At 39.7% G+C, this 71,881-nt stretch overlaps 10 long non-coding RNA genes across 10 annotated transcripts in view; all 10 read left to right on the forward strand.

The window, feature by feature from the left end:
* LOC132515959 (uncharacterized) overlaps positions 1–291 on the forward strand; it is a 1,611-nt gene extending 1,320 nt beyond the window's left edge. The window contains exon 2 of the long non-coding RNA XR_009539214.1: positions 1–291. This exon is cut by the window's left edge and continues 305 nt beyond it. This is a non-coding gene — a long non-coding RNA (uncharacterized LOC132515959).
* A 5,376-nt stretch (positions 292–5,667) lies between these two features.
* LOC132515960 (uncharacterized) lies at positions 5,668–7,278 on the forward strand. Its single transcript, XR_009539215.1, has 2 exons — positions 5,668–5,929; positions 6,683–7,278. It is a non-coding gene; the product is annotated as an uncharacterized LOC132515960 (long non-coding RNA).
* A 5,375-nt stretch (positions 7,279–12,653) lies between these two features.
* LOC132515961 (uncharacterized) lies at positions 12,654–14,264 on the forward strand. The gene is made up of 2 exons (XR_009539216.1): positions 12,654–12,915; positions 13,669–14,264. It is a non-coding gene; the product is annotated as an uncharacterized LOC132515961 (long non-coding RNA).
* Positions 14,265–19,645: 5,381 nt separating this feature from the next.
* LOC132515962 (uncharacterized) lies at positions 19,646–21,256 on the forward strand. The gene is made up of 2 exons (XR_009539217.1): positions 19,646–19,907; positions 20,661–21,256. It is a non-coding gene; the product is annotated as an uncharacterized LOC132515962 (long non-coding RNA).
* Positions 21,257–26,575: 5,319 nt separating this feature from the next.
* LOC132515963 (uncharacterized) lies at positions 26,576–28,187 on the forward strand. Its single transcript, XR_009539218.1, has 2 exons — positions 26,576–26,837; positions 27,591–28,187. It is a non-coding gene; the product is annotated as an uncharacterized LOC132515963 (long non-coding RNA).
* A 5,386-nt stretch (positions 28,188–33,573) lies between these two features.
* On the forward strand, positions 33,574–35,184 carry LOC132515964 (uncharacterized). Its single transcript, XR_009539219.1, has 2 exons — positions 33,574–33,835; positions 34,589–35,184. It is a non-coding gene; the product is annotated as an uncharacterized LOC132515964 (long non-coding RNA).
* A 5,378-nt stretch (positions 35,185–40,562) lies between these two features.
* LOC132515965 (uncharacterized) lies at positions 40,563–42,173 on the forward strand. The gene is made up of 2 exons (XR_009539220.1): positions 40,563–40,824; positions 41,578–42,173. It is a non-coding gene; the product is annotated as an uncharacterized LOC132515965 (long non-coding RNA).
* A 5,392-nt stretch (positions 42,174–47,565) lies between these two features.
* LOC132515966 (uncharacterized) lies at positions 47,566–49,176 on the forward strand. The gene is made up of 2 exons (XR_009539221.1): positions 47,566–47,827; positions 48,581–49,176. It is a non-coding gene; the product is annotated as an uncharacterized LOC132515966 (long non-coding RNA).
* A 5,385-nt stretch (positions 49,177–54,561) lies between these two features.
* On the forward strand, positions 54,562–56,172 carry LOC132515967 (uncharacterized). Its single transcript, XR_009539222.1, has 2 exons — positions 54,562–54,823; positions 55,577–56,172. It is a non-coding gene; the product is annotated as an uncharacterized LOC132515967 (long non-coding RNA).
* A 5,382-nt stretch (positions 56,173–61,554) lies between these two features.
* Positions 61,555–63,166, forward strand: LOC132515968 (uncharacterized). The gene is made up of 2 exons (XR_009539223.1): positions 61,555–61,816; positions 62,570–63,166. It is a non-coding gene; the product is annotated as an uncharacterized LOC132515968 (long non-coding RNA).
* Positions 63,167–71,881: the final 8,715 nt, after the last annotated feature.

The following is a 71,881-nucleotide window of genomic DNA, read 5'->3' on the forward strand; positions in this document are numbered from 1 at the left end:
ATACAGGAGAAGCTTTCCACCCTTCAGCCTGCAGTGTGCGTGTGGGGATTCCTGACGGTCAGAGGTTTCCTATCTGAGTCTGCTATGCTGCTTCCCTCTGGGAGGTATCCGAAAAAGCATCCCAGAGCCTCAGAGGGAAGAGCAGTATCTCTCCTCCTGAGCGCCCTCTGAGGATTCTCCCACTGTCTTCTGTGTGTGTCTGTCATCTAGGCAGCGGTTTCTGCCAGATGAGCAATTGTTACTTATCCTCCATTTCCTGAATAAAATACAATTTTTTTTGTGATGGTAAAAGTATTTTGTTTCTTTGAAAACCTGCTTTTAGCAATATCATATCATAATTTTGGTTGATTTCTATCCTTCTTCGATCCAAATTTCAGGCTCTCACAACCAGTGTTATGTGAATTTTGAGTTATATCGATGATTATTTGTATATAATTTCAAATCCAGGGTATTTTCTTAATTATTGCTTGACTGATTTGAGGAACAATTATTTAACTCCTCAGAAGTTCAATCCCTTTACTAAAATGCGGGGAAAATCACCTTTACAGTGCCAACTGGCTTAGGCATAAAATTTACATGAATGTGTGTAATTCAGTTGCCACAATGCTGGGCACATAATTAGTACTTTGTGAGGTGGCAAGTCATCATTATCTCTGTCATCATCACTGTCACCACCATCACCACCATCACCATGTTTGCTCTAGCAGGAAAGAGGCTCAGACATACCGAGCACAGCACATACGGAGATTCTTAAAGTATATTACAGTTTCATATTCTGTGTTCCTTTTCTTTTCCAACTTAACCGTATTTATAACATCATGTGACACATTAAATGCTTTGGGAAATTATTGGGATATTCTGCATAAAATTATAGTAGTTCTGAATTCATGGGTAGTACAAATAAAGGGAAGTGTAAAGGGTCCTTGCCAGGCAAAGTGCTGCCTGCTCTCCATGTACACAACACGTTCTTCTTACTGCAAAACTCAACAACCTCAGTGTCTTATTATATTTTCTCACATCTGAAATTACTTTCCTGACAGATTTGACCCCACTTTGGGGGGACACTTGGGTTTCCAATGTTTACCTAGATTTACAAAATGACTGTTGCTATGCAACTTGTTTTCTAAGTGTATAGCTTACAGATCCAGTAAGCCGTGAAAAAGGTTGTGTTCTTTAAGCATATCTCTTCTTGTGGTCCTAGAAGTAAAGGAGTCCAAGATGCCAGAACTGCAGGAAAAAAGAAGATGTCCAATTGCTGCCCAACGCTTATCAGACTATTACACGAGGGAGAAATCAACACTGATATTTGGGAGTTGTCTCTCCTCTAGCTAGTGTTATTTGACCTGACACAGAAATTACTCTTTGAGGTGGGAGGCTTCTATAAAAAATCTTTAAATTATGGCATTGGCTTAGAGTCTGGAGGTGGTTGGCAAGGAATCTGATATTGGAAGCCATAAATGTGGTGATACATTTTATTCAATGGCAAAATGTTTGCAGTAATGGTTGTCCATGGTATTCTGAGATGCAGACCAAATATTGGTCACTTGTTGATTTGACCAGGGTATTTCAATTAATGTATGTTCAGAAAAAAATTTCCAGTTGGAAGGTCAGAAATAAAAAAATATGGAAAGAAAAGAATAGCCCAGATATTCAGAAGCTTGATGAATTAGGAAACTCAACACTTGTAAGCCCTAAAGTGTAAGATATGAGATTAGAATTGGTTTTGAACTTGAAGTCCAATTTCAGTTGACTGTAACAACAGAGAAAAGAGACAGAAGTTGTAGTCTATCCACCTGTGTGTCAGGGAGCCTCATGGTAGTTGAATTATGTTCAGGGATCAAGGCAGGAATTTAATCAGGCCAGAAAATTACTTCCAGAAGAGGACCTGAGTGAGGTCCGTGGGACACAGAAATGATTGGAAGAATGAATTATGTCGGGTGTCTAATAAGTTTTTGAGGGAATTGACAACTAAATAAAGTATGTGCCAAAACAAAAAAGACTGAGTTTTCAAGAATTGTAACGACTTTCCAGCCCTCCTTTCCCCCCTTTCCACACTACCTACTTCAGATGTGGTCAGTATAGGTGACGAGAAGGGATTATCCACTGTGAGGTGGATACAAGGCCCGCAGAGAAGAATTGTTAAGGGAAGCTCTCTCAGAGAGTAGTATCAGAGCCTAAGAGAGGCAAGGAGGACAAGGAACACAAAGATTCTGAAACTTTCTTACGGTTTTGTAGGATGGTTTTTCTTTCACCTTTTCCATCCGGTATTATTGAGGTCTTATTGACAAATTAAACTGGACATATTTGTGGTGCATAATGAGATGATTTGACATATGTGTACTTTGTGCAGGGATTACCACCATCAGTCACTTAATACATTAATCACTTCACCATTAACTATTTAAATATGCCTATGTCCGTGTAATTGTGTGTGTGTGTGTGTGTGTGTGCGTGATGAGAATGCTTAAGGTCTATTTTCTGAGCAAGTTTCAACTACACAACTGAGTGTTATTAACTAGACTCACTATGATGTTCCGTAGACTCCCAGAGCTTCTTCATCGTGTGATGCAGGTTTGTACCCATTGTCCAACATCTCCTCTTTTGCCGAACCCCTCAGCCCCTGCTGACCACCATTCTAGTCTCTGTTTCTGTGACATCTTTGAGTTTGGAAACACATTCCTAAATAAACAATGGCTCGAAGAAGAAATAACAAATAAATAGAAAATACTTCGGATGAATGAAAATGCAAATAAAATGTAGAAGACCTTTAGGGATAAATGTGATGCAGTGCATAGAGAGCAACTAACGGCTGGAGGCATCTATGTTGCAAAAGATAAAGGATCTCAGATCAGTAACCTGAAAGACACGTATGCATGTCTGTGGGTTTATGAAAAGAGAAAACACCTAACGCTAAATAGAGCAAAATATAAGCAGTGATTTTTCTTGGCAGTTTATTAGATGTGTTCATTTTTGAACAACTTTATGTTTTCCCAATTATATATTATGTACTGTAATTTCATTTTTATAGCCATGTATTATAATATTTAAATGGTTTATAGTAGTGAAGATGTGGCTGAGCTTGAGAGAAAGGTTAGGTCCTGGTCTTCTGGCACATGCTTATCTGGTGACTCTTCTCAAGTCTCAAGTGTCTCCTCTTTCTCTTCCTCTCCTCTTCATTCTCCTCTTCTTCCTCCTTTTCCATTATAAAATGACATTCCTAAGAAGCTTCCTGATTAATTGCCCAAGACACGTTACTAGGCCAGTTCTTCCTTCAGACTGCAGGTAGAATATGAAAGATAGGAAAGGATTATTACTAAATGCATGGGCAACATGTCAGAGTACCAACTTGGACAGTTATGTTGTATATATGGGGCAGTGAAGGTAATATGGCAGGTTGAGGGTTCTGGAGGGTTGAAAAGGAAGATCGAGAATAAACAGTGAAAACCTTTTCGTATTACTGTCTTCAAAGCCATAAAACATGTTTGGAAAGAGCAGAAGAAAGCAAGTATTTCAGATGAGCCCTAAGTCCATATTTCATCTAGATTTCAGACCTTAGTGCTCTGATCTTCTCTCCACTCCCAACCCCACTCTCAATCACTTATATGTGATGCTGTGAGTCTTAAATGGTATCTTATATCTATTTTTGGTTTCACACAATTGAAACCTGATATTTACTTACGGAATACAAGGGATTTATTTCCTGATAAAGGAATTTTAAGCACACGACGGCACTCTAGGGAAGTGTTCATGTCAGGTGAGAGGGACACCCTGATTCCATGAAACATGTGTTCCCACATTCCACAGTAATATAAAGTGAGAGTTGCAACTTTATTTCTAAACCAGACAGGGCCCTTCACCAGCCACAGCCCATCACGAGAAGCTTCAGTGCCCAAGGGGGCAGCAGAGAAAAGAGTGGTGTTCAGGTCCAAGAGAGAAGAGAGGAACTGTAGAAGAACTCTTGACAGCTGAATCTCTGAAAAGGTAGAAATAAGGTATTTGGAGAACATGCTAGGGCACTGGTTCCTGAACTTCAGTTATTTTCTAAAAGTTCATTATATTTGTCATAATTGCACATCAGAGGTGTCATGTATTAATAGTATTTTTTACTTTAACTTCACTTTATAATAACTTTGAAATGTTTTAATTTAATTGACCATACGTAATCTTGTACATGATAAGCCAGATGAAATATTCAAATTAAATATTGCAATGTATAAAAAAAAAATATATATATATATATATATAGAAAGAGAGAGAGAGAGAGAGAGAGAGAGAGAAATGTGTTACCGAAAGTGAGAGACAGTGTGAGAGAGAGAGAAAGAGAGAGAGAGAGAGAGAGATTGAGAGAGAGAGAGAGATTACAAAGTTTGGTAAACTCAAAATCTGCAGAGCTGAAAGCGTGCTGGAAGCCCATCCAACAGGGTAATCGTCTTTTACCTCGGTGACGGTCAGCCTTGTTCTATTGAGGAGGTCAGTGGATTGGAAGAGCAATTCCCAGCTTAGAGAAGGCAACCGCCTTTACTCAGGCCACTGATGTAAATAATACTCTCTTGCAAAAGCATCCTTACAGAAACACCCAGAATAATGTTTGACCAGTTAACTGGGGACCATATGCCAGGGAAGCTGACCCATAAATTAACCACCAAACCTTCCTTCCAGCACACTGACAAATTCTATGAAGAAAGTAGAGCCGGAAATAGGCTTATTTGACATCTGTTCCACAGTGAGCAAAATGGAAAATGTAAAACGTAGGTTAAAATTTTAACAAACTTATTATTAATCATTAAGAAGTTGTATATGAATGGCAATGAACTTCACTGACTGCATTTTTAATAATGGGATATCAACTTTCTCTGTAATTTACCCCTAGACTTGATGTGAAACAAAACATGTATTTAAATAATTCGTAACTATTAAATACATATAAAATTAGTGACTTGAATGGCATTGCATATTAGATAGGGTTTTCCAAAAATTTCAAAGGAACAGGAAGCCAGAATATTTAAACACTCCTCTGAGCTTTCTTCAAAAGTTGAAGAAATCCAAAGAGGTCCTTTGGGAGAAGTTAGGTAAGAGCAGGTGGTATGTCACGTTTGGGAGGTATGAGTAAAAGGCTTGGTTTGTATTGTAAGTCTAGGTTCTGATCTGCCAGCTGATTGGAATTATGGTAGACGAAACTACGCTCCTAGTGAATTCCTTGTGGCCGGAAGTGAAACAGATTTACAAAGTTCATAAGAATGTGACTGCTGGATGTTCTTAATTTGAAGGAGCAAAGCAGTGAAAGGGGGTCCCTAGAGGTCACCACTTTACTAAACGTATTTCAGTATCACGGTGGGAAGTCATCGGAGATGATCCGCAACCTTCCCTCAGTCCATTTTAGAAGAGGAGAAGAGACTTCACTTAGCAAGCCATGGATCAAGAGGAAATGCATTATAAGAGGGGCTTGAGATAAAGAGAACGGTGTCACCAGGTAGCCAGGCCTTTCTCAAACCAGTATGTACAATAAAACGGCCACCAGTTCAAGTGCAACTAGGCAGGCAGTTTTAGAAGTCAAGGAAGGTGAAAGATAGAAAAGGGTCATCTTCCCCAATCAAGAAACGGAACGTTTGTCTGCAAGTTAGAGAAGCTTCAAAATCCTCCCACTGCCATAAACCACTGAAACGGAGAGCTAAGGCAGGGACTCTGTGAGTCATGAGAACATAATCTAGTGAGGAGATCCTGGCGCAGGACATTTCCTGTTTTCAGAGTCCCTGCCAAGCCAGTTATGGATGGATTTGCATTTGGTTGGGAAATGACTGAACCAGGCCAGTTTTGGTAGCTCCGCTTCCCCCTGGGTGGGGCAGCAAACACCAATAAAAAGGGCCTCTGCTGCACGACAGTGACAGCTATCCTCCTGCTACTCGAGTTCTGATTGACTTTGGAGAACCTGGTGAGTATGATTCTTCAGGTCAACTTTGTTCTCGGGCCCCCGAATGTTGAGTTTATGCTGGAGACCGCAAATTTGATGGGTGCAAAGTTATGAACAAGGGTATAATGTTACTTAGTGGATGGGAACCTGGAATCTGGGCACAATGTTATATTGTATTTACTAGATTTCTGATACCTAGTTTGAATTCCTCTATTGAACAAGAAATTAAAAGGAAATTTTGACATGAAAGGATAAAGAGTAAAGTATTTATCTTTTTCTGTGCCTTTCTGTTGGACCTCTGCTGTGATTTCAGAGGCATTAATCTTAGAAGGTGTGATGCCCTTACATTCATCCTGATTGCCCTTTGCTTTGTACATAAGTAATCGTGTCGGGACCTCATGAGAAAAAATGGTGATAGAAATTGCTTGTGAGTTTGCCCAGGATTTTAGAACTTGTGATGGCCTTTTTTAAAGATGAGGTTTTCATTAAAAAAAGAAGAACAAAGAAACCAAAAGAGAAAACACTGCTGGTTTCTTTTAAAAAAAGATATTTTCTTTGGAAATGTTGTATGAGAAAGGAGAAGGTTGTCTCTGGGCTGATGAATAGATTTGCTAAAGAACGAGAGAGAAGTCCGAAATTCATTAAAAGGTATTAAAGAGATTAAAACCCATATTTAGAGATTGGAGAGGTCCTGTCTATTTGAGTTGTCAAAGCTTTGGGTCTTCCCTCTGAAGGAATTCCTCCTGGTGAACACGGTCATATACTTTCTTTCAGATATTAAGACTCCAGAAAGATGTCTTCTCAAGAGCAGCAGTGCAAGCAGCAGTGCAAGATACCTCCAGTGTGCCCAACAAAGTGCCCTGATCCTTGCTCACCTAAAAAGGGTACAGACCCTTGCCAACCTGTAAAGTGCCCTGTGAAATGCACTCCTGAGCCACCTCCCGAGCAATGCCAGCAGAAGTGCCCACCCAAGAACAAGTAACAGCTTCAGGTTTTATCTGCCTCTGGAAAGGATAAGGACAATCAGCTCATCTAGTTCCACAGCTCCATCTTCATCTTCTCTTCAAGTCCTACCATGGATACAGGAGAAGCTTTCCACCCTTCAGCCTGCAGTGTGCGTGTGGGGATTCCTGACGGTCAGAGGTTTCCTATCTGAGTCTGCTATGCTGCTTCCCTCTGGGAGGTATCCGAAAAAGCATCCCAGAGCCTCAGAGGGAAGAGCAGTATCTCTCCTCCTGAGCGCCCTCTGAGGATTCTCCCACTGTCTTCTGTGTGTGTCTGTCATCTAGGCAGCGGTTTCTGCCAGATGAGCAATTGTTACTTATCCTCCATTTCCTGAATAAAATACAATTTTTTTTGTGATGGTAAAAGTATTTTGTTTCTTTGAAAACCTGCTTTTAGCAATATCATATCATAATTTTGGTTGATTTCTATCCTTCTTCGATCCAAATTTCAGGCTCTCACAACCAGTGTTATGTGAATTTTGAGTTATATCGATGATTATTTGTATATAATTTCAAATCCAGGGTATTTTCTTAATTATTGCTTGACTGATTTGAGGAACAATTATTTAACTCCTCAGAAGTTCAATCCCTTTACTAAAATGCGGGGAAAATCACCTTTACAGTGCCAACTGGCTTAGGCATAAAATTTACATGAATGTGTGTAATTCAGTTGCCACAATGCTGGGCACATAATTAGTACTTTGTGAGGTGGCAAGTCATCATTATCTCTGTCATCATCACTGTCACCACCATCACCACCATCACCATGTTTGCTCTAGCAGGAAAGAGGCTCAGACATACCGAGCACAGCACATACGGAGATTCTTAAAGTATATTACAGTTTCATATTCTGTGTTCCTTTTCTTTTCCAACTTAACCGTATTTATAACATCATGTGACACATTAAATGCTTTGGGAAATTATTGGGATATTCTGCATAAAATTATAGTAGTTCTGAATTCATGGGTAGTACAAATAAAGGGAAGTGTAAAGGGTCCTTGTCAGGCAAAGTGCTGCCTGCTCTCCATGTACACAACACGTTCTTCTTACTGCAAAACTCAACAACCTCAGTGTCTTATTATATTTTCTCACGTCTGAAATTACTTTCCTGACAGATTTGACCCCACTTTGGGGGGACACTTGGGTTTCCAATGTTTACCTAGATTTACAAAATGACTGTTGCTATGCAACTTGTTTTCTAAGTGTATAGCTTACAGATCCAGTAAGCCGTGAAAAAGGTTGTGTTCTTTAAGCATATCTCTTCTTGTGGTCCTAGAAGTAAAGGAGTCCAAGATGCCAGAACTGCAGGAAAAAAGAAGATGTCCAATTACTGCCCAACGCTTATCAGACTATTACACGAGGGAGAAATCAACACTGATATTTGGGAGTTGTCTCTCCTCTAGCTAGTGTTATTTGACCTGACACAGAAATTACTCTTTGAGGTGGGAGGCTTCTATAAAAAATCTTTAAATTATGGCATTGGCTTAGAGTCTGGAGGTGGTTGGCAAGGAATCTGATATTGGAAGCCATAAATGTGGTGATACATTTTATTCAATGGCAAAATGTTTGCAGTAATGGTTGTCCATGGTATTCTGAGATGCAGACCAAATATTGGTCACTTGTTGATTTGACCAGGGTATTTCAATTAATGTATGTTCAGAAAAAAATTTCCAGTTGGCAGGTCAGAAATAAAAAAATATGGAAAGAAAAGAATAGCCCAGATATTCAGAAGCTTGATGAATTAGGAAACTCAACACTTGTAAGCCCTAAAGTGTAAGATATGAGATTAGAAGTGGTTTTGAACTTGAAGTCCAATTTCAGTTGACTGTAACAACAGAGAAAAGAGACAGAAGTTGTAGTCTATCCACCTGTGTGTCAGGGAGCCTCATGGTAGTTGAATTATGTTCAGGGATCAAGGCAGGAATTTAATCAGGCCAGAAAATTACTTCCAGAAGAGGACCTGAGTGAGGTCCGTGGGACACAGAAATGATTGGAAGAATGAATTATGTCGGGTGTCTAATAAGTTTTTGAGGGAATTGACAACTAAATAAAGTATGTGCCAAAACAAAAAAGACTGAGTTTTCAAGAATTGTAACGACTTTCCAGCCCTCCTTTCCCCCCTTTCCACACTACCTACTTCAGATGTGGTCAGTATAGGTGACGAGAAGGGATTATCCACTGTGAGGTGGATACAAGGCCCGCAGAGAAGAATTGTTAAGGGAAGCTCTCTCAGAGAGTAGTATCAGAGCCTAAGAGAGGCAAGGAGGACAAGGAACACAAAGATTCTGAAACTTTCTTACGGTTTTGTAGGATGGTTTTTCTTTCACCTTTTCCATCCGGTATTATTGAGGTCTTATTGACAAATTAAACTGGACATATTTGTGGTGCATAATGAGATGATTTGACATATGTGTACTTTGTGCAGGGATTACCACCATCAGTCACTTAATACATTAATCACTTCACCATTAACTATTTAAATATGCCTATGTCCGTGTAATTGTGTGTGTGTGTGTGTGTGTGTGCGTGATGAGAATGCTTAAGGTCTATTTTCTGAGCAAGTTTCAACTACACAACTGAGTGTTATTAACTAGACTCACTATGATGTTCCGTAGACTCCCAGAGCTTCTTCATCGTGTGATGCAGGTTTGTACCCATTGTCCAACATCTCCTCTTTTGCCGAACCCCTCAGCCCCTGCTGACCACCATTCTAGTCTCTGTTTCTGTGACATCTTTGAGTTTGGAAACACATTCCTAAATAAACAATGGCTCGAAGAAGAAATAACAAATAAATAGAAAATACTTCGGATGAATGAAAATGCAAATAAAATGTAGAAGACCTTTAGGGATAAATGTGATGCAGTGCATAGAGAGCAACTAACGGCTGGAGGCATCTATGTTGCAAAAGATAAAGGATCTCAGATCAGTAACCTGAAAGACACGTATGCATGTCTGTGGGTTTATGAAAAGAGAAAACACCTAACGCTAAATAGAGCAAAATATAAGCAGTGATTTTTCTTGGCAGTTTATTAGATGTGTTCATTTTTGAACAACTTTATGTTTTCCCAATTATATATTATGTACTGTAATTTCATTTTTATAGCCATGTATTATAATATTTAAATGGTTTATAGTAGTGAAGATGTGGCTGAGCTTGAGAGAAAGGTTAGGTCCTGGTCTTCTGGCACATGCTTATCTGGTGACTCTTCTCAAGTCTCAAGTGTCTCCTCTTTCTCTTCCTCTCCTCTTCATTCTCCTCTTCTTCCTCCTTTTCCATTATAAAATGACATTCCTAAGAAGCTTCCTGATTAATTGCCCAAGACACGTTACTAGGCCAGTTCTTCCTTCAGACTGCAGGTAGAATATGAAAGATAGGAAAGGATTATTACTAAATGCATGGGCAACATGTCAGAGTACCAACTTGGACAGTTATGTTGTATATATGGGGCAGTGAAGGTAATATGGCAGGTTGAGGGTTCTGGAGGGTTGAAAAGGAAGATCGAGAATAAACAGTGAAAACCTTTTCGTATTACTGTCTTCAAAGCCATAAAACATGTTTGGAAAGAGCAGAAGAAAGCAAGTATTTCAGATGAGCCCTAAGTCCATATTTCATCTAGATTTCAGACCTTAGTGCTCTGATCTTCTCTCCACTCCCAACCCCACTCTCAATCACTTATATGTGATGCTGTGAGTCTTAAATGGTATCTTATATCTATTTTTGGTTTCACACAATTGAAACCTGATATTTACTTACGGAATACAAGGGATTTATTTCCTGATAAAGGAATTTTAAGCACACGACGGCACTCTAGGGAAGTGTTCATGTCAGGTGAGAGGGACACCCTGATTCCATGAAACATGTGTTCCCACATTCCACAGTAATATAAAGTGAGAGTTGCAACTTTATTTCTAAACCAGACAGGGCCCTTCACCAGCCACAGCCCATCACGAGAAGCTTCAGTGCCCAAGGGGGCAGCAGAGAAAAGAGTGGTGTTCAGGTCCAAGAGAGAAGAGAGGAACTGTAGAAGAACTCTTGACAGCTGAATCTCTGAAAAGGTAGAAATAAGGTATTTGGAGAACATGCTAGGGCACTGGTTCCTGAACTTCAGTTATTTTCTAAAAGTTCATTATATTTGTCATAATTGCACATCAGAGGTGTCATGTATTAATAGTATTTTTTACTTTAACTTCACTTTATAATAACTTTGAAATGTTTTAATTTAATTGACCATACGTAATCTTGTACATGATAAGCCAGATGAAATATTCAAATTAAATATTGCAATGTATAAAAATATATATATATATATATATATAAAGAGAGAGAGAGAGAGAGAGAGAGAGAGAGAGAAATGTGTTACCGAAAGTGAGAGACAGTGTGAGAGAGAGAGAAAGAGAGAGAGAGAGAGAGAGATTGAGAGAGAGAGAGAGATTACAAAGTTTGGTAAACTCAAAATCTGCAGAGCTGAAAGCGTGCTGGAAGCCCATCCAACAGGGTAATCGTCTTTTACCTCGGTGACGGTCAGCCTTGTTCTATTGAGGAGGTCAGTGGATTGGAAGAGCAATTCCCAGCTTAGAGAAGGCAACCGCCTTTACTCAGGCCACTGATGTAAATAATACTCTCTTGCAAAAGCATCCTTACAGAAACACCCAGAATAATGTTTGACCAGTTAACTGGGGACCATATGCCAGGGAAGCTGACCCATAAATTAACCACCAAACCTTCCTTCCAGCACACTGACAAATTCTATGAAGAAAGTAGAGCCGGAAATAGGCTTATTTGACATCTGTTCCACAGTGAGCAAAATGGAAAATGTAAAACGTAGGTTAAAATTTTAACAAACTTATTATTAATCATTAAGAAGTTGTATATGAATGGCAATGAACTTCACTGACTGCATTTTTAATAATGGGATATCAACTTTCTCTGTAATTTACCCCTAGACTTGATGTGAAACAAAACATGTATTTAAATAATTCGTAACTATTAAATACATATAAAATTAGTGACTTGAATGGCATTGCATATTAGATAGGGTTTTCCAAAAATTTCAAAGGAACAGGAAGCCAGAATATTTAAACACTCCTCTGAGCTTTCTTCAAAAGTTGAAGAAATCCAAAGAGGTCCTTTGGGAGAAGTTAGGTAAGAGCAGGTGGTATGTCACGTTTGGGAGGTATGAGTAAAAGGCTTGGTTTGTATTGTAAGTCTAGGTTCTGATCTGCCAGCTGATTGGAATTATGGTAGACGAAACTACGCTCCTAGTGAATTCCTTGTGGCCGGAAGTGAAACAGATTTACAAAGTTCATAAGAATGTGACTGCTGGATGTTCTTAATTTGAAGGAGCAAAGCAGTGAAAGGGGGTCCCTAGAGGTCACCACTTTACTAAACGTATTTCAGTATCACGGTGGGAAGTCATCGGAGATGATCCGCAACCTTCCCTCAGTCCATTTTAGAAGAGGAGAAGAGACTTCACTTAGCAAGCCATGGATCAAGAGGAAATGCATTATAAGAGGGGCTTGAGATAAAGAGAACGGTGTCACCAGGTAGCCAGGCCTTTCTCAAACCAGTATGTACAATAAAACGGCCACCAGTTCAAGTGCAACTAGGCAGGCAGTTTTAGAAGTCAAGGAAGGTGAAAGATAGAAAAGGGTCATCTTCCCCAATCAAGAAACGGAACGTTTGTCTGCAAGTTAGAGAAGCTTCAAAATCCTCCCACTGCCATAAACCACTGAAACGGAGAGCTAAGGCAGGGACTCTGTGAGTCATGAGAACATAATCTAGTGAGGAGATCCTGGCGCAGGACATTTCCTGTTTTCAGAGTCCCTGCCAAGCCAGTTATGGATGGATTTGCATTTGGTTGGGAAATGACTGAACCAGGCCAGTTTTGGTAGCTCCGCTTCCCCCTGGGTGGGGCAGCAAACACCAATAAAAAGGGCCTCTGCTGCACGACAGTGACAGCTATCCTCCTGCTACTCGAGTTCTGATTGACTTTGGAGAACCTGGTGAGTATGATTCTTCAGGTCAACTTTGTTCTCGGGCCCCCGAATGTTGAGTTTATGCTGGAGACCGCAAATTTGATGGGTGCAAAGTTATGAACAAGGGTATAATGTTACTTAGTGGATGGGAACCTGGAATCTGGGCACAATGTTATATTGTATTTACTAGATTTCTGATACCTAGTTTGAATTCCTCTATTGAACAAGAAATTAAAAGGAAATTTTGACATGAAAGGATAAAGAGTAAAGTATTTATCTTTTTCTGTGCCTTTCTGTTGGACCTCTGCTGTGATTTCAGAGGCATTAATCTTAGAAGGTGTGATGCCCTTACATTCATCCTGATTGCCCTTTGCTTTGTACATAAGTAATCGTGTCGGGACCTCATGAGAAAAAATGGTGATAGAAATTGCTTGTGAGTTTGCCCAGGATTTTAGAACTTGTGATGGCCTTTTTTAAAGATGAGGTTTTCATTAAAAAAAGAAGAACAAAGAAACCAAAAGAGAAAACACTGCTGGTTTCTTTTAAAAAAAGATATTTTCTTTGGAAATGTTGTATGAGAAAGGAGAAGGTTGTCTCTGGGCTGATGAATAGATTTGCTAAAGAACGAGAGAGAAGTCCGAAATTCATTAAAAGGTATTAAAGAGATTAAAACCCATATTTAGAGATTGGAGAGGTCCTGTCTATTTGAGTTGTCAAAGCTTTGGGTCTTCCCTCTGAAGGAATTCCTCCTGGTGAACACGGTCATATACTTTCTTTCAGATATTAAGACTCCAGAAAGATGTCTTCTCAAGAGCAGCAGTGCAAGCAGCAGTGCAAGATACCTCCAGTGTGCCCAACAAAGTGCCCTGATCCTTGCTCACCTAAAAAGGGTACAGACCCTTGCCAACCTGTAAAGTGCCCTGTGAAATGCACTCCTGAGCCACCTCCCGAGCAATGCCAGCAGAAGTGCCCACCCAAGAACAAGTAACAGCTTCAGGTTTTATCTGCCTCTGGAAAGGATAAGGACAATCAGCTCATCTAGTTCCACAGCTCCATCTTCATCTTCTCTTCAAGTCCTACCATGGATACAGGAGAAGCTTTCCACCCTTCAGCCTGCAGTGTGCGTGTGGGGATTCCTGACGGTCAGAGGTTTCCTATCTGAGTCTGCTATGCTGCTTCCCTCTGGGAGGTATCCGAAAAAGCATCCCAGAGCCTCAGAGGGAAGAGCAGTATCTCTCCTCCTGAGCGCCCTCTGAGGATTCTCCCACTGTCTTCTGTGTGTGTCTGTCATCTAGGCAGCGGTTTCTGCCAGATGAGCAATTGTTACTTATCCTCCATTTCCTGAATAAAATACAATTTTTTTTGTGATGGTAAAAGTATTTTGTTTCTTTGAAAACCTGCTTTTAGCAATATCATATCATAATTTTGGTTGATTTCTATCCTTCTTCGATCCAAATTTCAGGCTCTCACAACCAGTGTTATGTGAATTTTGAGTTATATCGATGATTATTTGTATATAATTTCAAATCCAGGGTATTTTCTTAATTATTGCTTGACTGATTTGAGGAACAATTATTTAACTCCTCAGAAGTTCAATCCCTTTACTAAAATGCGGGGAAAATCACCTTTACAGTGCCAACTGGCTTAGGCATAAAATTTACATGAATGTGTGTAATTCAGTTGCCACAATGCTGGGCACATAATTAGTACTTTGTGAGGTGGCAAGTCATCATTATCTCTGTCATCATCACTGTCACCACCATCACCACCATCACCATGTTTGCTCTAGCAGGAAAGAGGCTCAGACATACCGAGCACAGCACATACGGAGATTCTTAAAGTATATTACAGTTTCATATTCTGTGTTCCTTTTCTTTTCCAACTTAACCGTATTTATAACATCATGTGACACATTAAATGCTTTGGGAAATTATTGGGATATTCTGCATAAAATTATAGTAGTTCTGAATTCATGGGTAGTACAAATAAAGGGAAGTGTAAAGGGTCCTTGTCAGGCAAAGTGCTGCCTGCTCTCCATGTACACAACACGTTCTTCTTACTGCAAAACTCAACAACCTCAGTGTCTTATTATATTTTCTCACGTCTGAAATTACTTTCCTGACAGATTTGACCCCACTTTGGGGGGACACTTGGGTTTCCAATGTTTACCTAGATTTACAAAATGACTGTTGCTATGCAACTTGTTTTCTAAGTGTATCGCTTACAGATCCAGTAAGCCGTGAAAAAGGTTGTGTTCTTTAAGCATATCTCTTCTTGTGGTCCTAGAAGTAAAGGAGTCCAAGATGCCAGAACTGCAGGAAAAAAGAAGATGTCCAATTACTGCCCAACGCTTATCAGACTATTACACGAGGGAGAAATCAACACTGATATTTGGGAGTTGTCTCTCCTCTAGCTAGTGTTATTTGACCTGACACAGAAATTACTCTTTGAGGTGGGAGGCTTCTATAAAAAATCTTTAAATTATGGCATTGGCTTAGAGTCTGGAGGTGGTTGGCAAGGAATCTGATATTGGAAGCCATAAATGTGGTGATACATTTTATTCAATGGCAAAATGTTTGCAGTAATGGTTGTCCATGGTATTCTGAGATGCAGACCAAATATTGGTCACTTGTTGATTTGACCAGGGTATTTCAATTAATGTATGTTCAGAAAAAAATTTCCAGTTGGAAGGTCAGAAATAAAAAAATATGGAAAGAAAAGAATAGCCCAGATATTCAGAAGCTTGATGAATTAGGAAACTCAACACTTGTAAGCCCTAAAGTGTAAGATATGAGATTAGAATTGGTTTTGAACTTGAAGTCCAATTTCAGTTGACTGTAACAACAGAGAAAAGAGACAGAAGTTGTAGTCTATCCACCTGTGTGTCAGGGAGCCTCATGGTAGTTGAATTATGTTCAGGGATCAAGGCAGGAATTTAATCAGGCCAGAAAATTACTTCCAGAAGAGGACCTGAGTGAGGTCCGTGGGACACAGAAATGATTGGAAGAATGAATTATGTCGGGTGTCTAATAAGTTTTTGAGGGAATTGACAACTAAATAAAGTATGTGCCAAAACAAAAAAGACTGAGTTTTCAAGAATTGTAACGACTTTCCAGCCCTCCTTTCCCCCCTTTCCACACTACCTACTTCAGATGTGGTCAGTATAGGTGACGAGAAGGGATTATCCACTGTGAGGTGGATACAAGGCCCGCAGAGAAGAATTGTTAAGGGAAGCTCTCTCAGAGAGTAGTATCAGAGCCTAAGAGAGGCAAGGAGGACAAGGAACACAAAGATTCTGAAACTTTCTTACGGTTTTGTAGGATGGTTTTTCTTTCACCTTTTCCATCCGGTATTATTGAGGTCTTATTGACAAATTAAACTGGACATATTTGTGGTGCATAATGAGATGATTTGACATATGTGTACTTTGTGCAGGGATTACCACCATCAGTCACTTAATACATTAATCACTTCACCATTAACTATTTAAATATGCCTATGTCCGTGTAATTGTGTGTGTGTGTGTGTGTGTGTGCGTGATGAGAATGCTTAAGGTCTATTTTCTGAGCAAGTTTCAACTACACAACTGAGTGTTATTAACTAGACTCACTATGATGTTCCGTAGACTCCCAGAGCTTCTTCATCGTGTGATGCAGGTTTGTACCCATTGTCCAACATCTCCTCTTTTGCCGAACCCCTCAGCCCCTGCTGACCACCATTCTAGTCTCTGTTTCTGTGACATCTTTGAGTTTGGAAACACATTCCTAAATAAACAATGGCTCGAAGAAGAAATAACAAATAAATAGAAAATACTTCGGATGAATGAAAATGCAAATAAAATGTAGAAGACCTTTAGGGATAAATGTGATGCAGTGCATAGAGAGCAACTAACGGCTGGAGGCATCTATGTTGCAAAAGATAAAGGATCTCAGATCAGTAACCTGAAAGACACGTATGCATGTCTGTGGGTTTATGAAAAGAGAAAACACCTAACGCTAAATAGAGCAAAATATAAGCAGTGATTTTTCTTGGCAGTTTATTAGATGTGTTCATTTTTGAACAACTTTATGTTTTCCCAATTATATATTATGTACTGTAATTTCATTTTTATAGCCATGTATTATAATATTTAAATGGTTTATAGTAGTGAAGATGTGGCTGAGCTTGAGAGAAAGGTTAGGTCCTGGTCTTCTGGCACATGCTTATCTGGTGACTCTTCTCAAGTCTCAAGTGTCTCCTCTTTCTCTTCCTCTCCTCTTCATTCTCCTCTTCTTCCTCCTTTTCCATTATAAAATGACATTCCTAAGAAGCTTCCTGATTAATTGCCCAAGACACGTTACTAGGCCAGTTCTTCCTTCAGACTGCAGGTAGAATATGAAAGATAGGAAAGGATTATTACTAAATGCATGGGCAACATGTCAGAGTACCAACTTGGACAGTTATGTTGTATATATGGGGCAGTGAAGGTAATATGGCAGGTTGAGGGTTCTGGAGGGTTGAAAAGGAAGATCGAGAATAAACAGTGAAAACCTTTTCGTATTACTGTCTTCAAAGCCATAAAACATGTTTGGAAAGAGCAGAAGAAAGCAAGTATTTCAGATGAGCCCTAAGTCCATATTTCATCTAGATTTCAGACCTTAGTGCTCTGATCTTCTCTCCACTCCCAACCCCACTCTCAATCACTTATATGTGATGCTGTGAGTCTTAAATGGTATCTTATATCTATTTTTGGTTTCACACAATTGAAACCTGATATTTACTTACGGAATACAAGGGATTTATTTCCTGATAAAGGAATTTTAAGCACACGACGGCACTCTAGGGAAGTGTTCATGTCAGGTGAGAGGGACACCCTGATTCCATGAAACATGTGTTCCCACATTCCACAGTAATATAAAGTGAGAGTTGCAACTTTATTTCTAAACCAGACAGGGCCCTTCACCAGCCACAGCCCATCACGAGAAGCTTCAGTGCCCAAGGGGGCAGCAGAGAAAAGAGTGGTGTTCAGGTCCAAGAGAGAAGAGAGGAACTGTAGAAGAACTCTTGACAGCTGAATCTCTGAAAAGGTAGAAATAAGGTATTTGGAGAACATGCTAGGGCACTGGTTCCTGAACTTCAGTTATTTTCTAAAAGTTCATTATATTTGTCATAATTGCACATCAGAGGTGTCATGTATTAATAGTATTTTTTACTTTAACTTCACTTTATAATAACTTTGAAATGTTTTAATTTAATTGACCATACGTAATCTTGTACATGATAAGCCAGATGAAATATTCAAATTAAATATTGCAATGTATAAAAATATATATATATATATATATATATATAAAGAGAGAGAGAGAGAGAGAGAGAGAGAGAGAGAGAAATGTGTTACCGAAAGTGAGAGACAGTGTGAGAGAGAGAGAAAGAGAGAGAGAGAGAGAGAGATTGAGAGAGAGAGAGAGATTACAAAGTTTGGTAAACTCAAAATCTGCAGAGCTGAAAGCGTGCTGGAAGCCCATCCAACAGGGTAATCGTCTTTTACCTCGGTGACGGTCAGCCTTGTTCTATTGAGGAGGTCAGTGGATTGGAAGAGCAATTCCCAGCTTAGAGAAGGCAACCGCCTTTACTCAGGCCACTGATGTAAATAATACTCTCTTGCAAAAGCATCCTTACAGAAACACCCAGAATAATGTTTGACCAGTTAACTGGGGACCATATGCCAGGGAAGCTGACCCATAAATTAACCACCAAACCTTCCTTCCAGCACACTGACAAATTCTATGAAGAAAGTAGAGCCGGAAATAGGCTTATTTGACATCTGTTCCACAGTGAGCAAAATGGAAAATGTAAAACGTAGGTTAAAATTTTAACAAACTTATTATTAATCATTAAGAAGTTGTATATGAATGGCAATGAACTTCACTGACTGCATTTTTAATAATGGGATATCAACTTTCTCTGTAATTTACCCCTAGACTTGATGTGAAACAAAACATGTATTTAAATAATTCGTAACTATTAAATACATATAAAATTAGTGACTTGAATGGCATTGCATATTAGATAGGGTTTTCCAAAAATTTCAAAGGAACAGGAAGCCAGAATATTTAAACACTCCTCTGAGCTTTCTTCAAAAGTTGAAGAAATCCAAAGAGGTCCTTTGGGAGAAGTTAGGTAAGAGCAGGTGGTATGTCACGTTTGGGAGGTATGAGTAAAAGGCTTGGTTTGTATTGTAAGTCTAGGTTCTGATCTGCCAGCTGATTGGAATTATGGTAGACGAAACTACGCTCCTAGTGAATTCCTTGTGGCCGGAAGTGAAACAGATTTACAAAGTTCATAAGAATGTGACTGCTGGATGTTCTTAATTTGAAGGAGCAAAGCAGTGAAAGGGGGTCCCTAGAGGTCACCACTTTACTAAACGTATTTAAGTATCACGGTGGGAAGTCATCGGAGATGATCCGCAACCTTCCCTCAGTCCATTTTAGAAGAGGAGAAGAGACTTCACTTAGCAAGCCATGGATCAAGAGGAAATGCATTATAAGAGGGGCTTGAGATAAAGAGAACGGTGTCACCAGGTAGCCAGGCCTTTCTCAAACCAGTATGTACAATAAAACGGCCACCAGTTCAAGTGCAACTAGGCAGGCAGTTTTAGAAGTCAAGGAAGGTGAAAGATAGAAAAGGGTCATCTTCCCCAATCAAGAAACGGAACGTTTGTCTGCAAGTTAGAGAAGCTTCAAAATCCTCCCACTGCCATAAACCACTGAAACGGAGAGCTAAGGCAGGGACTCTGTGAGTCATGAGAACATAATCTAGTGAGGAGATCCTGGCGCAGGACATTTCCTGTTTTCAGAGTCCCTGCCAAGCCAGTTATGGATGGATTTGCATTTGGTTGGGAAATGACTGAACCAGGCCAGTTTTGGTAGCTCCGCTTCCCCCTGGGTGGGGCAGCAAACACCAATAAAAAGGGCCTCTGCTGCACGACAGTGACAGCTATCCTCCTGCTACTCGAGTTCTGATTGACTTTGGAGAACCTGGTGAGTATGATTCTTCAGGTCAACTTTGTTCTCGGGCCCCCGAATGTTGAGTTTATGCTGGAGACCGCAAATTTGATGGGTGCAAAGTTATGAACAAGGGTATAATGTTACTTAGTGGATGGGAACCTGGAATCTGGGCACAATGTTATATTGTATTTACTAGATTTCTGATACCTAGTTTGAATTCCTCTATTGAACAAGAAATTAAAAGGAAATTTTGACATGAAAGGATAAAGAGTAAAGTATTTATCTTTTTCTGTGCCTTTCTGTTGGACCTCTGCTGTGATTTCAGAGGCATTAATCTTAGAAGGTGTGATGCCCTTACATTCATCCTGATTGCCCTTTGCTTTGTACATAAGTAATCGTGTCGGGACCTCATGAGAAAAAATGGTGATAGAAATTGCTTGTGAGTTTGCCCAGGATTTTAGAACTTGTGATGGCCTTTTTTAAAGATGAGGTTTTCATTAAAAAAAGAAGAACAAAGAAACCAAAAGAGAAAACACTGCTGGTTTCTTTTAAAAAAAGATATTTTCTTTGGAAATGTTGTATGAGAAAGGAGAAGGTTGTCTCTGGGCTGATGAATAGATTTGCTAAAGAACGAGAGAGAAGTCCGAAATTCATTAAAAGGTATTAAAGAGATTAAAACCCATATTTAGAGATTGGAGAGGTCCTGTCTATTTGAGTTGTCAAATCTTTGGGTCTTCCCTCTGAAGGAATTCCTCCTTGTGAACACGGTCAAATACTTTCTTTCAGATATTAAGACTCCAGAAAGATGTCTTCTCAAGAGCAGCAGTGCAAGCAGCAGTGCAAGATACCTCCAGTGTGCCCAACAAAGTGCCCTGATCCTTGCTCACCTAAAAAGGGTACAGACCCTTGCCAACCTGTAAAGTGCCCTGTGAAATGCACTCCTGAGCCACCTCCCGAGCAATGCCAGCAGAAGTGCCCACCCAAGAACAAGTAACAGCTTCAGGTTTTATCTGCCTCTGGAAAGGATAAGGACAATCAGCTCATCTAGTTCCACAGCTCCATCTTCATCTTCTCTTCAAGTCCTACCATGGATACAGGAGAAGCTTTCCACCCTTCAGCCTGCAGTGTGCGTGTGGGGATTCCTGACGGTCAGAGGTTTCCTATCTGAGTCTGCTATGCTGCTTCCCTCTGGGAGGTATCCGAAAAAGCATCCCAGAGCCTCAGAGGGAAGAGCAGTATCTCTCCTCCTGAGCGCCCTCTGAGGATTCTCCCACTGTCTTCTGTGTGTGTCTGTCATCTAGGCAGCGGTTTCTGCCAGATGAGCAATTGTTACTTATCCTCCATTTCCTGAATAAAATACAATTTTTTTTGTGATGGTAAAAGTATTTTGTTTCTTTGAAAACCTGCTTTTAGCAATATCATATCATAATTTTGGTTGATTTCTATCCTTCTTCGATCCAAATTTCAGGCTCTCACAACCAGTGTTATGTGAATTTTGAGTTATATCGATGATTATTTGTATATAATTTCAAATCCAGGGTATTTTCTTAATTATTGCTTGACTGATTTGAGGAACAATTATTTAACTCCTCAGAAGTTCAATCCCTTTACTAAAATGCGGGGAAAATCACCTTTACAGTGCCAACTGGCTTAGGCATAAAATTTACATGAATGTGTGTAATTCAGTTGCCACAATGCTGGGCACATAATTAGTACTTTGTGAGGTGGCAAGTCATCATTATCTCTGTCATCATCACTGTCACCACCATCACCACCATCACCATGTTTGCTCTAGCAGGAAAGAGGCTCAGACATACCGAGCACAGCACATACGGAGATTCTTAAAGTATATTACAGTTTCATATTCTGTGTTCCTTTTCTTTTCCAACTTAACCGTATTTATAACATCATGTGACACATTAAATGCTTTGGGAAATTATTGGGATATTCTGCATAAAATTATAGTAGTTCTGAATTCATGGGTAGTACAAATAAAGGGAAGTGTAAAGGGTCCTTGTCAGGCAAAGTGCTGCCTGCTCTCCATGTACACAACACGTTCTTCTTACTGCAAAACTCAACAACCTCAGTGTCTTATTATATTTTCTCACGTCTGAAATTACTTTCCTGACAGATTTGACCCCACTTTGGGGGGACACTTGGGTTTCCAATGTTTACCTAGATTTACAAAATGACTGTTGCTATGCAACTTGTTTTCTAAGTGTATAGCTTACAGATCCAGTAAGCCGTGAAAAAGGTTGTGTTCTTTAAGCATATCTCTTCTTGTGGTCCTAGAAGTAAAGGAGTCCAAGATGCCAGAACTGCAGGAAAAAAGAAGATGTCCAATTACTGCCCAACGCTTATCAGACTATTACACGAGGGAGAAATCAACACTGATATTTGGGAGTTGTCTCTCCTCTAGCTAGTGTTATTTGACCTGACACAGAAATTACTCTTTGAGGTGGGAGGCTTCTATAAAAAATCTTTAAATTATGGCATTGGCTTAGAGTCTGGAGGTGCTTGGCAAGGAATCTGATATTGGAAGCCATAAATGTGGTGATACATTTTATTCAATGGCAAAATGTTTGCAGTAATGGTTGTCCATGGTATTCTGAGATGCAGACCAAATATTGGTCACTTGTTGATTTGACCAGGGTATTTCAATTAATGTATGTTCAGAAAAAAATTTCCAGTTGGAAGGCCAGAAATAAAAAAATATGGAAAGAAAAGAATAGCCCAGATATTCAGAAGCTTGATGAATTAGGAAACTCAACACTTGTAAGCCCTAAAGTGTAAGATATGAGATTAGAATTGGTTTTGAACTTGAAGTCCAATTTCAGTTGACTGTAACAACAGAGAAAAGAGACAGAAGTTGTAGTCTATCCACCTGTGTGTCAGGGAGCCTCATGGTAGTTGAATTATGTTCAGGGATCAAGGCAGGAATTTAATCAGGCCAGAAAATTACTTCCAGAAGAGGACCTGAGTGAGGTCCGTGGGACACAGAAATGATTGGAAGAATGAATTATGTCGGGTGTCTAATAAGTTTTTGAGGGAATTGACAACTAAATAAAGTATGTGCCAAAACAAAAAAGACTGAGTTTTCAAGAATTGTAACGACTTTCCAGCCCTCCTTTCCCCCCTTTCCACACTACCTACTTCAGATGTGGTCAGTATAGGTGACGAGAAGGGATTATCCACTGTGAGGTGGATACAAGGCCCGCAGAGAAGAATTGTTAAGGGAAGCTCTCTCAGAGAGTAGTATCAGAGCCTAAGAGAGGCAAGGAGGACAAGGAACACAAAGATTCTGAAACTTTCTTACGGTTTTGTAGGATGGTTTTTCTTTCACCTTTTCCATCCGGTATTATTGAGGTCTTATTGACAAATTAAACTGGACATATTTGTGGTGCATAATGAGATGATTTGACATATGTGTACTTTGTGCAGGGATTACCACCATCAGTCACTTAATACATTAATCACTTCACCATTAACTATTTAAATATGCCTATGTCCGTGTAATTGTGTGTGTGTGTGTGTGTGTGTGCGTGATGAGAATGCTTAAGGTCTATTTTCTGAGCAAGTTTCAACTACACAACTGAGTGTTATTAACTAGACTCACTATGATGTTCCGTAGACTCCCAGAGCTTCTTCATCGTGTGATGCAGGTTTGTACCCATTGTCCAACATCTCCTCTTTTGCCGAACCCCTCAGCCGCTGCTGACCACCATTCTAGTCTCTGTTTCTGTGACATCTTTGAGTTTGGAAACACATTCCTAAATAAACAATGGCTCGAAGAAGAAATAACAAATAAATAGAAAATACTTCGGATGAATGAAAATGCAAATAAAATGTAGAAGACCTTTAGGGATAAATGTGATGCAGTGCATAGAGAGCAACTAACGGCTGGAGGCATCTATGTTGCAAAAGATAAAGGATCTCAGATCAGTAACCTGAAAGACACGTATGCATGTCTGTGGGTTTATGAAAAGAGAAAACACCTAACGCTAAATAGAGCAAAATATAAGCAGTGATTTTTCTTGGCAGTTTATTAGATGTGTTCATTTTTGAACAACTTTATGTTTTCCCAATTATATATTATGTACTGTAATTTCATTTTTATAGCCATGTATTATAATATTTAAATGGTTTATAGTAGTGAAGATGTGGCTGAGCTTGAGAGAAAGGTTAGGTCCTGGTCTTCTGGCACATGCTTATCTGGTGACTCTTCTCAAGTCTCAAGTGTCTCCTCTTTCTCTTCCTCTCCTCTTCATTCTCCTCTTCTTCCTCCTTTTCCATTATAAAATGACATTCCTAAGAAGCTTCCTGATTAATTGCCCAAGACACGTTACTAGGCCAGTTCTTCCTTCAGACTGCAGGTAGAATATGAAAGATAGGAAAGGATTATTACTAAATGCATGGGCAACATGTCAGAGTACCAACTTGGACAGTTATGTTGTATATATGGGGCAGTGAAGGTAATATGGCAGGTTGAGGGTTCTGGAGGGTTGAAAAGGAAGATCGAGAATAAACAGTGAAAACCTTTTCGTATTACTGTCTTCAAAGCCATAAAACATGTTTGGAAAGAGCAGAAGAAAGCAAGTATTTCAGATGAGCCCTAAGTCCATATTTCATCTAGATTTCAGACCTTAGTGCTCTGATCTTCTCTCCACTCCCAACCCCACTCTCAATCACTTATATGTGATGCTGTGAGTCTTAAATGGTATCTTATATCTATTTTTGGTTTCACACAATTGAAACCTGATATTTACTTACGGAATACAAGGGATTTATTTCCTGATAAAGGAATTTTAAGCACACGACGGCACTCTAGGGAAGTGTTCATGTCAGGTGAGAGGGACACCCTGATTCCATGAAACATGTGTTCCCACATTCCACAGTAATATAAAGTGAGAGTTGCAACTTTATTTCTAAACCAGACAGGACCCTTCACCAGCCACAGCCCATCACGAGAAGCTTCAGTGCCCAAGGGGGCAGCAGAGAAAAGAGTGGTGTTCAGGTCCAAGAGAGAAGAGAGGAACTGTAGAAGAACTCTTGACAGCTGAATCTCTGAAAAGGTAGAAATAAGGTATTTGGAGAACATGCTAGGGCACTGGTTCCTGAACTTCAGTTATTTTCTAAAAGTTCATTATATTTGTCATAATTCCACATCAGAGGTGTCATGTATTAATAGTATTTTTTACTTTAACTTCACTTTATAATAACTTTGAAATGTCTTAATTTAATTGACCATACGTAATCTTGTACATGATAAGCCAGATAAAATATTCAAATTAAATTTTGCAATGTATAAAATATATATATATATAGATAGATAGATACAGAGAGAGAGAGAGAGAGAGAGAGAGAGAGAGAGAGATTGAGAGAGAGAGAGAGATTACAAAGTTTGGCAAACTCAAAATCTGCAGAGCTGAAAGCGTGCTGGAAGCCCATCCAACAGGGTAATCGTCTTTTACCTCGGTGACGGTCAGCCTTGTTCTATTGAGGAGGTCAGTGGATTGGAAGAGCAATTCCCAGCTTAGAGAAGGCAACCGCCTTTACTCAGGCCACTGATGTAAATAATACTCTCTTGCAAAAGCATCCTTACAGAAACACCCAGAATAATGTTTGACCAGTTAACTGGGGACCATATGCCAGGGAAGCTGACCCATAAATTAACCACCAAACCTTCCTTCCAGCACACTGACAAATTCTATGAAGAAAGTAGAGCCGGAAATAGGCTTATTTGACATCTGTTCCACAGTGAGCAAAATGGAAAATGTAAAACGTAGGTTAAAATTTTAACAAACTTATTATTAATCATTAAGAAGTTGTATATGAATGGCAATGAACTTCACTGACTGCATTTTTAATAATGGGATATCAACTTTCTCTGTAATTTACCCCTAGACTTGATGTGAAACAAAACATGTATTTAAATAATTCGTAACTATTAAATACATATAAAATTAGTGACATGAATGGCATTGCATATTAGATAGGGTTTTCCAAAAATTTCAAAGGAACAGGAAGCCGGAATATTTAAACACTCCTCTGAGCTTTCTTCAAAAGTTGAAGAAATCCAAAGAGGTCCTTTGGGAGAAGTTAGGTAAGAGCAGGTGGTATGTCACGTTTGGGAGGTATGAGTAAAAGGCTTGGTTTGTATTGTAAGTCTAGGTTCTGATCTGCCAGCTGATTGGAATTATGGTAGACGAAACTACGCTCCTAGTGAATTCCTTGTGGCCGGAAGTGAAACAGATTTACAAAGTTCATAAGAATGTGACTGCTGGATGTTCTTAATTTGAAGGAGCAAAGCAGTGAAAGGGGGTCCCTAGAGGTCACCACTTTACTAAACGTATTTAAGTATCACGGTGGGAAGTCATCGGAGATGATCCGCAACCTTCCCTCAGTCCATTTTAGAAGAGGAGAAGAGACTTCACTTAGCAAGCCATGGATCAAGAGGAAATGCATTATAAGAGGGGCTTGAGATAAAGAGAACGGTGTCACCAGGTAGCCAGGCCTTTCTCAAACCAGTATGTACAATAAAACGGCCACCAGTTCAAGTGCAACTAGGCAGGCAGTTTTAGAAGTCAAGGAAGGTGAAAGATAGAAAAGGGTCATCTTCCCCAATCAAGAAACGGAACGTTTGTCTGCAAGTTAGAGAAGCTTCAAAATCCTCCCACTGCCATAAACCACTGAAACGGAGAGCTAAGGCAGGGACTCTGTGAGTCATGAGAACATAATCTAGTGAGGAGATCCTGGCGCAGGACATTTCCTGTTTTCAGAGTCCCTGCCAAGCCAGTTATGGATGGATTTGCATTTGGTTGGGAAATGACTGAACCAGGCCAGTTTTGGTAGCTCCGCTTCCCCCTGGGTGGGGCAGCAAACACCAATAAAAAGGGCCTCTGCTGCACGACAGTGACAGCTATCCTCCTGCTACTCGAGTTCTGATTGACTTTGGAGAACCTGGTGAGTATGATTCTTCAGGTCAACTTTGTTCTCGGGCCCCCGAATGTTGAGTTTATGCTGGAGACCGCAAATTTGATGGGTGCAAAGTTATGAACAAGGGTATAATGTTACTTAGTGGATGGGAACCTGGAATCTGGGCACAATGTTATATTGTATTTACTAGATTTCTGATACCTAGTTTGAATTCCTCTATTGAACAAGAAATTAAAAGGAAATTTTGACATGAAAGGATAAAGAGTAAAGTATTTATCTTTTTCTGTGCCTTTCTGTTGGACCTCTGCTGTGATTTCAGAGGCATTAATCTTAGAAGGTGTGATGCCCTTACATTCATCCTGATTGCCCTTTGCTTTGTACATAAGTAATCGTGTCGGGACCTCATGAGAAAAAATGGTGATAGAAATTGCTTGTGAGTTTGCCCAGGATTTTAGAACTTGTGATGGCCTTTTTTAAAGATGAGGTTTTCATTAAAAAAAGAAGAACAAAGAAACCAAAAGAGAAAACACTGCTGGTTTCTTTTAAAAAAAGATATTTTCTTTGGAAATGTTGTATGAGAAAGGAGAAGGTTGTCTCTGGGCTGATGAATAGATTTGCTAAAGAACGAGAGAGAAGTCCGAAATTCATTAAAAGGTATTAAAGAGATTAAAACCCATATTTAGAGATTGGAGAGGTCCTGTCTATTTGAGTTGTCAAATCTTTGGGTCTTCCCTCTGAAGGAATTCCTCCTTGTGAACACGGTCAAATACTTTCTTTCAGATATTAAGACTCCAGAAAGATGTCTTCTCAAGAGCAGCAGTGCAAGCAGCAGTGCAAGATACCTCCAGTGTGCCCAACAAAGTGCCCTGATCCTTGCTCACCTAAAAAGGGTACAGACCCTTGCCAACCTGTAAAGTGCCCTGTGAAATGCACTCCTGAGCCACCTCCCGAGCAATGCCAGCAGAAGTGCCCACCCAAGAACAAGTAACAGCTTCAGGTTTTATCTGCCTCTGGAAAGGATAAGGACAATCAGCTCATCTAGTTCCACAGCTCCATCTTCATCTTCTCTTCAAGTCCTACCATGGATACAGGAGAAGCTTTCCACCCTTCAGCCTGCAGTGTGCGTGTGGGGATTCCTGACGGTCAGAGGTTTCCTATCTGAGTCTGCTATGCTGCTTCCCTCTGGGAGGTATCCGAAAAAGCATCCCAGAGCCTCAGAGGGAAGAGCAGTATCTCTCCTCCTGAGCGCCCTCTGAGGATTCTCCCACTGTCTTCTGTGTGTGTCTGTCATCTAGGCAGCGGTTTCTGCCAGATGAGCAATTGTTACTTATCCTCCATTTCCTGAATAAAATACAATTTTTTTTTGTGATGGTAAAAGTATTTTGTTTCTTTGAAAACCTGCTTTTAGCAATATCATATCATAATTTTGGTTGATTTCTATCCTTCTTCGATCCAAATTTCAGGCTCTCACAACCAGTGTTATGTGAATTTTGAGTTATATCGATGATTATTTGTATATAATTTCAAATCCAGGGTATTTTCTTAATTATTGCTTGACTGATTTGAGGAACAAATTATTTAACTCCTCAGAAGTTCAATCCCTTTACTAAAATGCGGGGAAAATCACCTTTACAGTGCCAACTGGCTTAGGCATAAAATTTACATGAATGTGTGTAATTCAGTTGCCACAATGCTGGGCACATAATTAGTACTTTGTGAGGTGGCAAGTCATCATTATCTCTGTCATCATCACTGTCACCACCATCACCACCATCACCATGTTTGCTCTAGCAGGAAAGAGGCTCAGACATACCGAGCACAGCACATACGGAGATTCTTAAAGTATATTACAGTTTCATATTCTGTGTTCCTTTTCTTTTCCAACTTAACCGTATTTATAACATCATGTGACACATTAAATGCTTTGGGAAATTATTGGGATATTCTGCATAAAATTATAGTAGTTCTGAATTCATGGGTAGTACAAATAAAGGGAAGTGTAAAGGGTCCTTGTCAGGCAAAGTGCTGCCTGCTCTCCATGTACACAACACGTTCTTCTTACTGCAAAACTCAACAACCTCAGTGTCTTATTATATTTTCTCACGTCTGAAATTACTTTCCTGACAGATTTGACCCCACTTTGGGGGGACACTTGGGTTTCCAATGTTTACCTAGATTTACAAAATGACTGTTGCTATGCAACTTGTTTTCTAAGTGTATAGCTTACAGATCCAGTAAGCCGTGAAAAAGGTTGTGCTCTTTAAGCATATCTCTTCTTGTGGTCCTAGAAGTAAAGGAGTCCAAGATGCCAGAACTGCAGGAAAAAAGAAGATGTCCAATTACTGCCCAACGCTTATCAGACTATTACACGAGGGAGAAATCAACACTGATATTTGGGAGTTGTCTCTCCTCTAGCTAGTGTTATTTGACCTGACACAGAAATTACTCTTTGAGGTGGGAGGCTTCTATAAAAAATCTTTAAATTATGGCATTGGCTTAGAGTCTGGAGGTGGTTGGCAAGGAATCTGATATTGGAAGCCATAAATGTGGTGATACATTTTATTCAATGGCAAAATGTTTGCAGTAATGGTTGTCCATGGTATTCTGAGATGCAGACCAAATATTGGTCACTTGTTGATTTGACCAGGGTATTTCAATTAATGTATGTTCAGAAAAAAATTTCCAGTTGGAAGGTCAGAAATAAAAAAAATATGGAAAGAAAAGAATAGCCCAGATATTCAGAAGCTTGATGAATTAGGAAACTCAACACTTGTAAGCCCTAAAGTGTAAGATATGAGATTAGAATTGGTTTTGAACTTGAAGTCCAATTTCAGTTGACTGTAACAACAGAGAAAAGAGACAGAAGTTGTAGTCTATCCACCTGTGTGTCAGGGAGCCTCATGGTAGTTGAATTATGTTCAGGGATCAAGGCAGGAATTTAATCAGGCCAGAAAATTACTTCCAGAAGAGGACCTGAGTGAGGTCCGTGGGACACAGAAATGATTGGAAGAATGAATTATGTCGGGTGTCTAATAAGTTTTTGAGGGAATTGACAACTAAATAAAGTATGTGCCAAAACAAAAAAGACTGAGTTTTCAAGAATTGTAACGACTTTCCAGCCCTCCTTTCCCCCCTTTCCACACTACCTACTTCAGATGTGGTCAGTATAGGTGACGAGAAGGGATTATCCACTGTGAGGTGGATACAAGGCCCGCAGAGAAGAATTGTTAAGGGAAGCTCTCTCAGAGAGTAGTATCAGAGCCTAAGAGAGGCAAGGAGGACAAGGAACACAAAGATTCTGAAACTTTCTTACGGTTTTGTAGGATGGTTTTTCTTTCACCTTTTCCATCCGGTATTATTGAGGTCTTATTGACAAATTAAACTGGACATATTTGTGGTGCATAATGAGATGATTTGACATATGTGTACTTTGTGCAGGGATTACCACCATCAGTCACTTAATACATTAATCACTTCACCATTAACTATTTAAATATGCCTATGTCCGTGTAATTGTGTGTGTGTGTGTGTGTGTGTGTGTGCGTGATGAGAATGCTTAAGGTCTATTTTCTGAGCAAGTTTCAACTACACAACTGAGTGTTATTAACTAGACTCACTATGATGTTCCGTAGACTCCCAGAGCTTCTTCATCGTGTGATGCAGGTTTGTACCCATTGTCCAACATCTCCTCTTTTGCCGAACCCCTCAGCCCCTGCTGACCACCATTCTAGTCTCTGTTTCTGTGACATCTTTGAGTTTGGAAACACATTCCTAAATAAACAATGGCTCGAAGAAGAAATAACAAATAAATAGAAAATACTTCGGATGAATGAAAATGCAAATAAAATGTAGAAGACCTTTAGGGATAAATGTGATGCAGTGCATAGAGAGCAACTAACGGCTGGAGGCATCTATGTTGCAAAAGATAAAGGATCTCAGATCAGTAACCTGAAAGACACGTATGCATGTCTGTGGGTTTATGAAAAGAGAAAACACCTAACGCTAAATAGAGCAAAATATAAGCAGTGATTTTTCTTGGCAGTTTATTAGATGTGTTCATTTTTGAACAACTTTATGTTTTCCCAATTATATATTATGTACTGTAATTTCATTTTTATAGCCATGTATTATAATATTTAAATGGTTTATAGTAGTGAAGATGTGGCTGAGCTTGAGAGAAAGGTTAGGTCCTGGTCTTCTGGCACATGCTTATCTGGTGACTCTTCTCAAGTCTCAAGTGTCTCCTCTTTCTCTTCCTCTCCTCTTCATTCTCCTCTTCTTCCTCCTTTTCCATTATAAAATGACATTCCTAAGAAGCTTCCTGATTAATTGCCCAAGACACGTTACTAGGCCAGTTCTTCCTTCAGACTGCAGGTAGAATATGAAAGATAGGAAAGGATTATTACTAAATGCATGGGCAACATGTCAGAGTACCAGCTTGGACAGTTATGTTGTATATATGGGGCAGTGAAGGTAATATGGCAGGTTGAGGGTTCTGGAGGGTTGAAAAGGAAGATCGAGAATAAACAGTGAAAACCTTTTCGTATTACTGTCTTCAAAGCCATAAAACATGTTTGGAAAGAGCAGAAGAAAGCAAGTATTTCAGATGAGCCCTAAGTCCATATTTCATCTAGATTTCAGACCTTAGTGCTCTGATCTTCTCTCCACTCCCAACCCCACTCTCAATCACTTATATGTGATGCTGTGAGTCTTAAATGGTATCTTATATCTATTTTTGGTTTCACACAATTGAAACCTGATATTTACTTACGGAATACAAGGGATTTATTTCCTGATAAAGGAATTTTAAGCACACGACGGCACTCTAGGGAAGTGTTCATGTCAGGTGAGAGGGACACCCTGATTCCATGAAACATGTGTTCCCACATTCCACAGTAATATAAAGTGAGAGTTGCAACTTTATTTCTAAACCAGACAGGGCCCTTCACCAGCCACAGCCCATCACGAGAAGCTTCAGTGCCCAAGGGGGCAGCAGAGAAAAGAGTGGTGTTCAGGTCCAAGAGAGAAGAGAGGAACTGTAGAAGAACTCTTGACAGCTGAATCTCTGAAAAGGTAGAAATAAGGTATTTGGAGAACATGCTAGGGCACTGGTTCCTGAACTTCAGTTATTTTCTAAAAGTTCATTATATTTGTCATAATTGCACATCAGAGGTGTCATGTATTAATAGTATTTTTTACTTTAACTTCACTTTATAATAACTTTGAAATGTTTTAATTTAATTGACCATACGTAATCTTGTACATGATAAGCCAGATGAAATATTCAAATTAAATATTGCAATGTATAAAAAAAAAATATATATATATATATATATATAGAAAGAGAGAGAGAGAGAGAGAGAGAGAGAGAGAAATGTGTTACCGAAAGTGAGAGACAGTGTGAGAGAGAGAGAAAGAGAGAGAGAGAGAGAGAGATTGAGAGAGAGAGAGAGATTACAAAGTTTGGTAAACTCAAAATCTGCAGAGCTGAAAGCGTGCTGGAAGCCCATCCAACAGGGTAATCGTCTTTTACCTTGGTGACGGTCAGCCTTGTTCTATTGAGGAGGTCAGTGGATTGGAAGAGCAATTCCCAGCTTAGAGAAGGCAACCGCCTTTACTCAGGCCACTGATGTAAATAATACTCTCTTGCAAAAGCATCCTTACAGAAACACCCAGAATAATGTTTGACCAGTTAACTGGGGACCATATGCCAGGGAAGCTGACCCATAAATTAACCACCAAACCTTCCTTCCAGCACACTGACAAATTCTATGAAGAAAGTAGAGCCGGAAATAGGCTTATTTGACATCTGTTCCACAGTGAGCAAAATGGAAAATGTAAAACGTAGGTTAAAATTTTAACAAACTTATTATTAATCATTAAGAAGTTGTATATGAATGGCAATGAACTTCACTGACTGCATTTTTAATAATGGGATATCAACTTTCTCTGTAATTTACCCCTAGACTTGATGTGAAACAAAACATGTATTTAAATAATTCGTAACTATTAAATACATATAAAATTAGTGACATGAATGGCATTGCATATTAGATAGGGTTTTCCAAAAATTTCAAAGGAACAGGAAGCCAGAATATTTAAACACTCCTCTGAGCTTTCTTCAAAAGTTGAAGAAATCCAAAGAGGTCCTTTGGGAGAAGTTAGGTAAGAGCAGGTGGTATGTCACGTTTGGGAGGTATGAGTAAAAGGCTTGGTTTGTATTGTAAGTCTAGGTTCTGATCTGCCAGCTGATTGGAATTATGGTAGACGAAACTACGCTCCTAGTGAATTCCTTGTGGCCGGAAGTGAAACAGATTTACAAAGTTCATAAGAATGTGACTGCTGGATGTTCTTAATTTGAAGGAGCAAAGCAGTGAAAGGGGGTCCCTAGAGGTCACCACTTTACTAAACGTATTTAAGTATCACGGTGGGAAGTCATCGGAGATGATCCGCAACCTTCCCTCAGTCCATTTTAGAAGAGGAGAAGAGACTTCACTTAGCAAGCCATGGATCAAGAGGAAATGCATTATAAGAGGGGCTTGAGATAAAGAGAACGGTGTCACCAGGTAGCCAGGCCTTTCTCAAACCAGTATGTACAATAAAACGGCCACCAGTTCAAGTGCAACTAGGCAGGCAGTTTTAGAAGTCAAGGAAGGTGAAAGATAGAAAAGGGTCATCTTCCCCAATCAAGAAACGGAACGTTTGTCTGCAAGTTAGAGAAGCTTCAAAATCCTCCCACTGCCATAAACCACTGAAACGGAGAGCTAAGGCAGGGACTCTGTGAGTCATGAGAACATAATCTAGTGAGGAGATCCTGGCGCAGGACATTTCCTGTTTTCAGAGTCCCTGCCAAGCCAGTTATGGATGGATTTGCATTTGGTTGGGAAATGACTGAACCAGGCCAGTTTTGGTAGCTCCGCTTCCCCCTGGGTGGGGCAGCAAACACCAATAAAAAGGGCCTCTGCTGCACGACAGTGACAGCTATCCTCCTGCTACTCGAGTTCTGATTGACTTTGGAGAACCTGGTGAGTATGATTCTTCAGGTCAACTTTGTTCTCGGGCCCCCGAATGTTGAGTTTATGCTGGAGACCGCAAATTTGATGGGTGCAAAGTTATGAACAAGGGTATAATGTTACTTAGTGGATGGGAACCTGGAATCTGGGCACAATGTTATATTGTATTTACTAGATTTCTGATACCTAGTTTGAATTCCTCTATTGAACAAGAAATTAAAAGGAAATTTTGACATGAAAGGATAAAGAGTAAAGTATTTATCTTTTTCTGTGCCTTTCTGTTGGACCTCTGCTGTGATTTCAGAGGCATTAATCTTAGAAGGTGTGATGCCCTTACATTCATCCTGATTGCCCTTTGCTTTGTACATAAGTAATCGTGTCGGGACCTCATGAGAAAAAATGGTGATAGAAATTGCTTGTGAGTTTGCCCAGGATTTTAGAACTTGTGATGGCCTTTTTTAAAGATGAGGTTTTCATTAAAAAAAGAAGAACAAAGAAAACAAAAGAGAAAACACTGCTGGTTTCTTTTAAAAAAAGATATTTTCTTTGGAAATGTTGTATGAGAAAGGAGAAGGTTGTCTCTGGGCTGATGAATAGATTTGCTAAAGAACGAGAGAGAAGTCCGAAATTCATTAAAAGGTATTAAAGAGATTAAAACCCATATTTAGAGATTGGAGAGGTCCTGTCTATTTGAGTTGTCAAATCTTTGGGTCTTCCCTCTGAAGGAATTCCTCCTTGTGAACACGGTCAAATACTTTCTTTCAGATATTAAGACTCCAGAAAGATGTCTTCTCAAGAGCAGCAGTGCAAGCAGCAGTGCAAGATACCTCCAGTGTGCCCAACAAAGTGCCCTGATCCTTGCTCACCTAAAAAGGGTACAGACCCTTGCCAACCTGTAAAGTGCCCTGTGAAATGCACTCCTGAGCCACCTCCCGAGCAATGCCAGCAGAAGTGCCCACCCAAGAACAAGTAACAGCTTCAGGTTTTATCTGCCTCTGGAAAGGATAAGGACAATCAGCTCATCTAGTTCCACAGCTCCATCTTCATCTTCTCTTCAAGTCCTACCATGGATACAGGAGAAGCTTTCCACCCTTCAGCCTGCAGTGTGCGTGTGGGGATTCCTGACGGTCAGAGGTTTCCTATCTGAGTCTGCTATGCTGCTTCCCTCTGGGAGGTATCCGAAAAAGCATCCCAGAGCCTCAGAGGGAAGAGCAGTATCTCTCCTCCTGAGCGCCCTCTGAGGATTCTCCCACTGTCTTCTGTGTGTGTCTGTCATCTAGGCAGCGGTTTCTGCCAGATGAGCAATTGTTACTTATCCTCCATTTCCTGAATAAAATACAATTTTTTTTGTGATGGTAAAAGTATTTTGTTTCTTTGAAAACCTGCTTTTAGCAATATCATATCATAATTTTGGTTGATTTCTATCCTTCTTCGATCCAAATTTCAGGCTCTCACAACCAGTGTTATGTGAATTTTGAGTTATATCGATGATTATTTGTATATAATTTCAAATCCAGGGTATTTTCTTAATTATTGCTTGACTGATTTGAGGAACAAATTATTTAACTCCTCAGAAGTTCAATCCCTTTACTAAAATGCGGGGAAAATCACCTTTACAGTGCCAACTGGCTTAGGCATAAAATTTACATGAATGTGTGTAATTCAGTTGCCACAATGCTGGGCACATAATTAGTACTTTGTGAGGTGGCAAGTCATCATTATCTCTGTCATCATCACTGTCACCACCATCACCACCATCACCATGTTTGCTCTAGCAGGAAAGAGGCTCAGACATACCGAGCACAGCACATACGGAGATTCTTAAAGTATATTACAGTTTCATATTCTGTGTTCCTTTTCTTTTCCAACTTAACCGTATTTATAACATCATGTGACACATTAAATGCTTTGGGAAATTATTGGGATATTCTGCATAAAATTATAGTAGTTCTGAATTCATGGGTAGTACAAATAAAGGGAAGTGTAAAGGGTCCTTGTCAGGCAAAGTGCTGCCTGCTCTCCATGTACACAACACGTTCTTCTTACTGCAAAACTCAACAACCTCAGTGTCTTATTATATTTTCTCACGTCTGAAATTACTTTCCTGACAGATTTGACCCCACTTTGGGGGGACACTTGGGTTTCCAATGTTTACCTAGATTTACAAAATGACTGTTGCTATGCAACTTGTTTTCTAAGTGTATAGCTTACAGATCCAGTAAGCCGTGAAAAAGGTTGTGTTCTTTAAGCATATCTCTTCTTGTGGTCCTAGAAGTAAAGGAGTCCAAGATGCCAGAACTGCAGGAAAAAAGAAGATGTCCAATTACTGCCCAACGCTTATCAGACTATTACACGAGGGAGAAATCAACACTGATATTTGGGAGTTGTCTCTCCTCTAGCTAGTGTTATTTGACCTGACACAGAAATTACTCTTTGAGGTGGGAGGCTTCTATAAAAAATCTTTAAATTATGGCATTGGCTTAGAGTCTGGAGGTGGTTGGCAAGGAATCTGATATTGGAAGCCATAAATGTGGTGATACATTTTATTCAATGGCAAAATGTTTGCAGTAATGGTTGTCCATGGTATTCTGAGATGCAGACCAAATATTGGTCACTTGTTGATTTGACCAGGGTATTTCAATTAATGTATGTTCAGAAAAAAATTTCCAGTTGGAAGGTCAGAAATAAAAAAATATGGAAAGAAAAGAATAGCCCAGATATTCAGAAGCTTGATGAATTAGGAAACTCAACACTTGTAAGCCCTAAAGTGTAAGATATGAGATTAGAATTGGTTTTGAACTTGAAGTCCAATTTCAGTTGACTGTAACAACAGAGAAAAGAGACAGAAGTTGTAGTCTATCCACCTGTGTGTCAGGGAGCCTCATGGTAGTTGAATTATGTTCAGGGATCAAGGCAGGAATTTAATCAGGCCAGAAAATTACTTCCAGAAGAGGACCTGAGTGAGGTCCGTGGGACACAGAAATGATTGGAAGAATGAATTATGTCGGGTGTCTAATAAGTTTTTGAGGGAATTGACAACTAAATAAAGTATGTGCCAAAACAAAAAAGACTGAGTTTTCAAGAATTGTAACGACTTTCCAGCCCTCCTTTCCCCCCTTTCCACACTACCTACTTCAGATGTGGTCAGTATAGGTGACGAGAAGGGATTATCCACTGTGAGGTGGATACAAGGCCCGCAGAGAAGAATTGTTAAGGGAAGCTCTCTCAGAGAGTAGTATCAGAGCCTAAGAGAGGCAAGGAGGACAAGGAACACAAAGATTCTGAAACTTTCTTACGGTTTTGTAGGATGGTTTTTCTTTCACCTTTTCCATCCGGTATTATTGAGGTCTTATTGACAAATTAAACTGGACATATTTGTGGTGCATAATGAGATGATTTGACATATGTGTACTTTGTGCAGGGATTACCACCATCAGTCACTTAATACATTAATCACTTCACCATTAACTATTTAAATATGCCTATGTCCGTGTAATTGTGTGTGTGTGTGTGTGTGTGTGCGTGATGAGAATGCTTAAGGTCTATTTTCTGAGCAAGTTTCAACTACACAACTGAGTGTTATTAACTAGACTCACTATGATGTTCCGTAGACTCCCAGAGCTTCTTCATCGTGTGATGCAGGTTTGTACCCATTGTCCAACATCTCCTCTTTTGCCGAACCCCTCAGCCCCTGCTGACCACCATTCTAGTCTCTGTTTCTGTGACATCTTTGAGTTTGGAAACACATTCCTAAATAAACAATGGCTCGAAGAAGAAATAACAAATAAATAGAAAATACTTCGGATGAATGAAAATGCAAATAAAATGTAGAAGACCTTTAGGGATAAATGTGATGCAGTGCATAGAGAGCAACTAACGGCTGGAGGCATCTATGTTGCAAAAGATAAAGGATCTCAGATCAGTAACCTGAAAGACACGTATGCATGTCTGTGGGTTTATGAAAAGAGAAAACACCTAACGCTAAATAGAGCAAAATATAAGCAGTGATTTTTCTTGGCAGTTTATTAGATGTGTTCATTTTTGAACAACTTTATGTTTTCCCAATTATATATTATGTACTGTAATTTCATTTTTATAGCCATGTATTATAATATTTAAATGGTTTATAGTAGTGAAGATGTGGCTGAGCTTGAGAGAAAGGTTAGGTCCTGGTCTTCTGGCACATGCTTATCTGGTGACTCTTCTCAAGTCTCAAGTGTCTCCTCTTTCTCTTCCTCTCCTCTTCATTCTCCTCTTCTTCCTCCTTTTCCATTATAAAATGACATTCCTAAGAAGCTTCCTGATTAATTGCCCAAGACACGTTACTAGGCCAGTTCTTCCTTCAGACTGCAGGTAGAATATGAAAGATAGGAAAGGATTATTACTAAATGCATGGGCAACATGTCAGAGTACCAACTTGGACAGTTATGTTGTATATATGGGGCAGTGAAGGTAATATGGCAGGTTGAGGGTTCTGGAGGGTTGAAAAGGAAGATCGAGAATAAACAGTGAAAACCTTTTCGTATTACTGTCTTCAAAGCCATAAAACATGTTTGGAAAGAGCAGAAGAAAGCAAGTATTTCAGATGAGCCCTAAGTCCATATTTCATCTAGATTTCAGACCTTAGTGCTCTGATCTTCTCTCCACTCCCAACCCCACTCTCAATCACTTATATGTGATGCTGTGAGTCTTAAATGGTATCTTATATCTATTTTTGGTTTCACACAATTGAAACCTGATATTTACTTACGGAATACAAGGGATTTATTTCCTGATAAAGGAATTTTAAGCACACGACGGCACTCTAGGGAAGTGTTCATGTCAGGTGAGAGGGACACCCTGATTCCATGAAACATGTGTTCCCACATTCCACAGTAATATAAAGTGAGAGTTGCAACTTTATTTCTAAACCAGACAGGGCCCTTCACCAGCCACAGCCCATCACGAGAAGCTTCAGTGCCCAAGGGGGCAGCAGAGAAAAGAGTGGTGTTCAGGTCCAAGAGAGAAGAGAGGAACTGTAGAAGAACTCTTGACAGCTGAATCTCTGAAAAGGTAGAAATAAGGTATTTGGAGAACATGCTAGGGCACTGGTTCCTGAACTTCAGTTATTTTCTAAAAGTTCATTATATTTGTCATAATTGCACATCAGAGGTGTCATGTATTAATAGTATTTTTTACTTTAACTTCACTTTATAATAACTTTGAAATGTTTTAATTTAATTGACCATACGTAATCTTGTACATGATAAGCCAGATGAAATATTCAAATTAAATATTGCAATGTATAAAAAAAAAAAAAAATATATATATATATATAGAAAGAGAGAGAGAGAGAGAGAGAGAGAGAGAAATGTGTTACCGAAAGTGAGAGACAGTGTGAGAGAGAGAGAAAGAGAGAGAGAGAGAGAGAGATTGAGAGAGAGAGAGAGATTACAAAGTTTGGTAAACTCAAAATCTGCAGAGCTGAAAGCGTGCTGGAAGCCCATCCAACAGGGTAATCGTCTTTTACCTCGGTGACGGTCAGCCTTGTTCTATTGAGGAGGTCAGTGGATTGGAAGAGCAATTCCCAGCTTAGAGAAGGCAACCGCCTTTACTCAGGCCACTGATGTAAATAATACTCTCTTGCAAAAGCATCCTTACAGAAACACCCAGAATAATGTTTGACCAGTTAACTGGGGACCATATGCCAGGGAAGCTGACCCATAAATTAACCACCAAACCTTCCTTCCAGCACACTGACAAATTCTATGAAGAAAGTAGAGCCGGAAATAGGCTTATTTGACATCTGTTCCACAGTGAGCAAAATGGAAAATGTAAAACGTAGGTTAAAATTTTAACAAACTTATTATTAATCATTAAGAAGTTGTATATGAATGGCAATGAACTTCACTGACTGCATTTTTAATAATGGGATATCAACTTTCTCTGTAATTTACCCCTAGACTTGATGTGAAACAAAACATGTATTTAAATAATTCGTAACTATTAAATACATATAAAATTAGTGACTTGAATGGCATTGTATATTAGATAGGGTTTTCCAAAAATTTCAAAGGAACAGGAAGCCAGAATATTTAAACACTCCTCTGAGCTTTCTTCAAAAGTTGAAGAAATCCAAAGAGGTCCTTTGGGAGAAGTTAGGTAAGAGCAGGTGGTATGTCACGTTTGGGAGGTATGAGTAAAAGGCTTGGTTTGTATTGTAAGTCTAGGTTCTGATCTGCCAGCTGATTGGAATTATGGTAGACGAAACTACGCTCCTAGTGAATTCCTTGTGGCCGGAAGTGAAACAGATTTACAAAGTTCATAAGAATGTGACTGCTGGATGTTCTTAATTTGAAGGAGCAAAGCAGTGAAAGGGGGTCCCTAGAGGTCACCACTTTACTAAACGTATTTAAGTATCACGGTGGGAAGTCATCGGAGATGATCCGCAACCTTCCCTCAGTCCATTTTAGAAGAGGAGAAGAGACTTCACTTAGCAAGCCATGGATCAAGAGGAAATGCATTATAAGAGGGGCTTGAGATAAAGAGAACGGTGTCACCAGGTAGCCAGGCCTTTCTCAAACCAGTATGTACAATAAAACGGCCACCAGTTCAAGTGCAACTAGGCAGGCAGTTTTAGAAGTCAAGGAAGGTGAAAGATAGAAAAGGGTCATCTTCCCCAATCAAGAAACGGAACGTTTGTCTGCAAGTTAGAGAAGCTTCAAAATCCTCCCACTGCCATAAACCACTGAAACGGAGAGCTAAGGCAGGGACTCTGTGAGTCATGAGAACATAATCTAGTGAGGAGATCCTGGCGCAGGACATTTCCTGTTTTCAGAGTCCCTGCCAAGCCAGTTATGGATGGATTTGCATTTGGTTGGGAAATGACTGAACCAGGCCAGTTTTGGTAGCTCCGCTTCCCCCTGGGTGGGGCAGCAAACACCAATAAAAAGGGCCTCTGCTGCACGACAGTGACAGCTATCCTCCTGCTACTCGAGTTCTGATTGACTTTGGAGAACCTGGTGAGTATGATTCTTCAGGTCAACTTTGTTCTCGGGCCCCCGAATGTTGAGTTTATGCTGGAGACCGCAAATTTGATGGGTGCAAAGTTATGAACAAGGGTATAATGTTACTTAGTGGATGGGAACCTGGAATCTGGGCACAATGTTATATTGTATTTACTAGATTTCTGATACCTAGTTTGAATTCCTCTATTGAACAAGAAATTAAAAGGAAATTTTGACATGAAAGGATAAAGAGTAAAGTATTTATCTTTTTCTGTGCCTTTCTGTTGGACCTCTGCTGTGATTTCAGAGGCATTAATCTTAGAAGGTGTGATGCCCTTACATTCATCCTGATTGCCCTTTGCTTTGTACATAAGTAATCGTGTCGGGACCTCATGAGAAAAAATGGTGATAGAAATTGCTTGTGAGTTTGCCCAGGATTTTAGAACTTGTGATGGCCTTTTTTAAAGATGAGGTTTTCATTAAAAAAAGAAGAACAAAGAAACCAAAAGAGAAAACACTGCTGGTTTCTTTTAAAAAAAGATATTTTCTTTGGAAATGTTGTATGAGAAAGGAGAAGGTTGTCTCTGGGCTGATGAATAGATTTGCTAAAGAACGAGAGAGAAGTCCGAAATTCATTAAAAGGTATTAAAGAGATTAAAACCCATATTTAGAGATTGGAGAGGTCCTGTCTATTTGAGTTGTCAAAGCTTTGGGTCTTCCCTCTGAAGGAATTCCTCCTTGTGAACACGGTCAAATACTTTCTTTCAGATATTAAGACTCCAGAAAGATGTCTTCTCAAGAGCAGCAGTGCAAGCAGCAGTGCAAGATACCTCCAGTGTGCCCAACAAAGTGCCCTGATCCTTGCTCACCTAAAAAGGGTACAGACCCTTGCCAACCTGTAAAGTGCCCTGTGAAATGCACTCCTGAGCCACCTCCCGAGCAATGCCAGCAGAAGTGCCCACCCAAGAACAAGTAACAGCTTCAGGTTTTATCTGCCTCTGGAAAGGATAAGGACAATCAGCTCATCTAGTTCCACAGCTCCATCTTCATCTTCTCTTCAAGTCCTACCATGGATACAGGAGAAGCTTTCCACCCTTCAGCCTGCAGTGTGCGTGTGGGGATTCCTGACGGTCAGAGGTTTCCTATCTGAGTCTGCTATGCTGCTTCCCTCTGGGAGGTATCCGAAAAAGCATCCCAGAGCCTCAGAGGGAAGAGCAGTATCTCTCCTCCTGAGCGCCCTCTGAGGATTCTCCCACTGTCTTCTGTGTGTGTCTGTCATCTAGGCAGCGGTTTCTGCCAGATGAGCAATTGTTACTTATCCTCCATTTCCTGAATAAAATACAATTTTTTTTGTGATGGTAAAAGTATTTTGTTTCTTTGAAAACCTGCTTTTAGCAATATCATATCATAATTTTGGTTGATTTCTATCCTTCTTCGATCCAAATTTCAGGCTCTCACAACCAGTGTTATGTGAATTTTGAGTTATATCGATGATTATTTGTATATAATTTCAAATCCAGGGTATTTTCTTAATTATTGCTTGACTGATTTGAGGAACAATTATTTAACTCCTCAGAAGTTCAATCCCTTTACTAAAATGCGGGGAAAATCACCTTTACAGTGCCAACTGGCTTAGGCATAAAATTTACATGAATGTGTGTAATTCAGTTGCCACAATGCTGGGCACATAATTAGTACTTTGTGAGGTGGCAAGTCATCATTATCTCTGTCATCATCACTGTCACCACCATCACCACCATCACCATGTTTGCTCTAGCAGGAAAGAGGCTCAGACATACCGAGCACAGCACATACGGAGATTCTTAAAGTATATTACAGTTTCATATTCTGTGTTCCTTTTCTTTTCCAACTTAACCGTATTTATAACATCATGTGACACATTAAATGCTTTGGGAAATTATTGGGATATTCTGCATAAAATTATAGTAGTTCTGAATTCATGGGTAGTACAAATAAAGGGAAGTGTAAAGGGTCCTTGTCAGGCAAAGTGCTGCCTGCTCTCCATGTACACAACACGTTCTTCTTACTGCAAAACTCAACAACCTCAGTGTCTTATTATATTTTCTCACGTCTGAAATTACTTTCCTGACAGATTTGACCCCACTTTGGGGGGACACTTGGGTTTCCAATGTTTACCTAGATTTACAAAATGACTGTTGCTATGCAACTTGTTTTCTAAGTGTATAGCTTACAGATCCAGTAAGCCGTGAAAAAGGTTGTGTTCTTTAAGCATATCTCTTCTTGTGGTCCTAGAAGTAAAGGAGTCCAAGATGCCAGAACTGCAGGAAAAAAGAAGATGTCCAATTACTGCCCAACGCTTATCAGACTATTACACGAGGGAGAAATCAACACTGATATTTGGGAGTTGTCTCTCCTCTAGCTAGTGTTATTTGACCTGACACAGAAATTACTCTTTGAGGTGGGAGGCTTCTATAAAAAATCTTTAAATTATGGCATTGGCTTAGAGTCTGGAGGTGGTTGGCAAGGAATCTGATATTGGAAGCCATAAATGTGGTGATACATTTTATTCAATGGCAAAATGTTTGCAGTAATGGTTGTCCATGGTATTCTGAGATGCAGACCAAATATTGGTCACTTGTTGATTTGACCAGGGTATTTCAATTAATGTATGTTCAGAAAAAAATTTCCAGTTGGCAGGTCAGAAATAAAAAAATATGGAAAGAAAAGAATAGCCCAGATATTCAGAAGCTTGATGAATTAGGAAACTCAACACTTGTAAGCCCTAAAGTGTAAGATATGAGATTAGAATTGGTTTTGAACTTGAAGTCCAATTTCAGTTGACTGTAACAACAGAGAAAAGAGACAGAAGTTGTAGTCTATCCACCTGTGTGTCAGGGAGCCTCATGGTAGTTGAATTATGTTCAGGGATCAAGGCAGGAATTTAATCAGGCCAGAAAATTACTTCCAGAAGAGGACCTGAGTGAGGTCCGTGGGACACAGAAATGATTGGAAGAATGAATTATGTCGGGTATCTAATAAGTTTTTGAGGGAATTGACAACTAAATAAAGTATGTGCCAAAACAAAAAAGACTGAGTTTTCAAGAATTGTAACGACTTTCCAGCCCTCCTTTCCCCCCTTTCCACACTACCTACTTCAGATGTGGTCAGTATAGGTGACGAGAAGGGATTATCCACTGTGAGGTGGATACAAGGCCCGCAGAGAAGAATTGTTAAGGGAAGCTCTCTCAGAGAGTAGTATCAGAGCCTAAGAGAGGCAAGGAGGACAAGGAACACAAAGATTCTGAAACTTTCTTACGGTTTTGTAGGATGGTTTTTCTTTCACCTTTTCCATCCGGTATTATTGAGGTCTTATTGACAAATTAAACTGGACATATTTGTGGTGCATAATGAGATGATTTGACATATGTGTACTTTGTGCAGGGATTACCACCATCAGTCACTTAATACATTAATCACTTCACCATTAACTATTTAAATATGCCTATGTCCGTGTAATTGTGTGTGTGTGTGTGTGTGTGTGTGTGTGTGTGTGCGTGATGAGAATGCTTAAGGTCTATTTTCTGAGCAAGTTTCAACTACACAACTGAGTGTTATTAACTAGACTCACTATGATGTTCCGTAGACTCCCAGAGCTTCTTCATCGTGTGATGCAGGTTTGTACCCATTGTCCAACATCTCCTCTTTTGCCGAACCCCTCAGCCCCTGCTGACCACCATTCTAGTCTCTGTTTCTGTGACATCTTTGAGTTTGGAAACACATTCCTAAATAAACAATGGCTCGAAGAAGAAATAACAAATAAATAGAAAATACTTCGGATGAATGAAAATGCAAATAAAATGTAGAAGACCTTTAGGGATAAATGTGATGCAGTGCATAGAGAGCAACTAACGGCTGGAGGCATCTATGTTGCAAAAGATAAAGGATCTCAGATCAGTAACCTGAAAGACACGTATGCATGTCTGTGGGTTTATGAAAAGAGAAAACACCTAACGCTAAATAGAGCAAAATATAAGCAGTGATTTTTCTTGGCAGTTTATTAGATGTGTTCATTTTTGAACAACTTTATGTTTTCCCAATTATATATTATGTACTGTAATTTCATTTTTATAGCCATGTATTATAATATTTAAATGGTTTATAGTAGTGAAGATGTGGCTGAGCTTGAGAGAAAGGTTAGGTCCTGGTCTTCTGGCACATGCTTATCTGGTGACTCTTCTCAAGTCTCAAGTGTCTCCTCTTTCTCTTCCTCTCCTCTTCATTCTCCTCTTCTTCCTCCTTTTCCATTATAAAATGACATTCCTAAGAAGCTTCCTGATTAATTGCCCAAGACACGTTACTAGGCCAGTTCTTCCTTCAGACTGCAGGTAGAATATGAAAGATAGGAAAGGATTATTACTAAATGCATGGGCAACATGTCAGAGTACCAACTTGGACAGTTATGTTGTATATATGGGGCAGTGAAGGTAATATGGCAGGTTGAGGGTTCTGGAGGGTTGAAAAGGAAGATCGAGAATAAACAGTGAAAACCTTTTCGTATTACTGTCTTCAAAGCCATAAAACATGTTTGGAAAGAGCAGAAGAAAGCAAGTATTTCAGATGAGCCCTAAGTCCATATTTCATCTAGATTTCAGACCTTAGTGCTCTGATCTTCTCTCCACTCCCAACCCCACTCTCAATCACTTATATGTGATGCTGTGAGTCTTAAATGGTATCTTATATCTATTTTTGGTTTCACACAATTGAAACCTGATATTTACTTACGGAATACAAGGGATTTATTTCCTGATAAAGGAATTTTAAGCACACGACGGCACTCTAGGGAAGTGTTCATGTCAGGTGAGAGGGACACCCTGATTCCATGAAACATGTGTTCCCACATTCCACAGTAATATAAAGTGAGAGTTGCAACTTTATTTCTAAACCAGACAGGGCCCTTCACCAGCCACAGCCCATCACGAGAAGCTTCAGTGCCCAAGGGGGCAGCAGAGAAAAGAGTGGTGTTCAGGTCCAAGAGAGAAGAGAGGAACTGTAGAAGAACTCTTGACAGCTGAATCTCTGAAAAGGTAGAAATAAGGTATTTGGAGAACATGCTAGGGCACTGGTTCCTGAACTTCAGTTATTTTCTAAAAGTTCATTATATTTGTCATAATTGCACATCAGAGGTGTCATGTATTAATAGTATTTTTTACTTTAACTTCACTTTATAATAACTTTGAAATGTTTTAATTTAATTGACCATACGTAATCTTGTACATGATAAGCCAGATGAAATATTCAAATTAAATATTGCAATGTATAAAAAAAATATATATATATATATATATATATAGAAAGAGAGAGAGAGAGAGAGAGAGAGAGAGAGAAATGTGTTACCGAAAGTGAGAGACAGTGTGAGAGAGAGAGAAAGAGAGAGAGAGAGAGAGAGATTGAGAGAGAGAGAGAGATTACAAAGTTTGGTAAACTCAAAATCTGCAGAGCTGAAAGCGTGCTGGAAGCCCATCCAACAGGGTAATCGTCTTTTACCTCGGTGACGGTCAGCCTTGTTCTATTGAGGAGGTCAGTGGATTGGAAGAGCAATTCCCAGCTTAGAGAAGGCAACCGCCTTTACTCAGGCCACTGATGTAAATAATACTCTCTTGCAAAAGCATCCTTACAGAAACACCCAGAATAATGTTTGACCAGTTAACTGGGGACCATATGCCAGGGAAGCTGACCCATAAATTAACCACCAAACCTTCCTTCCAGCACACTGACAAATTCTATGAAGAAAGTAGAGCCGGAAATAGGCTTATTTGACATCTGTTCCACAGTGAGCAAAATGGAAAATGTAAAACGTAGGTTAAAATTTTAACAAACTTATTATTAATCATTAAGAAGTTGTATATGAATGGCAATGAACTTCACTGACTGCATTTTTAATAATGGGATATCAACTTTCTCTGTAATTTACCCCTAGACTTGATGTGAAACAAAACATGTATTTAAATAATTCGTAACTATTAAATACATATAAAATTAGTGACATGAATGGCATTGCATATTAGATAGGGTTTTCCAAAAATTTCAAAGGAACAGGAAGCCAGAATATTTAAACACTCCTCTGAGCTTTCTTCAAAAGTTGAAGAAATCCAAAGAGGTCCTTTGGGAGAAGTTAGGTAAGAGCAGGTGGTATGTCACGTTTGGGAGGTATGAGTAAAAGGCTTGGTTTGTATTGTAAGTCTAGGTTCTGATCTGCCAGCTGATTGGAATTATGGTAGACGAAACTACGCTCCTAGTGAATTCCTTGTGGCCGGAAGTGAAACAGATTTACAAAGTTCATAGGAATGTGACTGCTGGATGTTCTTAATTTGAAGGAGCAAAGCAGTGAAAGGGGGTCCCTAGAGGTCACCACTTTACTAAACGTATTTAAGTATCACGGTGGGAAGTCATCGGAGATGATCCGCAACCTTCCCTCAGTCCATTTTAGAAGAGGAGAAGAGACTTCACTTAGCAAGCCATGGATCAAGAGGAAATGCATTATAAGAGGGGCTTGAGATAAAGAGAACGGTGTCACCAGGTAGCCAGGCCTTTCTCAAACCAGTATGTACAATAAAACGGCCACCAGTTCAAGTGCAACTAGGCAGGCAGTTTTAGAAGTCAAGGAAGGTGAAAGATAGAAAAGGGTCATCTTCCCCAATCAAGAAACGGAACGTTTGTCTGCAAGTTAGAGAAGCTTCAAAATCCTCCCACTGCCATAAACCACTGAAACGGAGAGCTAAGGCAGGGACTCTGTGAGTCATGAGAACATAATCTAGTGAGGAGATCCTGGCGCAGGACATTTCCTGTTTTCAGAGTCCCTGCCAAGCCAGTTATGGATGGATTTGCATTTGGTTGGGAAATGACTGAACCAGGCCAGTTTTGGTAGCTCCGCTTCCCCCTGGGTGGGGCAGCAAACACCAATAAAAAGGGCCTCTGCTGCACGACAGTGACAGCTATCCTCCTGCTACTCGAGTTCTGATTGACTTTGGAGAACCTGGTGAGTATGATTCTTCAGGTCAACTTTGTTCTCGGGCCCCCGAATGTTGAGTTTATGCTGGAGACCGCAAATTTGATGGGTGCAAAGTTATGAACAAGGGTATAATGTTACTTAGTGGATGGGAACCTGGAATCTGGGCACAATGTTATATTGTATTTACTAGATTTCTGATACCTAGTTTGAATTCCTCTATTGAACAAGAAATTAAAAGGAAATTTTGACATGAAAGGATAAAGAGTAAAGTATTTATCTTTTTCTGTGCCTTTCTGTTGGACCTCTGCTGTGATTTCAGAGGCATTAATCTTAGAAGGTGTGATGCCCTTACATTCATCCTGATTGCCCTTTGCTTTGTACATAAGTAATCGTGTCGGGACCTCATGAGAAAAAATGGTGATAGAAATTGCTTGTGAGTTTGCCCAGGATTTTAGAACTTGTGATGGCCTTTTTTAAAGATGAGGTTTTCATTAAAAAAAGAAGAACAAAGAAAACAAAAGAGAAAACACTGCTGGTTTCTTTTAAAAAAAGATATTTTCTTTGGAAATGTTGTATGAGAAAGGAGAAGGTTGTCTCTGGGCTGATGAATAGATTTGCTAAAGAACGAGAGAGAAGTCCGAAATTCATTAAAAGGTATTAAAGAGATTAAAACCCATATTTAGAGATTGGAGAGGTCCTGTCTATTTGAGTTGTCAAATCTTTGGGTCTTCCCTCTGAAGGAATTCCTCCTTGTGAACACGGTCAAATACTTTCTTTCAGATATTAAGACTCCAGAAAGATGTCTTCTCAAGAGCAGCAGTGCAAGCAGCAGTGCAAGATACCTCCAGTGTGCCCAACAAAGTGCCCTGATCCTTGCTCACCTAAAAAGGGTACAGACCCTTGCCAACCTGTAAAGTGCCCTGTGAAATGCACTCCTGAGCCACCTCCCGAGCAATGCCAGCAGAAGTGCCCACCCAAGAACAAGTAACAGCTTCAGGTTTTATCTGCCTCTGGAAAGGATAAGGACAATCAGCTCATCTAGTTCCACAGCTCCATCTTCATCTTCTCTTCAAGTCCTACCATGGATACAGGAGAAGCTTTCCACCCTTCAGCCTGCAGTGTGCGTGTGGGGATTCCTGACGGTCAGAGGTTTCCTATCTGAGTCTGCTATGCTGCTTCCCTCTGGGAGGTATCCGAAAAAGCATCCCAGAGCCTCAGAGGGAAGAGCAGTATCTCTCCTCCTGAGCGCCCTCTGAGGATTCTCCCACTGTCTTCTGTGTGTGTCTGTCATCTAGGCAGCGGTTTCTGCCAGATGAGCAATTGTTACTTATCCTCCATTTCCTGAATAAAATACAATTTTTTTTGTGATGGTAAAAGTATTTTGTTTCTTTGAAAACCTGCTTTTAGCAATATCATATCATAATTTTGGTTGATTTCTATCCTTCTTCGATCCAAATTTCAGGCTCTCACAACCAGTGTTATGTGAATTTTGAGTTATATCGATGATTATTTGTATATAATTTCAAATCCAGGGTATTTTCTTAATTATTGCTTGACTGATTTGAGGAACAAATTATTTAACTCCTCAGAAGTTCAATCCCTTTACTAAAATGCGGGGAAAATCACCTTTACAGTGCCAACTGGCTTAGGCATAAAATTTACATGAATGTGTGTAATTCAGTTGCCACAATGCTGGGCACATAATTAGTACTTTGTGAGGTGGCAAGTCATCATTATCTCTGTCATCATCACTGTCACCACCATCACCACCATCACCATGTTTGCTCTAGCAGGAAAGAGGCTCAGACATACCGAGCACAGCACATACGGAGATTCTTAAAGTATATTACAGTTTCATATTCTGTGTTCCTTTTCTTTTCCAACTTAACCGTATTTATAACATCATGTGACACATTAAATGCTTTGGGAAATTATTGGGATATTCTGCATAAAATTATAGTAGTTCTGAATTCATGGGTAGTACAAATAAAGGGAAGTGTAAAGGGTCCTTGTCAGGCAAAGTGCTGCCTGCTCTCCATGTACACAACACGTTCTTCTTACTGCAAAACTCAACAACCTCAGTGTCTTATTATATTTTCTCACGTCTGAAATTACTTTCCTGACAGATTTGACCCCACTTTGGGGGGACACTTGGGTTTCCAATGTTTACCTAGATTTACAAAATGACTGTTGCTATGCAACTTGTTTTCTAAGTGTATAGCTTACAGATCCAGTAAGCCGTGAAAAAGGTTGTGTTCTTTAAGCATATCTCTTCTTGTGGTCCTAGAAGTAAAGGAGTCCAAGATGCCAGAACTGCAGGAAAAAAGAAGATGTCCAATTACTGCCCAACGCTTATCAGACTATTACACGAGGGAGAAATCAACACTGATATTTGGGAGTTGTCTCTCCTCTAGCTAGTGTTATTTGACCTGACACAGAAATTACTCTTTGAGGTGGGAGGCTTCTATAAAAAATCTTTAAATTATGGCATTGGCTTAGAGTCTGGAGGTGGTTGGCAAGGAATCTGATATTGGAAGCCATAAATGTGGTGATACATTTTATTCAATGGCAAAATGTTTGCAGTAATGGTTGTCCATGGTATTCTGAGATGCAGACCAAATATTGGTCACTTGTTGATTTGACCAGGGTATTTCAATTAATGTATGTTCAGAAAAAAATTTCCAGTTGGCAGGTCAGAAATAAAAAAATATGGAAAGAAAAGAATAGCCCAGATATTCAGAAGCTTGATGAATTAGGAAACTCAACACTTGTAAGCCCTAAAGTGTAAGATATGAGATTAGAATTGGTTTTGAACTTGAAGTCCAATTTCAGTTGACTGTAACAACAGAGAAAAGAGACAGAAGTTGTAGTCTATCCACCTGTGTGTCAGGGAGCCTCATGGTAGTTGAATTATGTTCAGGGATCAAGGCAGGAATTTAATCAGGCCAGAAAATTACTTCCAGAAGAGGACCTGAGTGAGGTCCGTGGGACACAGAAATGATTGGAAGAATGAATTATGTCGGGTGTCTAATAAGTTTTTGAGGGAATTGACAACTAAATAAAGTATGTGCCAAAACAAAAAAGACTGAGTTTTCAAGAATTGTAACGACTTTCCAGCCCTCCTTTCCCCCCTTTCCACACTACCTACTTCAGATGTGGTCAGTATAGGTGACGAGAAGGGATTATCCACTGTGAGGTGGATACAAGGCCCGCAGAGAAGAATTGTTAAGGGAAGCTCTCTCAGAGAGTAGTATCAGAGCCTAAGAGAGGCAAGGAGGACAAGGAACACAAAGATTCTGAAACTTTCTTACGGTTTTGTAGGATGGTTTTTCTTTCACCTTTTCCATCCGGTATTATTGAGGTCTTATTGACAAATTAAACTGGACATATTTGTGGTGCATAATGAGATGATTTGACATATGTGTACTTTGTGCAGGGATTACCACCATCAGTCACTTAATACATTAATCACTTCACCATTAACTATTTAAATATGCCTATGTCCGTGTAATTGTGTGTGTGTGTGTGTGTGTGTGTGCGTGATGAGAATGCTTAAGGTCTATTTTCTGAGCAAGTTTCAACTACACAACTGAGTGTTATTAACTAGACTCACTATGATGTTCCGTAGACTCCCAGAGCTTCTTCATCGTGTGATGCAGGTTTGTACCCATTGTCCAACATCTCCTCTTTTGCCGAACCCCTCAGCCCCTGCTGACCACCATTCTAGTCTCTGTTTCTGTGACATCTTTGAGTTTGGAAACACATTCCTAAATAAACAATGGCTCGAAGAAGAAATAACAAATAAATAGAAAATACTTCGGATGAATGAAAATGCAAATAAAATGTAGAAGACCTTTAGGGATAAATGTGATGCAGTGCATAGAGAGCAACTAACGGCTGGAGGCATCTATGTTGCAAAAGATAAAGGATCTCAGATCAGTAACCTGAAAGACACGTATGCATGTCTGTGGGTTTATGAAAAGAGAAAACACCTAACGCTAAATAGAGCAAAATATAAGCAGTGATTTTTCTTGGCAGTTTATTAGATGTGTTCATTTTTGAACAACTTTATGTTTTCCCAATTATATATTATGTACTGTAATTTCATTTTTATAACCATGTATTATAATATTTAAATGGTTTATAGTAGTGAAGATGTGGCTGAGCTTGAGAGAAAGGTTAGGTCCTGGTCTTCTGGCACATGCTTATCTGGTGACTCTTCTCAAGTCTCAAGTGTCTCCTCTTTCTCTTCCTCTCCTCTTCATTCTCCTCTTCTTCCTCCTTTTCCATTATAAAATGACATTCCTAAGAAGCTTCCTGATTAATTGCCCAAGACACGTTACTAGGCCAGTTCTTCCTTCAGACTGCAGGTAGAATATGAAAGATAGGAAAGGATTATTACTAAATGCATGGGCAACATGTCAGAGTACCAACTTGGACAGTTATGTTGTATATATGGGGCAGTGAAGGTAATATGGCAGGTTGAGGGTTCTGGAGGGTTGAAAAGGAAGATCGAGAATAAACAGTGAAAACCTTTTCGTATTACTGTCTTCAAAGCCATAAAACATGTTTGGAAAGAGCAGAAGAAAGCAAGTATTTCAGATGAGCCCTAAGTCCATATTTCATCTAGATTTCAGACCTTAGTGCTCTGATCTTCTCTCCACTCCCAACCCCACTCTCAATCACTTATATGTGATGCTGTGAGTCTTAAATGGTATCTTATATCTATTTTTGGTTTCACACAATTGAAACCTGATATTTACTTACGGAATACAAGGGATTTATTTCCTGATAAAGGAATTTTAAGCACACGACGGCACTCTAGGGAAGTGTTCATGTCAGGTGAGAGGGACACCCTGATTCCATGAAACATGTGTTCCCACATTCCACAGTAATATAAAGTGAGAGTTGCAACTTTATTTCTAAACCAGACAGGGCCCTTCACCAGCCACAGCCCATCACGAGAAGCTTCAGTGCCCAAGGGGGCAGCAGAGAAAAGAGTGGTGTTCAGGTCCAAGAGAGAAGAGAGGAACTGTAGAAGAACTCTTGACAGCTGAATCTCTGAAAAGGTAGAAATAAGGTATTTGGAGAACATGCTAGGGCACTGGTTCCTGAACTTCAGTTATTTTCTAAAAGTTCATTATATTTGTCATAATTGCACATCAGAGGTGTCATGTATTAATAGTATTTTTTACTTTAACTTCACTTTATAATAACTTTGAAATGTTTTAATTTAATTGACCATACGTAATCTTGTACATGATAAGTCAGATGAAATATTCAAATTAAATATTGCAATGTATAATAAAAATATATATATATATATATATATATATATAGAAAGAGAGAGAGAGAGAGAGAGAGAGAGAGAAATGTGTTACCGAAAGTGAGAGACAGTGTGAGAGAGAGAGAAAGAGAGAGAGAGAGAGAGAGATTGAGAGAGAGAGAGAGATTACAAAGTTTGGTAAACTCAAAATCTGCAGAGCTGAAAGCGTGCTGGAAGCCCATCCAACAGGGTAATCGTCTTTTACCTCGGTGACGGTCAGCCTTGTTCTATTGAGGAGGTCAGTGGATTGGAAGAGCAATTCCCAGCTTAGAGAAGGCAACCGCCTTTACTCAGGCCACTGATGTAAATAATACTCTCTTGCAAAAGCATCCTTACAGAAACACCCAGAATAATGTTTGACCAGTTAACTGGGGACCATATGCCAGGGAAGCTGACCCATAAATTAACCACCAAACCTTCCTTCCAGCACACTGACAAATTCTATGAAGAAAGTAGAGCCGGAAATAGGCTTATTTGACATCTGTTCCACAGTGAGCAAAATGGAAAATGTAAAACGTAGGTTAAAATTTTAACAAACTTATTATTAATCATTAAGAAGTTGTATATGAATGGCAATGAACTTCACTGACTGCATTTTTAATAATGGGATATCAACTTTCTCTGTAATTTACCCCTAGACTTGATGTGAAACAAAACATGTATTTAAATAATTCGTAACTATTAAATACATATAAAATTAGTGACATGAATGGCATTGCATATTAGATAGGGTTTTCCAAAAATTTCAAAGGAACAGGAAGCCAGAATATTTAAACACTCCTCTGAGCTTTCTTCAAAAGTTGAAGAAATCCAAAGAGGTCCTTTGGGAGAAGTTAGGTAAGAGCAGGTGGTATGTCACGTTTGGGAGGTATGAGTAAAAGGCTTGGTTTGTATTGTAAGTCTAGGTTCTGATCTGCCAGCTGATTGGAATTATGGTAGACGAAACTACGCTCCTAGTGAATTCCTTGTGGCCGGAAGTGAAACAGATTTACAAAGTTCATAAGAATGTGACTGCTGGATGTTCTTAATTTGAAGGAGCAAAGCAGTGAAAGGGGGTCCCTAGAGGTCACCACTTTACTAAACGTATTTAAGTATCACGGTGGGAAGTCATCGGAGATGATCCGCAACCTTCCCTCAGTCCATTTTAGAAGAGGAGAAGAGACTTCACTTAGCAAGCCATGGATCAAGAGGAAATGCATTATAAGAGGGGCTTGAGATAAAGAGAACGGTGTCACCAGGTAGCCAGGCCTTTCTCAAACCAGTATGTACAATAAAACGGCCACCAGTTCAAGTGCAACTAGGCAGGCAGTTTTAGAAGTCAAGGAAGGTGAAAGATAGAAAAGGGTCATCTTCCCCAATCAAGAAACGGAACGTTTGTCTGCAAGTTAGAGAAGCTTCAAAATCCTCCCACTGCCATAAACCACTGAAACGGAGAGCTAAGGCAGGGACTCTGTGAGTCATGAGAACATAATCTAGTGAGGAGATCCTGGCGCAGGACATTTCCTGTTTTCAGAGTCCCTGCCAAGCCAGTTATGGATGGATTTGCATTTGGTTGGGAAATGACTGAACCAGGCCAGTTTTGGTAGCTCCGCTTCCCCCTGGGTGGGGCAGCAAACACCAATAAAAAGGGCCTCTGCTGCACGACAGTGACAGCTATCCTCCTGCTACTCGAGTTCTGATTGACTTTGGAGAACCTGGTGAGTATGATTCTTCAGGTCAACTTTGTTCTCGGGCCCCCGAATGTTGAGTTTATGCTGGAGACCGCAAATTTGATGGGTGCAAAGTTATGAACAAGGGTATAATGTTACTTAGTGGATGGGAACCTGGAATCTGGGCACAATGTTATATTGTATTTACTAGATTTCTGATACCTAGTTTGAATTCCTCTATTGAACAAGAAATTAAAAGGAAATTTTGACATGAAAGGATAAAGAGTAAAGTATTTATCTTTTTCTGTGCCTTTCTGTTGGACCTCTGCTGTGATTTCAGAGGCATTAATCTTAGAAGGTGTGATGCCCTTACATTCATCCTGATTGCCCTTTGCTTTGTACATAAGTAATCGTGTCGGGACCTCATGAGAAAAAATGGTGATAGAAATTGCTTGTGAGTTTGCCCAGGATTTTAGAACTTGTGATGGCCTTTTTTAAAGATGAGGTTTTCATTAAAAAGAGAAGAACAAAGAAAACAAAAGAGAAAACACTGCTGGTTTCTTTTAAAAAAAGATATTTTCTTTGGAAATGTTGTATGAGAAAGGAGAAGGTTGTCTCTGGGCTGATGAATAGATTTGCTAAAGAACGAGAGAGAAGTCCGAAATTCATTAAAAGGTATTAAAGAGATTAAAACCCATATTTAGAGATTGGAGAGGTCCTGTCTATTTGAGTTGTCAAATCTTTGGGTCTTCCCTCTGAAGGAATTCCTCCTTGTGAACACGGTCAAATACTTTCTTTCAGATATTAAGACTCCAGAAAGATGTCTTCTCAAGAGCAGCAGTGCAAGCAGCAGTGCAAGATACCTCCAGTGTGCCCAACAAAGTGCCCTGATCCTTGCTCACCTAAAAAGGGTACAGACCCTTGCCAACCTGTAAAGTGCCCTGTGAAATGCACTCCTGAGCCACCTCCCGAGCAATGCCAGCAGAAGTGCCCACCCAAGAACAAGTAACAGCTTCAGGTTTTATCTGCCTCTGGAAAGGATAAGGACAATCAGCTCATCTAGTTCCACAGCTCCATCTTCATCTTCTCTTCAAGTCCTACCATGGATACAGGAGAAGCTTTCCACCCTTCAGCCTGCAGTGTGCGTGTGGGGATTCCTGACGGTCAGAGGTTTCCTATCTGAGTCTGCTATGCTGCTTCCCTCTGGGAGGTATCCGAAAAAGCATCCCAGAGCCTCAGAGGGAAGAGCAGTATCTCTCCTCCTGAGCGCCCTCTGAGGATTCTCCCACTGTCTTCTGTGTGTGTCTGTCATCTAGGCAGCGGTTTCTGCCAGATGAGCAATTGTTACTTATCCTCCATTTCCTGAATAAAATACAATTTTTTTTGTGATGGTAAAAGTATTTTGTTTCTTTGAAAACCTGCTTTTAGCAATATCATATCATAATTTTGGTTGATTTCTATCCTTCTTCGATCCAAATTTCAGGCTCTCACAACCAGTGTTATGTGAATTTTGAGTTATATCGATGATTATTTGTATATAATTTCAAATCCAGGGTATTTTCTTAATTATTGCTTGACTGATTTGAGGAACAAATTATTTAACTCCTCAGAAGTTCAATCCCTTTACTAAAATGCGGGGAAAATCACCTTTACAGTGCCAACTGGCTTAGGCATAAAATTTACATGAATGTGTGTAATTCAGTTGCCACAATGCTGGGCACATAATTAGTACTTTGTGAGGTGGCAAGTCATCATTATCTCTGTCATCATCACTGTCACCACCATCACCACCATCACCATGTTTGCTCTAGCAGGAAAGAGGCTCAGACATACCGAGCACAGCACATACGGAGATTCTTAAAGTATATTACAGTTTCATATTCTGTGTTCCTTTTCTTTTCCAACTTAACCGTATTTATAACATCATGTGACACATTAAATGCTTTGGGAAATTATTGGGATATTCTGCATAAAATTATAGTAGTTCTGAATTCATGGGTAGTACAAATAAAGGGAAGTGTAAAGGGTCCTTGTCAGGCAAAGTGCTGCCTGCTCTCCATGTACACAACACGTTCTTCTTACTGCAAAACTCAACAACCTCAGTGTCTTATTATATTTTCTCACGTCTGAAATTACTTTCCTGACAGATTTGACCCCACTTTGGGGGGACACTTGGGTTTCCAATGTTTACCTAGATTTACAAAATGACTGTTGCTATGCAACTTGTTTTCTAAGTGTATAGCTTACAGATCCAGTAAGCCGTGAAAAAGGTTGTGTTCTTTAAGCATATCTCTTCTTGTGGTCCTAGAAGTAAAGGAGTCCAAGATGCCAGAACTGCAGGAAAAAAGAAGATGTCCAATTACTGCCCAACGCTTATCAGACTATTACACGAGGGAGAAATCAACACTGATATTTGGGAGTTGTCTCTCCTCTAGCTAGTGTTATTTGACCTGACACAGAAATTACTCTTTGAGGTGGGAGGCTTCTATAAAAAATCTTTAAATTATGGCATTGGCTTAGAGTCTGGAGGTGGTTGGCAAGGAATCTGATATTGGAAGCCATAAATGTGGTGATACATTTTATTCAATGGCAAAATGTTTGCAGTAATGGTTGTCCATGGTATTCTGAGATGCAGACCAAATATTGGTCACTTGTTGATTTGACCAGGGTATTTCAATTAATGTATGTTCAGAAAAAAATTTCCAGTTGGCAGGTCAGAAATAAAAAAATATGGAAAGAAAAGAATAGCCCAGATATTCAGAAGCTTGATGAATTAGGAAACTCAACACTTGTAAGCCCTAAAGTGTAAGATATGAGATTAGAATTGGTTTTGAACTTGAAGTCCAATTTCAGTTGACTGTAACAACAGAGAAAAGAGACAGAAGTTGTAGTCTATCCACCTGTGTGTCAGGGAGCCTCATGGTAGTTGAATTATGTTCAGGGATCAAGGCAGGAATTTAATCAGGCCAGAAAATTACTTCCAGAAGAGGACCTGAGTGAGGTCCGTGGGACACAGAAATGATTGGAAGAATGAATTATGTCGGGTGTCTAATAAGTTTTTGAGGGAATTGACAACTAAATAAAGTATGTGCCAAAACAAAAAAGACTGAGTTTTCAAGAATTGTAACGACTTTCCAGCCCTCCTTTCCCCCCTTTCCACACTACCTACTTCAGATGTGGTAAGTATAGGTGACGAGAAGGGATTATCCACTGTGAGGTGGATACAAGGCCCGCAGAGAAGAATTGTTAAGGGAAGCTCTCTCAGAGAGTAGTATCAGAGCCTAAGAGAGGCAAGGAGGACAAGGAACACAAAGATTCTGAAACTTTCTTACGGTTTTGTAGGATGGTTTTTCTTTCACCTTTTCCATCCGGTATTATTGAGGTCTTATTGACAAATTAAACTGGACATATTTGTGGTGCATAATGAGATGATTTGACATATGTGTACTTTGTGCAGGGATTACCACCATCAGTCACTTAATACATTAATCACTTCACCATTAACTATTTAAATATGCCTATGTCCGTGTAATTGTGTGTGTGTGTGTGTGTGTGTGTGTGTGCGTGATGAGAATGCTTAAGGTCTATTTTCTGAGCAAGTTTCAACTACACAACTGAGTGTTATTAACTAGACTCACTATGATGTTCCGTAGACTCCCAGAGCTTCTTCATCGTGTGATGCAGGTTTGTACCCATTGTCCAACATCTCCTCTTTTGCCGAACCCCTCAGCCCCTGCTGACCACCATTCTAGTCTCTGTTTCTGTGACATCTTTGAGTTTGGAAACACATTCCTAAATAAACAATGGCTCGAAGAAGAAATAACAAATAAATAGAAAATACTTCGGATGAATGAAAATGCAAATAAAATGTAGAAGACCTTTAGGGATAAATGTGATGCAGTGCATAGAGAGCAACTAACGGCTGGAGGCATCTATGTTGCAAAAGATAAAGGATCTCAGATCAGTAACCTGAAAGACACGTATGCATGTCTGTGGGTTTATGAAAAGAGAAAACACCTAACGCTAAATAGAGCAAAATATAAGCAGTGATTTTTCTTGGCAGTTTATTAGATGTGTTCATTTTTGAACAACTTTATGTTTTCCCAATTATATATTATGTACTGTAATTTCATTTTTATAGCCATGTATTATAATATTTAAATGGTTTATAGTAGTGAAGATGTGGCTGAGCTTGAGAGAAAGGTTAGGTCCTGGTCTTCTGGCACATGCTTATCTGGTGACTCTTCTCAAGTCTCAAGTGTCTCCTCTTTCTCTTCCTCTCCTCTTCATTCTCCTCTTCTTCCTCCTTTTCCATTATAAAATGACATTCCTAAGAAGCTTCCTGATTAATTGCCCAAGACACGTTACTAGGCCAGTTCTTCCTTCAGACTGCAGGTAGAATATGAAAGATAGGAAAGGATTATTACTAAATGCATGGGCAACATGTCAGAGTACCAACTTGGACAGTTATGTTGTATATATGGGGCAGTGAAGGTAATATGGCAGGTTGAGGGTTCTGGAGGGTTGAAAAGGAAGATCGAGAATAAACAGTGAAAACCTTTTCGTATTACTGTCTTCAAAGCCATAAAACATGTTTGGAAAGAGCAGAAGAAAGCAAGTATTTCAGATGAGCCCTAAGTCCATATTTCATCTAGATTTCAGACCTTAGTGCTCTGATCTTCTCTCCACTCCCAACCCCACTCTCAATCACTTATATGTGATGCTGTGAGTCTTAAATGGTATCTTATATCTATTTTTGGTTTCACACAATTGAAACCTGATATTTACTTACGGAATACAAGGGATTTATTTCCTGATAAAGGAATTTTAAGCACACGACGGCACTCTAGGGAAGTGTTCATGTCAGGTGAGAGGGACACCCTGATTCCATGAAACATGTGTTCCCACATTCCACAGTAATATAAAGTGAGAGTTGCAACTTTATTTCTAAACCAGACAGGGCCCTTCACCAGCCACAGCCCATCACGAGAAGCTTCAGTGCCCAAGGGGGCAGCAGAGAAAAGAGTGGTGTTCAGGTCCAAGAGAGAAGAGAGGAACTGTAGAAGAACTCTTGACAGCTGAATCTCTGAAAAGGTAGAAATAAGGTATTTGGAGAACATGCTAGGGCACTGGTTCCTGAACTTCAGTTATTTTCTAAAAGTTCATTATATTTGTCATAATTGCACATCAGAGGTGTCATGTATTAATAGTATTTTTTACTTTAACTTCACTTTATAATAACTTTGAAATGTCTTAATTTAATTGACCATACGTAATCTTGTACATGATAAGCCAGATGAAATATTCAAATTAAATATTGCAATGTATAAAAATATATATATATATATATATATATATATATATAGAAAGAGAGAGAGAGAGAGAGAGAAATGTGTTACCGAAAGTGAGAGACAGTGTGAGAGAGAGAGAAAGAGAGAGAGAGAGAGAGAGATTGAGAGAGAGAGAGAGATTACAAAGTTTGGTAAACTCAAAATCTGCAGAGCTGAAAGCGTGCTGGAAGCCCATCCAACAGGGTAATCGTCTTTTACCTCGGTGACGGTCAGCCTTGTTCTATTGAGGAGGTCAGTGGATTGGAAGAGCAATTCCCAGCTTAGAGAAGGCAACCGCCTTTACTCAGGCCACTGATGTAAATAATACTCTCTTGCAAAAGCATCCTTACAGAAACACCCAGAATAATGTTTGACCAGTTAACTGGGGACCATATGCCAGGGAAGCTGACCCATAAATTAACCACCAAACCTTCCTTCCAGCACACTGACAAATTCTATGAAGAAAGTAGAGCCGGAAATAGGCTTATTTGACATCTGTTCCACAGTGAGCAAAATGGAAAATGTAAAACGTAGGTTAAAATTTTAACAAACTTATTATTAATCATTAAGAAGTTGTATATGAATGGCAATGAACTTCACTGACTGCATTTTTAATAATGGGATATCAACTTTCTCTGTAATTTACCCCTAGACTTGATGTGAAACAAAACATGTATTTAAATAATTCGTAACTATTAAATACATATAAAATTAGTGACATGAATGGCATTGCATATTAGATAGGGTTTTCCAAAAATTTCAAAGGAACAGGAAGCCAGAATATTTAAACACTCCTCTGAGCTTTCTTCAAAAGTTGAAGAAATCCAAAGAGGTCCTTTGGGAGAAGTTAGGTAAGAGCAGGTGGTATGTCACGTTTGGGAGGTATGAGTAAAAGGCTTGGTTTGTATTGTAAGTCTAGGTTCTGATCTGCCAGCTGATTGGAATTATGGTAGACGAAACTACGCTCCTAGTGAATTCCTTGTGGCCGGAAGTGAAACAGATTTACAAAGTTCATAAGAATGTGACTGCTGGATGTTCTTAATTTGAAGGAGCAAAGCAGTGAAAGGGGGTCCCTAGAGGTCACCACTTTACTAAACGTATTTAAGTATCACGGTGGGAAGTCATCGGAGATGATCCGCAACCTTCCCTCAGTCCATTTTAGAAGAGGAGAAGAGACTTCACTTAGCAAGCCATGGATCAAGAGGAAATGCATTATAAGAGGGGCTTGAGATAAAGAGAACGGTGTCACCAGGTAGCCAGGCCTTTCTCAAACCAGTATGTACAATAAAACGGCCACCAGTTCAAGTGCAACTAGGCAGGCAGTTTTAGAAGTCAAGGAAGGTGAAAGATAGAAAAGGGTCATCTTCCCCAATCAAGAAACGGAACGTTTGTCTGCAAGTTAGAGAAGCTTCAAAATCCTCCCACTGCCATAAACCACTGAAACGGAGAGCTAAGGCAGGGACTCTGTGAGTCATGAGAACATAATCTAGTGAGGAGATCCTGGCGCAGGACATTTCCTGTTTTCAGAGTCCCTGCCAAGCCAGTTATGGATGGATTTGCATTTGGTTGGGAAATGACTGAACCAGGCCAGTTTTGGTAGCTCCGCTTCCCCCTGGGTGGGGCAGCAAACACCAATAAAAAGGGCCTCTGCTGCACGACAGTGACAGCTATCCTCCTGCTACTCGAGTTCTGATTGACTTTGGAGAACCTGGTGAGTATGATTCTTCAGGTCAACTTTGTTCTCGGGCCCCCGAATGTTGAGTTTATGCTGGAGACCGCAAATTTGATGGGTGCAAAGTTATGAACAAGGGTATAATGTTACTTAGTGGATGGGAACCTGGAATCTGGGCACAATGTTATATTGTATTTACTAGATTTCTGATACCTAGTTTGAATTCCTCTATTGAACAAGAAATTAAAAGGAAATTTTGACATGAAAGGATAAAGAGTAAAGTATTTATCTTTTTCTGTGCCTTTCTGTTGGACCTCTGCTGTGATTTCAGAGGCATTAATCTTAGAAGGTGTGATGCCCTTACATTCATCCTGATTGCCCTTTGCTTTGTACATAAGTAATCGTGTCGGGACCTCATGAGAAAAAATGGTGATAGAAATTGCTTGTGAGTTTGCCCAGGATTTTAGAACTTGTGATGGCCTTTTTTAAAGATGAGGTTTTCATTAAAAAGAGAAGAACAAAGAAAACAAAAGAGAAAACACTGCTGGTTTCTTTTAAAAAAAGATATTTTCTTTGGAAATGTTGTATGAGAAAGGAGAAGGTTGTCTCTGGGCTGATGAATAGATTTGCTAAAGAACGAGAGAGAAGTCAGAAATTCATTAAAAGGTATTAAAGAGATTAACACCCATATTTAGAGATTGGAGAGATCCTGTCTATTTGAGTTGTCAAAGTTTTGGGTCTTCCCTCTGAAGGAATTCCTTCTGGTGAACACGGTCATATACTTTCTTTCAGATATTAAGACTCCAGAAAGATGTCTTCTCAAGAGCAGCAGTGCAAGCAGCAGTGCAAGATACCTCCAGTGTGCCCAACAAAGTGCCCTGATCCTTGCTCACCTAAAAAGGGTACAGACCCTTGCCAACCTGTAAAGTGCCCTGTGAAATGCACTCCTGAGCCACCTCCCGAGCAATGCCAGCAGAAGTGCCCACCCAAGAACAAGTAACAGCTTCAGGTTTTATCTGCCTCTGGAAAAGATAAGGACAATCAGCTCATCTAGTTCCACAGCTCCATCTTCATCTGCTCTTCAAAGCCTATCATGGATACAGGAGAAGCTTTCCACCCTTCAGCCTGCAGTGTGCGTGTGGGGATTCCTGACGGTCAGAGGTTTCCTATCTGAGTCTGCTATGCTGCTTCCCTCTGGGAGGTATCCGAAAAAGCATCCCAGAGCCTCAGAGGGAAGAGCAGTATCTCTCCTCCTGAGCGCCCTCTGAGGATTCTCCCACTGTCTTCTGTGTGTGTCTGTCATCTAGGCAGCGGTTTCTGCCAGATGAGCAATTGTTACTTATCCTCCATTTCCTGAATAAAATACAATTTTTTTTTGTGATGGTAAAAGTATTTTGTTTCTTTGAAAACCTGCTTTTAGCAATATCATATCATAATTTTGGTTGATTTCTATCCTTCTTCGATCCAAATTTCAGGCTCTCACAACCAGTGTTATGTGAATTTTGAGTTATATCGATGATTATTTGTATATAATTTCAAATCCAGGGTATTTTCTTAATTATTGCTTGATTGATTTGAGGAACAAATTATTTAACTCCTGAGAAGTTCAATCCCTTTACTAAAATGTGGGGAAAATCACCTTTACAGTGCCAACTGGCTTAGGCATAAAATTTACATGAATGTGTGTAATTCAGTTGCCACAATGCTGGGCACATAATTAGTACTTTGTGAGGTGGCAAGTCATCATTATCTCTGTCATCATCACTGTCACCACCATCACCATGTTTGCTCTAGCAGGAAAGAGGCTCAGACATACCGAGCACAGCACATACGGAGATTCTTAAAGTATATTACAGTTTCATATTCTGTGTTCCTTTTCTTTTCCAACTTAACCGTATTTATAACATCATGTGACACATTAAATGCTTTGGGAAATTATTGGGATATTCTGCATAAAATTATAGTAGTTCTGAATTCATGGGTAGTACAAATAAAGGGAAGTGTAAAGGGTCCTTGTCAGGCAAAGTGCTGCCTGCTCTCCATGTACACAACACGTTCTTCTTACTGCAAAACTCAACAACCTCAGTGTCTTATTATATTTTCTCACATCTGAAATTACTTTCCTGACCGATTTGACCCCACTTTGGGGGGACACTTGGGTTTCCAATGTTTACCTAGATTTACAAAATGACTGTTGCTATGCAACTTGTTTTCTAAGTGTGTAGCTTACAGATCCAGTAAGCCGTGAAAAAGGTTGTGTTCTTTAAGCATATCTCTTCTTGTGGTCCTAGAAGTAAAGGAGTCCAGGATGCCAGAACTGCAGGAAAAAAATGATGTCCAGATTACTGCCCAACGCTTATCAGACTATTACACGAGGGAGAAATCAACACTGATATTTGGGAGTTGTCTCTCCTCTAGCTAGTGTTATTTGACCTGACACAGAAATTACTCTTTGAGGTGGGAGGCTTCTATAAAAAATCTTTAAATTATGGCATTGGCTTAGAGTCTGGAGGTGGTTGGCAAGGAATCTGATATTGGAAGCCATAAATGTGGTGATACATTTTATTCAATGGCAAAATGTTTGCAGTAATGGTTGTCCATGGTATTCTGAGATGCAGACCAAATATTGGTCACTTGTTGATTTGACCAGGGTATTTCAATTAATGTATGTTCAGAAAAAAATTTCCGGTTGGCAGGTCAGAAATAAAAAAAAATGGAAAGAAAAAAATAGCCCAGATATTCAGAAGCTTGATGAATTAGGAAACTCAACACTTGTAAGCCCTAAAGTGTAAGATATGAGATTAGAAGTGGTTTTGAACTTGAAGTCCAATTTCAGTTGACTGTAACAACAGAGAAAAGAGGCAGAAGTGGTAGTCTATCCACCTGTGTGTCAGGGAGCCTCATGGTAGTTGAATTATGTTCAGGGATCAAGGCAGGAATTTAATCAGGCCAGAAAATTACTTCCAGAAGAGGACCTGAGTGAGGTCCGTGGGACACAGAAATGATTGGAAGAATGAATTATGTCGGGTGTCTAATAAGTTTTTGAGGGAATTGACAACTAAATAAAGTATGTGCCAAAACAAAAAAGACTGAGTTTTCAAGAATTGTAACGACTTTCCAGCCCTCCTTTCCCCCCTTTCCACACTACCTACTTCAGATGTGGTCAGTATAGGTGACTAGAAGGGATTATCCACTGTGAGGTGGATACAAGGCCTGCAGAGAAGAATCGTTAAGGGAGGCTCTCTCAGAGAGTAGTATCAGAGGCTAAGAGAGGCAAGGAGGACAAGGAACACAAAGATTCTGAAACTTTCTTACGGTTTTGTAGGATGGTTTTTCTTTCACCTTTTCCATCCGGTATTATTGAGGTCTTATTGACAAATTAAACTGGACATATTTGTGGTGCATAATGAGATGATTTGACATATGTGTACTTTGTGCAGGGATTACCACCATCAGTCACTTAATACATTAATCACTTCACCATTAACTATTTAAATATGCCTATGTCCGTGTAATTGTGTGTGTGTGTGTGTGTGTGTGCGTGATGAGAATGCTTAAGGTCTATTTTCTGAGCAAGTTTCAACTACACAACTGAGTGTTATTAACTAGACTCACTATGATGTTCCGTAGACTCCCAGAGCTTCTTCATCGTATGATGCAGGTTTGTACCCATTGTCCAACATCTCCTCTTTTGCCGAACCCCTCAGCCCCTGCTGACCACCATTCTAGTCTCTGTTTCTGTGACATCTTTGAGTTTGGAAACACATTCCTAAATAAACAATGGCTCGAAGAAGAAATAACAAATAAGTAGAAAATACTTTGGGATGAATGAAAATGCAAATAAAACGTAGAAGACCTTTAGGGATAAATGTGATGCAGTGCATAGAGAGCAACTAACGGCTGGAGGCATCTATGTTGCAAAAGATAAAGGATCTCAGATCAGTAACCTGAAAGACACGTATGCATGTCTGTGGGTTTATGAAAAGAGAAAACACCTAACGCTAAATAGAGCAAAATATAAGCAGTGATTTTTCTTGGCAGTTTATTAGATGTGTTCATTTTTGAACAACTTTATGTTTTCCCATTTATATATTATGTACTGTAATTTCATTTTTATAGCCATGTATTATAATATTTAAATGGTTTATAGTAGTGAAGATGTGGCTGAGCTTGAGAGAAAGGTTAGGTCCTGGTCTTCTGGCACATGCTTATCTGGTGACTCTTCTCAAGTCTCAAGTGTCTCCTCTTTCTCTTCCTCTCCTCTTCATTATCCTCTTCTTCTTCCTTTTCCATTATAAAATGACATTCCTAAGAAGCTTCCTGATTAATTGCCCAAGACACGTTACTAGGCCAGTTCTTCCTTCAGACTGCAGGTAGAATATGAAAGATAGGAAAGGATTATTACTAAATGCATGGGCAACATGTCAGAGTACCAACTTGCACAGTTATGTTGTATATATGGGGCAGTGAAGGTAATATGGCAGGTTGAGGGTTCTGGAGGGTTGAAAAGGAAGATCGAGAATAAACAGTGAAAACCTTTTCGTATTACTGTCTTCAAAGCCATAAAACATGTTTGGGAAGAGCAGAAGAAAGCAAGTATTTCAGATGAGCCCTAAGTCCATATTTCATCTAGATTTCAGACCTTAGTGCTCTGATCTTCTCTCCACTCCCAACCCCACTCTCAATCACTTATATGTGATGCTGTGAGTCTTAAATGGTATCTTATATCTATTTTCGGTTTCACACAATTGAAACCTGATATTTACTTACGGAATACAAGGGATTTATTTCCTGATAAAGGAATTTTAAGCACACGACGGCACTCTAGAGAAGTGTTCATGTCAGGTGAGAGGGACACCCTGATTCCATGAAACGTGTTCCCACATTCCACAGTAATATAAAGTGAGAGTTGCAACTTTATTTCTAAACCAGACAGGGCCCTTCACCAGCCACAGCCCATCACGAGAAGCTTCAGTGCCCAAGGGGGCAGCAGAGAAAAGAGTGGTGCTCAGGTCCAGGAGAGAAGAGAGGAACTGTAGAAGAACTCTTGACAGCTGAATCTCTGAAAAGGTAGAAATAAGGTATTTGGAGAACATGCTAGGGCACTGGTTCCTGAACTTCAGTTATTTTCTAAAAGTTCATTATATTTGTCGCAATTCCACATCAGAGGTGTCATGTATTAATAGTATTTTTTACTTTAACTTCACTTTATAATAACTTTGAAATGTTTTAATTTAATTGACCACAGGTTATCATGTACATGATAAGCCAGATGAAATAATCAAATTAAATATTGCAATGCATAAATATATATATATATGTATATATATACATAGAGAAATGTGTTACATAATGTGAGAGAGAGTGAGAGTAAGAGGGAAAGAGAGAGAGAGAGAGATTGAGAGAGATAGAGAGATTACAAAGTTTGGCAAACTCAGAATCTGCAGAGCTGAAAGCCTGCTGAAAGCCCATCCAACAGGGTAATCGTCTTTTACCTCGGTGACGGTCAGCCTTGCTATATTGAGGCAGTCCATGGATTGGAAGAGCAATTCCCAGCTTAGAGAAGGCAACCGCCTTTACTCAGGCCACTGATGTAAATAATACTCTCTTGCAAAAGCATCCTTACAGAAAGACCCAGAATAATATTTGACCAGGTAACCGGGGTCCATATGCCAGGGAAGCTGACCCATAAATCAACCACCAAACCTTCCTTCCAGCACACTGACAAATTCTATGAAGAAAGTAGAGCCGGAAATAGGCTTATTTGACATCTGTTCCACAGTGAGCAAAATGGAAAATGTAAAACGTAGGTTAAAATTTTAACAAACTTATTATTAATCATTAAGAAGTTGTATATGAATGGCAATGAACTTCAGTGACTGCATTTTTAACAAAGGGATATCAACTTTCTCTGAATTTACCCTTAGATTTGATGTGAAACAAAACGTGTATTTAAATAATTCGTAACTATTAAATACATATAAAATTAGTGACATGAATGGCATTGCATATTAGATAGGGTTTTCCAAAAATTTCAAAGGGACAGGAAGCCAGAATATTTAAACACTCCTCTGAGCTTTCTTCAAAAGTTGAAGAAATCCAAAGAGGTTTTTTGGGAGAAGTTAGGTAAGAGCAGGTGGTATGTCACGTTTGGGAGGTATGAGTAAAAGGCTTGGTTTGTATTGTAAGTCTAGGTTCTGATCTGCTAGCTGATTGGAATTATGGTAGACGAAACTACGCTCCTAGTGAATTCCTTGTGGCCGGAAGTGAAACAGATTTACAAAGTTCATAGGAATGTGACTGCTGGATGTTCTTAATTTGAAGGAGCAAAGCAGTGAAAGGGGGTCCCTAGAGGTGACCACTTTACTAAACGTATTTCAGTATCACGGTGGGAAGTCATCGGAGATGATCCGCAACCTTCCCTCAGTCCATTTTAGAAGAGGAGAAGAGACTTCACTTAGCAAGCCATGGATCAAGAGGAAATGCATTATAAGAGGGGCTTGAGATAAAGAGAATGGTGTCACCAGGTAGCCAGGCCTTTCTCAAACCAGTATGCACAATAAAATGGCCACTAGTTCAATTGCAACTAGGCAGGCAGTTTTAGAAGTCAAGGAAGGTGAAAGATAGAAAAGGGTCATCCTCCCCAATCAAGATATGGAACGTTTGTCTGCAAGTTAGAGGAGCTTCAAAATCCTCCCACTGCCATAAACCACTGAAACGGAGAGCTAAGGCAGGGACTCTGTGAGTCATGAGAACATAATCTAGTGAGGAGATCCTGGCGCAGGACATTTCCTGTTTTCAGAGTCCCTGCCAAGCCAGTTATGGATGGATTTGCATTTGGTTGGGAAATGACTGAACCAGGCCAGTTTTGGTAGCTCCGCTTCCCCCTGGGTGGGGCAGCAAACACCAATAAAAAGGGCCTCTGCTGCACGACAGTGACAGCTATCCTCCTGCTACTCGAGTTCTGATTGACTTTGGAGAACCTGGTGAGTCTGATGCTTCAGTGCAACTTTGTTCTTGGGCCCCTGAATGTTGAGTTTATGCTGGAGACCGCAAATTTGATGGGTCCAAAGTTATGATCATGGGTATAATGCTACTTAGTGCATGGGAACCTGGAATCTGGGCACAATGTTATATTGTATTTACTAGATTTCTGATACCTAGTTTGAATTCCTCTATTGAAAAAGAAATTAAGAGGAAATTGTGACATGAAGAGATAAAGAGTAAAGTATTTACCTTTTTCTGTGCCTTTCTGTTGGACCTCTGCTGTGATTTCAGAGGCATTAATCTTAGAAGGTGTGATGCCCTTACATTCATCCTGATTGCCTTTTGCTTTGTGCATAAGTAATCGTGTCGGGACCTCATGAGAAAAAATGGTGGTAGAAATTTCCTGTGAGCTTGCCCAGGATGTTAAAATTTGTGATGGCCTTGTTTTGTAGATGATGTTTTCATTAAGGAAAAAAGAAGAAAGAAGCAAAAAGAGAAAGCATTGCTTGTTTTCTTTAAAAAAAGATATTTTTGGGCTTCCCTGGTTGCGCAGTTGTTGAGAGCCTGCCTGCCGATGCAGGGGACGCGGGTTCGTGCCCCGGTCCGGGAGGATCCCACATGCCGCGGAGCGGCTGGGCCTGTGAGCCATGGCCGCTGAGCCTGTGCGTCCGGAGCCTGTACTCCGCAACGGGAGAGGCCGCAACAGTGAGAGGCCCGCGTACCGCTAAAAAAAAAAAAAAAAAAAAAGATATTTTTTTGGAAATGTTGTATGAGAAGAGAGAAGGTTTTCTCTGGGCTGATGAATAGTTTTGCTAAAGAATGAGAGAGAAGTCAGAAATTCATTAAAATGTATTAAAGAGATTAAAACCCATACTTTGATATTGGAGAGATACTGTCTATTTGACTTACAAAAGCTCTGGCTCTTCTTTCTGAAGGAATTCCTTCTTGTGAACATGGTCATATACTTTCTTTCAGATATAAAGACTCCAGAAAGATGTCTTCTCAAGAGCAGCAGTGCAAGCAGCAGTGCAAGCTACCTCCAGTGTGCCCAGCTAAGTGCCCTGAACCTTGCTCACCTACCAAGTGTACAGACCCTTGCCCATCTATAAAGTGCACTGAGAAATGCACTCCTGTGTTACCTCCCGAGCAATGCCAGCAGAAGTGCCCACCGAAGAACAAGTAACAGCTTCAGGTTTTGTCTGTCTCTGGAAAGGATTAGGAAAATCGACTTATCTAGTTCCACAACCCCACCTTCATCTTCTCTTCAAAGCCCATCATGGATACAGAAGAAATTTTCCACCCTTCAGCTGGCAGTGTGCGTATGGTGATTCCTGACAATCAGAGTTTCCCTATCTGAAGCTACTATACCGTTTCCCCTTGGAGGTCCCTGAGAAAGCACCCAAGAGCCTCAGGAGGAAAAGCTGTATCTCTCCTCCTTGGTGCCCTCTGAGGATTTTCTCGCTGTCTTCTGTGTCTGTCTCTCACCTGGGCAGGTTTTACCAGATGAGCAATTGTTACTTATCCTCCATGTCCTGAATAAAATGCAATCCTTTTGTGTGATGGTAAAGATACTTTCTTTCTATTAAAATTGCTTTTAGTAATATCACATCATAATTTTGGTTGATTTCTATCCTTCTTCGATCCCAATTTTCAGGCCCTCACTATCATTTTCATCTGAATTTAGAGTGACATTGATGGTTTTTTGTATATAATTTCAAATCCTGGTTATTTTCCTAATTACTGTTTGATTGATTTGAGGAACAAACTGTTTAATGCCACAGAAGTTCAATCCCTTTACTAAAATGTGGGGAAAATCACCTTTACAGTGCCTACTTGCTTAGGCATAAAATTTACATGAATGTGTGTCATTCAGTTGCCACAAGGCCGGGCACATAACTGGCACTTTGTGAGTGGCCAATCAACATTGTCTCTGTCATCATCAGTGTCACCACTATAACCACCATCACCATGTTTGCTCTAGCAGGAAAGAGGCTCAGACATACCTAGTACAGCACATACGGAGATTCTTACACTATTTTCCCTTTCATATTCTCTGTTCCTTTTCTTTTCCAACTTAACTGTATTTATAATGTGATATGACACATTAAATGCTTTGGGAAATTATTGGGATATTCTGCATAAAATTATAGTAGTTCTGTATTCATGGGTAGTACAAATAATGCGAAGTTTAAAGGGTCCTTACCTGGCAAAGTGCTGCCTGCTCTCCATGTGCACAACATGCTCTTCTTATGGCAAAACTAAAGAACCTCAATTTCTTATTATATTTTTTGACGTCTGAAATTACTTTTTTGACTGATTTGACCCCACTTGTGAGGTACACTGGGGTTTCCAATGTTTATCTAGATTTACAAAATGACTGTTGCTATGCAGCTTGTTTTCTAAGTGTGTAGCTTACAGGTCCAGTAAGCTGTGAAAAGGGATGTGTTTTTTTTTTTTTTATTTTTATTTATTTTTATTTTTTTTATTTTTTTACATCTTTATTGGGGTATAATTGCTTTACAATGGTGTGTTAGTTTCTGCTTTATAACCAAGTGAATCAGTCATACATAAACATATGTTCCCATATGTCTTCCCTGTTGCGTCTCCCTCCCTCCCACCCTCCCCATCCCACCCCTCCAGGCTGTCACAAAGCACCAAGCCAATATCCCTGTGCCATGCGGCTGCTTCCCACTAGCTATCTACCTTACTGCGTTTGTTAGTGTGTATATGCCCATGACTCTCTCTCGCCCTGTCACAGCTCACCCTTCCCCCTCCCCATAACCTCAAGTCTGTTCTCTAAGAGGTCTGCGTCTTTATTCCTGCTTTACCCCTAGGTTTTTCATGACATTTTTTTCTTAAATTCCATATATATGTGTTAGCATACGGTATTTGTCTTTTTCTTTCTGACTTACTTCACTCTGTATGACAGACTCTAGGTCTATCCACCTCATTACAAATAGCTCAATTTCGTTTCTTTTTAAGGCTGAGTAATATTCCATTGTATATATGTGCCACATCTTCTTTATCCATTCATCCGATGATGGGCACTTAGGTTGTTTCCATCTCCTGGCTATTGTAAATAGAGCTGCAATGAACATTTTGGTACATGACTCTTTT

This window comes from Lagenorhynchus albirostris, chromosome 2 (assembly GCF_949774975.1).
Source record: "Lagenorhynchus albirostris chromosome 2, mLagAlb1.1, whole genome shotgun sequence".
In the NCBI taxonomy this organism is placed as follows: Eukaryota; Metazoa; Chordata; class Mammalia; order Artiodactyla; family Delphinidae; genus Lagenorhynchus; species Lagenorhynchus albirostris.